Source organism: Zosterops lateralis (assembly GCF_965231275.1).
Source record: "Zosterops lateralis genome assembly, chromosome: 28".
NCBI lineage: Eukaryota > Metazoa > Chordata > Aves > Passeriformes > Zosteropidae > Zosterops > Zosterops lateralis.
The window spans coordinates 2,068,742-2,139,908 of NC_139788.1; the positions used below are offsets into that span (position 1 = coordinate 2,068,742).

General features: G+C 42.1%; 4 protein-coding genes across 4 annotated transcripts; 3 read left to right on the top strand and 1 right to left on the bottom strand.

Moving 5' to 3' along the window:
* Nucleotides 1-3,267: 3,267 nt before the first annotated feature.
* On the bottom strand, nt 3,268-9,559 carry NFKBID (NFKB inhibitor delta; the record flags this gene model as incomplete). The annotated part of the gene is made up of 13 exons (XM_083879347.1): nt 3,268-3,327; nt 3,649-3,813; nt 4,101-4,214; nt 4,588-4,745; nt 5,227-5,278; nt 5,436-5,582; nt 6,215-6,320; nt 6,779-6,963; nt 7,387-7,520; nt 8,202-8,235; nt 8,322-8,410; nt 8,998-9,160; nt 9,554-9,559. 13 exons carry the CDS (start codon nt 9,557-9,559, stop codon nt 3,268-3,270), a joined length of 1,413 nt encoding a protein of 470 aa, XP_083735473.1.
* A 4,508-nt stretch (nt 9,560-14,067) lies between these two features.
* On the top strand, nt 14,068-15,588 carry GJA9 (gap junction protein alpha 9; the record flags this gene model as incomplete). Its single annotated transcript, XM_083879343.1, has 1 exon — nt 14,068-15,588. One exon carries the CDS (start codon nt 14,068-14,070, stop codon nt 15,586-15,588), a length of 1,521 nt encoding a protein of 506 aa, XP_083735469.1.
* A 2,233-nt stretch (nt 15,589-17,821) lies between these two features.
* MYCBP (MYC binding protein) lies at nt 17,822-23,019 on the top strand. Its single transcript, XM_083879427.1, has 5 exons — nt 17,822-17,889; nt 18,090-18,162; nt 20,404-20,452; nt 21,141-21,270; nt 22,925-23,019. The coding sequence occupies exons 1-5, from the start codon at nt 17,875-17,877 to the stop codon at nt 22,967-22,969; spliced, it is 312 nt and encodes a 103-aa protein (XP_083735553.1). The 5' UTR covers nt 17,822-17,874; the 3' UTR covers nt 22,970-23,019.
* A 2,110-nt stretch (nt 23,020-25,129) lies between these two features.
* RRAGC (Ras related GTP binding C) lies at nt 25,130-35,973 on the top strand. The gene is made up of 7 exons (XM_083879303.1): nt 25,130-25,411; nt 28,953-29,156; nt 29,397-29,596; nt 30,473-30,587; nt 32,002-32,144; nt 33,084-33,232; nt 33,728-35,973. Exons 1-7 carry the CDS (start codon nt 25,145-25,147, stop codon nt 33,877-33,879), a joined length of 1,230 nt encoding a protein of 409 aa, XP_083735429.1. The 5' UTR covers nt 25,130-25,144; the 3' UTR covers nt 33,880-35,973.
* Nucleotides 35,974-71,167: the final 35,194 nt, after the last annotated feature.

Below are 71,167 nucleotides of genomic sequence, written 5' to 3' on the forward strand. Positions count from 1 at the left end.
CTCCCTCAGAGCGGCCTGGGAGTTCCAGCCCCTCCTGTGGGACAGGGTTTGGTTTGGTTTTGGTAATGAAACATTGATTTAGAAGAATTAAAGACTTTAGTCAAAATAGATAGTGCTGAGATAATGTAGCTAGGACTTCCCTTTTTGTTAACAGAAGACACACTGAAGGAACTGATAAATCATTGAAGGAACTGATAAATCATGGAAGGAACTGATAAATCATGGAAGGAATTGATAAATCATGGAAGGAATTGATAAATCAGGGAAGCTGTCAAACTAGGCTTTTGCATCCTGAATGGTCAATAGACCCCATGAATACAATACAATCATAAATCAAACAGTCCTGGAAAAAACAGGATTCAGCTGTCACTAACACTAAAGGTTAAAAAGTCAAAGAGAGGAAGACCCATCTTACTTCATCATTTTGGGACCCCACCCTATAAAAAAGACCAGCGACCCATTTCAAAGAACAAACTCCCCATGCTTAATGGCTTTTTGGGCTAATTACCATATGGAGCAGGGAATGGGATGTACCAGAGTTATGAATATGCATTTGTGTTTTGGGTGTTCAATACTCCTGGACATAAAAGCCCCTGTGACCATCTGTGGGTTGAGGTGTGTATTTGGGAACAATCCCACACGCTGCCCGGCGTCGTAATAAACATAAATAAACCTACACTTTCTAACTTTAAACTGTTAGAGAGTCTTTGTCCGTCATAGTTTGATATTGGTATTAGATTAATATCCTTAGTTTTTTAATAAATCAGTGGGATTTTTTTTTTGGTTGTTTGTTTGGGTTTGTTTTTTTTTAGGTAGCAGAACTGTCTTTCACCACACTCCACTGATCAAGTATCTCTAAAGCTTCTTCTGTAGCAAACAAATCTGAGAAACTGGGCATGTTGACACACAGATCATGCTGACAACCACCATTAAGTGTTGGCTGAGTATGAAAAGTGACCGACTGCAGGGTTGAGGGACTGAAAGATGATAATGGACACCGGCTGGAGTCAGCTTTTTACCTTAGATTGCCATTGTTTTAATCTCCCGTTTAATAACACATTGTTGAAAGCAGAAGGTTCTAGCATAGCCCTGGTGAGGCTGTTTCCCAGACACAGGAACAAGGGTAAAATAGCTTTTCTCAAGAATTTGTGGTGTGTCTGGTGACATGAGATGCTGGGCCCATGGATTGTCTCTGTCCTTAATTCATGAACTATATATTTTATACCCGCTTTACATTCCTGGAGGGGAGTGACAGACAAGGCCTTGGCTTTGAAGTCCCAATTCAAGATCACGATCCAAGTCACAGCCCAAGAAAGAAATAAAGGCCAGGGTCGTTCCACTACAGGCAGGGAAGGCAAGGCAAGAGAGTGGTAAGAAGCAAAGTCAAGACGATTCAAGGGAGGGGTAGACAAGGCATGGCAAAGAAATGGATGGCAAGACATGGAAAGGAAGGCATGGCTTGGCAAGTCAGTGAAGTTCTAGGCAAGGCAGGCAAGGGAGCAGTAGGCAAGGCAAGGCAAGCAAATGCATCTGTGGGCAAGGCAAGTAAAGAGAAGGGAGGAGAAGGAAAGGCCTGGCTAGGCAGGGATAGGAAAGGCAAGGCAGAACTATGCAAACAATAGAAGGACTCTTCCCTTAACTGCCCCTTCTTGCCTTGCCCTGGGTACACCTGCCTTGCCGTTGCCTACAACTTCCTCGCCTTGCCTTTCCTATCCCTCCTTTGCCTTGCCTTGCCTTTCCTATCCCTCCTTTGCACTCCTGAAGTGTGTCTGGTCTTCCTTTGGGAGTCCCATAGGAACACCAGAGTGCCTGGAGAGACTTGTGGCTCCTTTTTATCTGGGTGAAAATGGTTTGGCTCCTCCTCCCTGGGTGGAGCATCTCACAATGGGATGATGAAATGTGTGATGCCATTGCTGAGCTTTAATGGTGCATTAACAGAACATATTTCCATGGGGGTAGTGGAAGAGTGAAGAGAGATAAGAGATGATACCTCACCCGGTTTTTAACAGCTGATTTGTTATCAGGGAAGGCAGTTACCCCCTCCCTTCTGGAGTTACAACAGATAAGATAAAACCTCCCCAACCGAGTTTTGGCCATCTCTTTGTTTTGGTCAAGTACTCTTTAAGTATCCAACACTTAGTCTCCTTGGTAACTTATGGGGAAAAAAATTCTTTAAAGTAAAAAAGGAGCAAACTTAACCCCCAACCCACCCTCTTTCCCCTTCAATTTGCCACCCTTTCTCCCTCATGTTTCCTATTCCTTTCCCCTCACACCTCCCACCATTTACTCCCTTAGTTTAAACCCTTAAGATAGTGTCAGAGGAGGATTTTTTTTGATTATCTGATCCTTTAAATAAGAGAAAAGGAGGTTTCCCAGCCTGAACCCCCGCGTTCCTTTGGGGGGGGTGTGCCCGCAGCGCCCCCTGCTGGAGCTCCCCGGAACGGCCACGCGGGGGCGCTGTGCGCTCGGCAGAGATGTCTCTATCCCATTGCCTTTAGTGATGCCTTAAATTTTTAACTTTTTGTCTTTTGCAGGTCCTGGACTGCGTTACTATATAACTCTGAACTCCATAAGGAGTGTTGGTACGGTCTCTTTGCATTTTGGTCAGACAAAGTGAGCCTTCTAGGCCTGAGATCCAAGGGCACCCTTAATTTAAGGCCTTAAAATAGTGTCAGAGGAGGATTTATTTGATAACTTAATCCTTAAAATAAGTGAAAATGAGGTTTTCTCAATTTGAAACCCTTTGTTTCTGAACCCCCTCCTTTTTCTGGGGTCACTGGGATGTACTGGAGAGGGAGTGAGGAGAGACTGAGACCATTAGGGAAAAAAACAGACTCAGATTTTAAGAAAATTTTTATTTAATTCCAGAATTCCCTCTGGTTTTTGAGTTTCCTCTCCAATTTGGAATGCTCCACCCCAACTCCCCCAACTCAGAGGAGACGCCCCTTAATTAGCAGCCCCCATTAATGAGGCTGGGGGGGAGGGGAATAGGGGGAGCTGGACCCCCCTCCACGCTCCTCCCCCCACCAAACCAATGTGGTTCAGACTCATTTCACAGAAATCTGGGGGCAATTTCACTGAAATCAGGAAAAAATTAATTTAACATCAATCCCCCAATATGGGGGTGTGTCCCCACCTGAAGCCCCGCCCATCTGATGTCACTGTGAGATGGGCGGAGCTATTTGACCAGGCGAAGCCCCGCCCTATGACGTCATTGGGTGAGGTGGGCGGGGCTATTTGACCCGGTGAAGTCCCGCCCCTCTGACGTCACTGGGCGGTGTGGGCGGGGCGATGGGACCCCCGGCGGCTCCTCAGGAGGAGACGGAGCTGTGGGGGGACAGAGGGGTCAGGGGGGTCCCCAAAACACGGGGTTTTACCCCAGAATATGGGGGTGTCACCCAAAGGGGACACGGTTTGGGGAGGGCGGGTGAAAATGCAGGGGTAAAGCAGCAGGATTTTGGGGGGTAAAGCAGCAGGATTTTGGGGGGTAAAGCAGCAGGATTTTTGGGGGGTAAAGCAGCAGAGATCTGAGGCAAAACAGTGGGATTTGGGGGTTCCAGGAGCAATTCCGGGTATTTTCCCCCATCAGCAGGAAGGTTTAGGGTGCTGGGGATGGTGCTGGGTGTGAGGGTGGTCTGGGGGTCTCACCTGGTCTCCGGGGGGCCCTGGGGGCAGCAGGCTCTGGGGCAGGTCGTGCTCCAGGTTGCGGGCGCTGGGGTCGGCCCCCCAGGCCAGCAGCAGCCTCACCAGGGGCTCCTGGCTGGGGGTCCCGGGCAGTGCTGCTGCCATGTGCAGGGGGGTGTTCCCGTGGGCCTGTGGGATGTCAGGGGGCTCAGGGGACCCACAAATCACCCTTCAGCCCCCCTAGAGTACCTCAGAGACTCTTGGGATCTGATACTGATTCCTCCAGCCTCCAGTGCCCTTTTGATCCCTCTGAACCTCCCAGAGCCCCTTCACGCCCCACAAGCCACTATGGGGACCCCAAACAGCTCCACAGACCCCTCCAATCAGCCCACAGAGATCCCCCAACCCCAAGTGCCCCTCATAGAGCCCCCACAGAGCCCCTCAGAGCTGCCCTCAGCCCCACAAGTGCCTCAGACCTTCATGTTGACCAGGCGGGGGGCCATGCCCGGCTGGCGCAGCAGCAGGTGGGCCAGGGCCAGGTTGCCTCCCCTCACGGCCAGGTGCAGAGCTGTCAGGCTGCTTTTGGTGTCCTGGGGGCAACACAGGGGTCAGGGGAGAAGTCTCACCTTTGGGTGACATCCCTCACTGGAGGTCCCAACCCCTACAACCTCCTCAACCTCCCCAAAGGGACCCTGAGAGATCCCAGTGCCTGGGAGCACAGGTTTATCCAGCCCTGAAAGGAGACACAGGGGTCTCTGGGGGGCACACAGGTGTTGTGGGGTCTCATACCCCTCCCCAACCCTCCCAAGGTACCCCAATGGCCAGGAGCTGAGGTCTGCCCAGCACACAGAGGCCTTGGGGTGAGACTTTGAGGGGCACAGAGGTCTGTGTGGCAAACCCAGGGGATCTGAGGGACACCTGGAGAGTCGTGGGGTACCTGGGGGGTCCTTGGGGGGTCTGTACCTGGCTGCTGCTGTCTGCCCCCATCTGCAGAAGCAGCTCCACACAGCGGAATCGGTCCTGGGGAGTGGGGGAGCCCCGTGCAGAGCCCCCCTCGGGGCTGTGCCCTCCCTGCAGGGAGGCGTTGTGGGCCAGCACAGCACAGTGCAGAGGGGTCTGGCCTGGGGGGAACAGAGACGGGTCAGGAAGGGCCCCTTCCCCAAACAAACCCCCCTGGAATTGGGAACCCTCTTAGGGACTCCCTCAAAGTACAGACACACCCCCTGGGATCCTACCAGCATCAACCAGGACCCCCAAATTGGAGATATCCCATCCCTCCAAAGAGTGATGCATCCACCAGGAATCCCACCAAGAGCTACCAAAAGATGGGGATCCCCAGGGTCCCCTTCAAACTAGGGATGTCCAAACCCCTTCTATTTTGAGAACCCCCCAAGTGGGACTCTGCCAGGACACCCTGAAAATAGGGGACTCATCAGATACCCCAAATCAGGGACCCCTGAGTCCTCCTCCAACAGGGGACCCAGAAACTGAACTCTCCCCAGTCCCACCCAAACAAGGACTCCCCAAGAATCATTCCCACTCCAAAACCAGTGACCCACCCCAGCCCCCTCCACCACCCTTGCCCCTCCCAAATTTGCTGACCCTCAAAATTTCTGGCCTCCACGTTGACAGGAACTCCCGAGGACATCACGGCCTGGGAAGGCAAGGGGAAAGATTTGGGATACCAGGGACTCCTCTAGTCCGGTTCCCTGGACACAAGTGTGTCCCTTCTGGACTCATTTTGGGGTCCCATTTGGGAGGGTTTAGTGGTCCCCACAGTTTCCCATTCCTCAAGGGGGTTGGGGTCTCACCTGTAGGATTTCAGGGTGCCCATAGGACGCCGCCAGGTGCAGGGCTGTGCGACCCCCATGGTCAGCAGCATCAGGGTTGGCCCCCAGGACAAGCAGGTCCCGAACAATCTCTGGGGCTGCAGCTGCTGCTGCCACCAGCAGTGGAGTCTGGGGGGATAAAATGGGGGGTCAGGGGGGTTTGAGTGACTCCTGGGGGGAGTTACATGTCTAGGGGGTAAAGGGGGTCTGGGGGCTCTTGCAAGGGCAAAAAGGAAGATGGGGTGGGTAGGGGAGCACCAGGCTTCCCCAAACTTTCAACTTATCACCTTGGTATTCTGTTCTGCTCTGCTCCCCCCTTATCATCCCCTCATTAATTATTTGTTATTAATTGCCCCCTCATTAGTCCTTTATTGGCCTCTAATTACACCATCACTAATCACCCCTTATTACCCCCCAGTATTAATTACCCTTTTATCCTCCATCACTCCTCCTGTTATTAGGCTGCAGCAGAACCCTGTGATGAATTATCCCAGAATTAACCACCCCACACCCATTATTAATTACCCCAATCACCCCCTGATCTTTTTTTGTCTTTTTACCCCCATCACCCCCTTATTTCCCCAATAAAACCCATTTATTACCCCTATAACCCCTTTAAGACCAATGCCATCAACTTTCCCAGGTGTTCTTGCACTTCTGGTTTCCCATCCCCATGCCCTCCCCTCAAATTCACCGAGGTGCTCCTGCACCTTGATCTCCTCCAGACGCCCCCTCAGCCCCCCAGGTGTGTCCCCCCTCACCTTGCCCTGGTGCTCCCGCACCTCCAGTCCCCCCAGGTCCCGCAGAGCCTCGGCTGCAGCCCGGGCCAGCGCCCACAGCCCCCCGGCACAGAGCACATGCAGCAGCCTGGGGGTGAACAGGGGTTAAAAGGACTCCCTTGGCCCTCTGCCTGCCCCTCCATGTTCCACCCAGAGCACAGACCCCCCCAAAAAAGACTTGTTACCCCATAGCCCCTCCCAGTGCCTCACAACTGCTCCTGGGGGCTTCCCAGCACTGGTCTTGCCACACTGATTCCCCCATTGCCTCCCATTTGGCCTCCCAGTGACCTCCACATTGACTTTCCTATTTATCCCACATTGATCTGGCCCGCACTGACCCCACTCCATCCCATTGCCCCCCCCACTGAACCCCCTATTCCCTCCCATTACACCCCTATGGGCCCCACTGACTGTCCTTCACACCACTGACCCCCTAAATTACCCCCCATTGACACCCCCCGTTTGCTCCAATTTAGCCCATTGACCCCTCATGGACCCCTTTATGACCCCTGTCCCCCCAGTGCCCTGCCATGGCCCCCCACTCACGTGTCCCCTTCCTCATCCTGCCGCAGCAGCTCCCGGGGGTCTCGGCCCCCCAGTGCAGCACGGGCAGCTGCCAGTTCCTGGGGGTCAGGGTGCAGCTTTGGGGTCTCCCTTCCCAGCAGAGGAGGCCCAAATTCTCCCCATGGCACTGGGGGTTGGGGCCAGGCAGGGCCAGGGAGGGCAGCAGCCTTGAGGGGCAGCAATGAAGTGAAGGTGGGCTTGGTTCCAGTTACCTCCCACAGCTCCCAGTGCCCCCCAAACCCTGCCCCAATGACCCCCCCATCTTCCTCCTCTTGCCCCCCCAGCTGCCACCCCACTACCCCATCTATGTCATCTCCCCCCATTGTCTCTCCAGTGCCCTCAGTTGCTTCCTTCATTCCCTCCCATTGCCTCCCTTAACCATCCCATCGCCCCCATTTAATCCCCATGGCCCCACCATTCCCCTCCCAGTTGTTTCCCCCCCTTTCTCCCCCATTTCCCCCTATTCCCTCCCATTCCCCCCATTTTCCCCCTATTTCTCTCTCATTTCCCCCCACTGACCCCATTCACCACACTGCCCTCCCTTTAACCTCCCAGTTTCACACCCCATTTCTCCCCTCCAAGCCCCTCACCTGAAACCCCCTCAGAGCGGAGCCTCTTTCCCCCTGGGCCCCCCCCGGGCTGCCATGGGGTGACACTTGTGGGGCCGCACAGAGGTTGGGGGTCACTGCGGGGCCACCGGGCCAGGGGGCACTTGAGGGGACACCTGGTGATGGGGGGGACACGGGGAGGGATTTAGTGAGATAGTGGGAAGGTTTGGACATGGAGGGGATTGAGGGACACAGGGAGGATTGGGGGGGACATAGGGATGGGGGGCATGGAGAACATTTATGGGGCACAGGGAGGATTGGGGGGCATGGAGAGCATTTATGGGGCACAGGGAGGATTGGGGGGGACATAGGGATTGGAGACATGGAGAGCATTTATGGGGCATAGGGAGGATTAGGGAGGACATAGGGATGGGGGGCATGGAGAACATTTATGGGGCACAGGGAGGATTGGGGGGCATGGAGAGCATTTATGGGGCACAGGGAGGATTGGGGGGGACATAGGGATGGGGGGCATGGAGAGCATTTATGGGGCACAGGGAGGATTGGGGGGGACATAGGGATTGGAGACATGGAGAGCATTTATGGGGCACAGGGAGGATTGGGGGGGACATAGGGATTGGAGACATGGAGAGCATTTATGGGGCATAGGGAGGATTGGGGGGGACATAGGGATTGGAGACATGGAGAGCATTTATGGGGCATAGGGAGGATTAGGGAGGACATAGGGATGGGGGGCATGGAGAGCATTTATGGGGCACAGGGAGGATTGGGGGGCATGGAGACCATTTATGGGACACGGGGGGGGGGTGTGGGGGGGAACTGGGGGGGTCACTCACCATCCGAGGGCCGCGGGGAGGGCAGAGCCGAGACCTGGGGGCAGAGGGGAGAGCGGGGGGTCAGCGAGGAGGGCGGGGGTGCCCCGGGGGGAGGCGGCGCTGGGACGGGGGGTCACCCACCGGGGATCTCGCCCCTTCCCTGCTCTTCTGCTGCCGGAGCTCCTTCAGCAGCTGCTTCACCGTCTGGGGCGGAGCGGCGCGGGGGGGACCTGGGGGTGTGCGAGGGGGGTTCGGGGGTCACCGGGGACCCCTGAGAGCTCCAACAACCCCGGGCCTCCCCCAGATCCCCGTGTCCCATCCACACCCTCGGGGGTCCCCCTGACACCTCTCAAACCTCTGTGTCACAACCAGGACCCCCCGGGACCCCCAAACCCCTGAGCCCTCCCGCAGCGCGGCAGGAATCCCCCTGCCGTGACGTCACGGGGATTCCCACACGTCACCGCCCGCCCGCGCTGGCACCGCCCTCCTCCCCGGGGAACCCCCTCCTGCCCCGCGGGGACAATCCGGGGGGAGGGAAGGGAATTCCCCCGCTCCGTGAAGACCAGCGAACCCCTTCTTCCCCACCAGATCCCCTAAAGGCTCAGCAGACCCTTCTCGCCGCTCTTAAAGGGCCAGCGTCCCCTAAAAGCCGCTCTTAAAGGGCCAGTGTCCCCTAAAAGCGAGTCCTAACAGACCGGCGCTCCCTCCCGGGTGTTTTAAAGGGCCGGCACGGTGTCCCAGCGCTATTAAAAGGCCAGAGTCCCCTAAATGCGGGTGTTAAAGGGCCCGCAGCACCCTCCCGGCTCATCCCCCGTACCTCTCTGGGACCGCATCCCGCGGGCTCCGGGGGCAAATGGGGCCGGGGCGGGCGCGGGGCTGGTTTTGGGGGGACTCGGGCGAGGAAGCCCCGCCCCGGAGGGAAACGCCACCAGAACGCCAACGCTGTCGCCGTTGCGAAGGGTGACAAGGGGGGGGCGGAGCTTGGGAGGGACCCATGGGACACAAAGGATGGGTGGGGTGGCGGGGACACCCAGGGGTCCTCTGAGGGGGCGTCGGGAGCGGTCACAGGGTGTTCCCGGGGTGTTCCCGGGGTGTTCCCTTGTGGCTTCATCAGCACCGATGTGGGGCCACAATCCAATTCAGGGTCCCTCCCAGCGCCCCGTCATTTCTGTGGCTTTTTGCCACATTTTGGGGGGGTCTCTTCTCCATTCTAGGTGGGGGATCCTGTCTCTCCAACCCCAGAAGATCAGGAGACTCCTGGAGACCTTGAAGCCTGTGGAGAGCCCAGGGCTGGTGTCTCTGTTGGGGGAGGGATGATACACCAGGCTGTCCCCCCACTGCAGTTTGTGGGGTGTCACTGCTCACCTGCTTACCCCCATCTTGGGGGGTGTGGGGTGTGTCTTACCCGTTTGGGGGGATCTCTGCCCCATTTGAGGAAGATTTCTGACCCACTTTGGGGGGGCCCATTTAGGATAAGGGGCTCAGCCTGATTTTGGTGGGAGTCTTTGACAGATGGGACCCACTGAGACCATGGGGACCCCTGAGGCCACCAGGGCTGGTGGTTTTATTTTGGTGGATGACACACAGCAGGGGGATTCCCTCCAGGATCCTCACTGGGGAGGTGTCACAAGTGTATTTTCTACTGCAGAACTGCTGAACCTCGACTGTTCCTGAGCCTTACAGAGACAGGCAGCCCCACCTCTCTAAATGCCACAACACACCTGCCCAAAGGGCTGAGACAGCCCAGGAGCTGCAGCAGCTGCAGGAACAGCCAAGCACCCTGATGCTTTGGTTTATAGAGCAAAGGTTCTATTTTTGAATGACCTTCATTCAAAAGGGCTGTGGTTTGTACACCCAGCCTCAGTTTCTGCACCTTTTTGCTGCCCCATCCTTTCCTCAGCTTGTCTTAACCCTTGGCTCAGCCACTTTTATACCTCATGGGCACAACTGGATGCTGCAGTTGGCAGGTGAAGCCCATCTCCCTTCCCTGGGATACAGAACAGGCAGGAAAGAAGACAGAAAAAACAAAGAAACGAAGCCTAATAAAGTAGACATGGAAAGAAACTTAAAAAGGTAAAGAGGAGCAAGGTCAGGAGAGAACTAAAAAACAAGCACAGAAAATTACAGTGCCAGTGTCTATGTGTAAATAAAAATTTAAAGCTAAGAGTTTAAGAGAGGAAAACAGGCAGCAAGCTAGATAAAAGTATACAGAAAATACAAAATTTTAAAGCTAAGGAACTAAGAGAGGAATGAACTAAAAAATATCAACAGTGAACTAAGATAAAGACAGAAACTGTAAAAAAACCCAAACCCTTCAACTTTCTGATACAGGCCCAGAGCATATTCAGAAATTTTACTTGTGAAAGTGAAAACATAAATGTGCACCTCCTGATTTGCATGTGTATCTTAGCAAACAAAAGTGAATTTTTTTTGGCAGCACAGAAAACACACTAATGTGGAGAATATGTGCTTCAGCTTTCTATGGTAATCTCTGGTCTGCCTTCAAACACAGCACTGCTGAATTTGTGATCCTAAAGACAACATTGAGTTGTCCAAATTTCTTGTTAATGCAGTTTATAATTTGTGGTCCTCCTTTACTACTGAAAAACTATGGGAGTGAGTTCGTGTTACCCCAAAAATGTGTAGGACACATTGCTGATGTTTGTGCCTCTACTTATCTAGCTGTCCATTGTGGGTCAGACAGTTAACAGCAGAAAATAAAAATCAATTGTACACATAAAGTGCACATTATTGATGTATAGAAATGAAAAGGCCTCGATCTTCAGAGAATATTTCCATGATTGGAGGATGACTGTGACGTTTGACCCTAAGCTAAGAAAAATCAATATGGTCATAAAAATTTAGAGAATGTTTTGCAGTGAATAAAAAGCCAGTGAGGCAGCTTCTAGACCTGGAAGAAATATGAAGAGTCTCTCCATATATCCCTAAATTACTAAATTCTGAATGTTGTTATGAACAATTTGTGTAAATAGTCAGAGTTGCAAGCTCTGAACTAAGGTAAAAACCACCATCAGTACTATAAAATTATTGTTGGCACTTGAATTTATTTTCCCTCATGACTTGACAAGTTGTCATTTAACTCTAGTACCATTTTAAATGTGATAATCCATCCTGGAACACTGTGTGGATCGTTACACGTTTGTTTTAATATTTAGATTTTACAGAGCAAGTAAATCACCAGCCATTGTAGTTCAGTCTCACCAAACACTTCAGGTTTTCAAACAAAGCTTCAACATCTCTGCACGAGCTGCCAGGGGTTGTGTGTGTCTGTGGACAACTTCAGCAGACTTAGAGGGTTTTTTATCAATAACAGAAAAATATTTAGAGACCTACTTCAAGTACTCAATAGAAGACACATGTTTAGAATCCTGCTTTAAGTATTTCATGGCAATGGCTGGCTGGAGACTGCTAGCTTGCCAAAATGATTGAGTACTTTCAGGCAAGCTGTCAAGTGTGAAATGGGACATGACCTATTGACTGATTTCAGCACCAAAATTAAAAGATAATGATTAGCTTTTTTAGAGTTCTCAGCAGAGGAAGTTTATTCATCCTTTATAGGGCGTTTGAATCAGCACTACACTTTTTGCAGAGTGTTGATGCGGATCACCTAAAAGAACATGATAGTGCTGGATATGCTGCTGAACTCATTTTGGTCCCAGCAGTTTAATTTGTACATTAATACCAGGCGTGCCTAATGAGGCTGTGTGTGCCCTTGGCCACTGCACTGCCAATGCTGGCTCCAGAATTATAATGATTTACCCCAAAAAAGAAATACTGAATCATATGGATGGGGAAAATAAGAGTAAAACCATTGACAAGTTCAGGAGTCTTTTGAAGATGTCAGTATGATGAGTAATGTGGCCTCAGGAGGGTAAATGAGAAGTGCAGAATCATGGAATATAAGAGGTGCTGTCTGTAAGGAGGGAGTGAGTTTGGAGGGGCCAAAAGTGCAGCCATTGATTGGTTTTTAGGAGGTTTTTAGGTTTTTTCAGGAGTGTAGTGCTAAGCTGTTGCAGGAGAATAGATTGTCTGCAGGAATTTACAGTGATAGTGTCTGGGGAGATTTACCTTTTGCACAGGCAAGCTGAATGTTTGCTACGACTGAGATACATAAACTGAAACTTAGTCTGAAAGTTCTGTTTAATTCTGTTTTCCTGAGGCTGAGGCTGTTCTTAAAACTTAAAAGGTGTTAAAGAGGCAAAAGAGAAGATAATCTCAAAGAATTTAAAGCTGGAGATTTTTTCATTTCTAGCTTTTTAAAATGAGACTCTTTAACTGTTCATAGTTAAATTATGCTTGGAGCAGCATTAGACTGAACAATATATCGATTTTCTCCTCCCTTCAGCCCCAGCAAATATAAACTCCCTGTGCAAAGCTAACACACTGTCACTTGTTCCTCTCACACTCTGTCACTTGTTCCTGTAGCAGAATAAACTGCTCATGTGTCCAGTTACTCACATAGATGGAAGATGGCAGGGCCTGTAATTTTTTATTGGACGTCGCAGATGTTTAGTTTTACACATTTTTGTAAAGAAAGGTATGTTTTATTTTTAATTTGCCATTTATTATTACTTTGTTTCTCTTTAAAAAATGTCTATCTTGCCTGTTTGTATACTGATTTGCAAAAGTATTTTCATGTTTAGAACGCTTAAAGATTCCTCTAGAGACATCAATATTGCAATCATAAGATTCCAGCTTCTGTTGCCTTGTTAGCACTCCTGTTTTACAGGGTGAAAATTAATCCTATTCGAAGGGAAAAATGCTATCCTAAAGCACTTTTATCCTAAAAAATACCAAAATAAGATACTATTCTATTGAGTTGTGCTGTACATACAATGAAAAGGTAAATCTACAAGTGTTTGGCTTGTCCCCACATATAAAAAAATAGTTTTAAAATTGTATAGTATATAATAACTGTATATTGTATAGTATATAATAAAAATAGTATAATATATAATAAATATTGAAAAGGAATTTAAAATTTTATCCACCATGTAGTATCCTGTTAATAAAGAAGCAAACATATGAAAGAAAGGTGAGATGTACAATAACACACATATATTTCCAGTTTATCTGTATTCAGATAAATGACAGTCATTTAGGAAAAGGCTGGTAAAGAATTTTTCTGTAAATAATTTATTTTTCATAGGGTTGTGGCCAAAGATAGTAATGCTTTACACTTTGGCACTCTATTCATTATTACAAATGCAGATATCATTGATCAGAGGAAGCTAACCAATTACAGCAATTCTGTTTATTTATTTATTGTTGACATCCATAAAGAAAAAGCAAATGTCTGCACAAAATGATATGTTTAAACATGTCTTTTTAATTAATAACGACATTTTCAGGAGATGATTTATTCCCTCTTGAGCTCCTTTATATAACCAGTTTTCTCTGTGAAACAGTAATTGGACTGCCACAATTACAGCTGTGCCGTGGGGCTTAGAACATCCAAAAAGAGGACAAGAAAATATTCCTGTACCTTGATAAGTGTCCTAAATATAAATGTGCTGCTCTCACATTGTTACTGGATGATGGTTCAAATGGATCACATAAAGCTATTAAAATTTCCAGTGATCTGATGCAGATTGAGGGTGTTTAATATCTCCTAGTGATGTGCTTATCAGGATGTTAATAATAAAGTAGACACAGACAGATGATGCAGTTCTCCATCTCATAGATGAGAGAAAATAATTCCTAATTATCAATGAAGAGTTGGTCATGTTCCCATGGTTACAGTGTGAGATATGATAGTTTTCCCAGTGTTGTTTTTTTCATAATACACTAAGGAAATAATGCAACTCTTACAATGTTTGATACTTTTTCCTCTCATACATTTTAGTGTTAATATGGCAGACTAACCATGGGAGACTGGAATTTCCTTGGAGGCATTTTAGAGGAGGTCCACATTCATTCCACTATTATTGGAAAGATTTGGCTGACGATCCTCTTCATATTTCGGATGCTTGTCCTTGGAGTGGCAACCGAGAATGTTTGGAATGATGAACAATCAGAATTTATATGCAATACTGAGCAGCCTGGCTGCAGAAATGTGTGCTATGACGAGGCCTTTCCCATCTCTCTCATCAGATACTGGGTCTTGCAAGTTATATTTGTGTCTTCTCCTTCCTTGGTGTATATGGGTCATGCCTTATACAGACTGAGAGACTTGGAAAAAGAGAGGCAAAAAAAGAAAGCTCAGGTGAGGGTGGAACTTGAAAGCACTGAATTAGAAATGACTGAAAATCGTAAAAGACTGGAGAGAGAACTGCGGCAATTGGATCAAAGAAAGCTCAACAAAGCACCCCTGAGAGGCTCTTTGCTCTGCACTTACGTGATCCATATTTTCACAAGGTCTGCAGTGGAAGTTGGCTTTATGATCGGGCAATATCTTCTTTATGGTTTCCACTTAGATCCCCTTTATAAATGTCAGAGAGACCCATGTCCAAACACAGTTGACTGCTTTGTATCCAGACCAACAGAAAAGACAGTGTTTATATTATTCATGCAATCAATAGCGACTGTATCGTTGCTTTTAAATATTCTAGAAATTATCCACCTAGGATTCCGAAAAATTAAAATGGGACTCTGTGAGCAGAATAAAAACAAGGAGGACTCTGACAATTTCTACAAAAACAAATCTAAGAAAAACTCTGTGATACCACATTCTTCTTTGGGAATACCCACCACTCCTCAGAAAACACTTCCTTGTGCTCTTAGCAGTTACACGTATTTGATAGAAAAGCAAACTGACACTATGCTCTACCCGGTTTTAAATTCTCCTTCTATGTTTCAGTCTGTGCAAAACTGTACAGAAACCAGCAGCAATTACACCCACTGTAATCAGGAAAACAAACCTCCAAAGAAGAGGGCAGCTACAAATGCTTTAGACAATCAGACTCAAAATGCCAGCACAAATAACAACGAAGGATTTCTTGGTGAGCTTTGGACTGAGATGCACGAGGCACAAGAAGAGGCTGAAAAGGAACATTTTCTTGTTGTTACTCAGAATGCAGACACAGCTTCAGACATGTACTTGGGAAGCTTTGCTGAGATGCCATCTCAAACTTCACTGCAACCTGAGACAACTTTCCCTAGTACCAGTTTTAGACGGCAGGCAATGGTTGAGAGCACAACAAATTCTCTTCCAAAGAACAATGAGAGAAGACAAAGCAGCTTCAGTGTAAACAAAACCCAAATTCCTTCCAATGCTGATGTAAAAAACTCCACTAGAGCAGACACTTCTGATTCTGTGGGGATGGTGAGCTCAGAATCTACACAAAGCAGGAACTGGAGTAGTCCTAAGCTTTTCTCTCTGTCTAGACAACAGTCACTGTCCAGTAATGCCAGCAGCAGGCGTGCCCCCACTGATCTCCAAATATAGTGTGAAATAACCCATTACTACACTAATTATCCCAATGCTGGGATAATTCCTGAACAGAAATACAACCCAGACCTATGTGTAAGTGTAGCTAAATAATTCAGCTTTAACCAGCTGTTTACAGAGGTAGAAAAGTTGTGTAACCCTTTGAAGATGAACAAAATATTATGGTGCATTTGTAATCAGGCTTTCTGTGTATGAAATATTTATTTGAGTTGCACAGCACTGAAACGCTGTAAATACTTGGTGAGGTGGTCACAGCTGGAATGCTTTTGTATTTTTGTGTGTATTTTTTACTAGCAGATTTGACTTGCTGTACATGTACTGAAAAAATTTAATTTGTGAGATATAGCATTATGATGTTACAGCATAATTAAATTCTTAAAGTGCATTGTCATTATGCTTATCAGACAGACATGTTTCAGATTGACTGAAAACTGTACAATACCAGCAAAAAAGAGCCAGAAAACCTAAAAGTTTGTAGCAGCAACTTTAATTTGGTCTTGTCCACGTAAGAAATACACACTAGAACTATTAAAACTATTCGCTGTAGATTTCCCTCCAGCAAGTATCCTTTTCACTTCCAGTATTGTCCTACATGTATACATAAATACAGCCCTACATAATTGTGTTTACACTGTAAAATTAATAATAGAAAGCATTTAGATGTTCATGTATGGGATACGACATTTGTATTTTTGTTGGCCAAGACAAATTAAAAAAAAAAAACATTTTTCTGTGTCTGTGAGAAGAATTTTATTAACTTTTTTATGTCAGGACATGAGTTAAACATTTTGTTTCATCAGAGCACCTTGCCAAATGAAAAGTAAAATATAAACATTGGAGAAGAGCATGGAGAAAAAGTGTGAAAAGTCCTTAACATTATGTGCAAGCTCATTTGGTCGGTCTCTTTATTATTTTTTTATTTCTATAATAAATACATTTTATTTGTCAGCATTTCAGAAAAATAAATATATAAATTATAAATGCTTCTGCCTTTTTTTTTTTTTTTGTTTAAACAGGCTAAGGCAAAAGACTTTCTTTTCGATGTGAAGATTTCAGCACGTATCACTCTTCTGAGCACTTTGCTGCAACTTTCTGCTGCGATTTCAGTCAGCTGCAGCTACTGAAATTTATTAATCAGACATTGGGAATTTCACAAACCAGAAGCCTTATTACGGAAAACAGAATAAAACTCCAGCGACCAGCAGAGCACGGCGGCTCGGAGACACCCGGCCCCGCTCCGGGCGGTCGCTGTGGCCGCTCTCGCCTCCTGCCCACAGGAGCTCCGGGCCGCGAGTGGCGGGGAACCGGGGCCGGCGGGGGCACAGCCCGGGCAGGGTGCGGTGGGCCCCGGAACCGGCGAGGAGAGCAGGGCAGAGCGCAAAGAAAGAGGGCACAGCGCCGGTGTCGGCTTCTCCTTGGGCAGGGAGAGGGACGGCGAGACCGCCCGGAGGGGAGCGAGGCGGTCTTGAATGGGGCGAGACCGGCCTGAATGGGGCGAGACCGGCCTGAAGGGAGCGGGAACGCCCTGAGGGGAGCGATACTGCCCTGAGTGGGGCAAAACCGCCCTGAGGGGAGCGATACTGCCCTGAGTGGGGCAAAACCGCCCTGAGGGGAGCGATACTGCCCTGAGTGGGGCAAAACCGCCCTGAGGGGAGCGATACTGCCCTGAGTGGGGCAAAACCGCCCTGAGGGGAGCGATACTGCCCTGAGTGGGGCAAAACCGCCCTGAGGGGAGCGCGGGCGCCCTGAATGGGGCGAGAGTGCCCTGAATGGGGCGAGACCGGCCTGAGTGGGGCAAAGCCGCCCTGAGGGGAGTGAGACCTGCCTGAAGGGAGCGAGAACGCCCTGAGGGGAGCAAAGCCGCCCTGAGGGGAGCGAGGCCGCCCTGAATAGAGCGAGGCCGCCCTGAGGGGAGCGCGGGCGCCCTGAGGGAACGAGGCCACCCCTGAGGGGAGCGAGGCCGCCCTGAGTGGGGCAAAACCGCCCTGAAAGGAGCGCGGGCGCCCTGAGTGGGGCAAAGCCGTCGTGAGAGGAGCGCGGGTGGCCGCAGGGGAGCGCGGCCGCGCTGAGGGGAGCGCGGGCAGCCGGAGAGGAGTGAAGCCGCCCTGAAGGAGAGCGAGGCCGCCCTGAGGGGAGCGCGGGCGGCGCGCGCGCCCCGGCGCGAGGGGGGCGAGGCCCCGGCCGTTGCCGCGCCGCCGTCGCCCCGGTAACGGCGGGGAAGCGCCGGCGCCGTTAAAGCGCAGGGCGCAGGCGCGGGGCCGGGGCAGGCGCCGTGCGGCTTAGATGGCGCACTACAAGGTAGGGGGGAGCGCGCCGGCGTGGGCGCGGTGCCGCTCTCGGTGCCGGCAGCGCGGAGCGGCGGGCCGCACACCCACACCGGCCCGGCCCTTCGTGCCGCCGCCGCGGCGGAGAGCGGGACCGGCCCGGGCCCAAGGGCCGCCTCCGCAGCCCAGGCGGGGCGCGCCGCCGATCTGACCCGTGTGGGCGTCCTCCCTCAGGCCGCGGACTCCAAGCGGGAGCAGTTCCGCCAGTACTTGGAGAAGTCGGGAGTGCTGGACATGCTCACCAAGGGTAAGTGTCCGGTGCCGCCCGGGGGGCCGGCGGGCGCTCTCCGCGGGCGTTGCGGGCGGGTGCCGTTCCTCTCAGGGTGTCCCGCGGCCGTCCGTCCGTCCGTCCATCCCGGGGGCTGCCTTGCCGCGCTCTCTCTCTCTCCATCGGCTTCCCGCCTCGCCTCGCCCATCGCTTTTTCTCCTCAGTCCGGCGAGGCGGCCGGCAGAAGAACTCGCCGGGAAAGTTGTGGCCTGGCGGTGGAGCCCGAGCAGCGCGGCGGGGCCCTGGAGCCGGGCCCTGGAGCCTTCCCCCCGCACCGCCGCCCTGCCCGGGGCTCCCCTGGAGGTGCGTGCGGCACGGGAAAACCCGGCCTTTTGGAGCCTTGGTTTAGAAGAATTAAAGGCTTTAGTTAAAATAAATGTTGCTGAGGTAAGGTAGCTAAACTTGCCTTTTGTTAACAGAAGCTAGACTGAAGGAACTGATAAAACATTGAAGGAATTGATAAATTATGGAGCCTGTGAAACTGGGCTTTTGCATCCTGAATAATCAATAGACCCCATGAATACAATACAATCATAAATCAAACAGTCCTGGAAAAAACAGGATTTAGCTGTCACTAACACTAAAGATTAAAAAGTCAAAGAGAGGAAGACCCATCTTACTTCATCATTTTGGGACCCCACCCTATAAAAAAGTCCACCGACCCATTTTAAAGAACAAACTCCCCATGTTTAATGGCTTTTTGGGCTAATTACCATACAGAGCGGGGAATGGGATGTACCAGAGTTATGAACGTGCATTTGTGTTTTGGGTGTTCAATACTCCTGGACGTAAAAGCCCCTGTGACCATCTGTGGATTGAGGTGTGTATTGGGGAGCGATCCCTGGCATCGTAATAAACATAAATAAACATACACTTTCTAACTTTAAACTGTTAGAGAGTCTTTGTCTGTCATAGTTGGGTATTGGTATTAGACCAATATCCATAGTTTTATAATAATTCTCTTTCACCGCTCCTGGTGTGTTGGAGACCTCTCTTTTTCCGCCAAAGTGCTTCTTTTTAATCCGTGCCATATTGGTTAATTTATTTTCTTTCAATGAGTGCTTTTTTTTTTTTTTTTTTTTTTTTTTGTAAGTTCTGGGGGTTGTTACTCTGCCGGAGCTCCACAGAGGAAGTCAGTGCTCGAGGTGAAATAACTCCAGATGTTATCTTAGAAAGACTTTAATTGCTCTCCCTTTCTTGGGTGGAGCTTAGTGCTTTTTCTAAAATGAATGAAACTAGTTCTGGAATAATGGCTCTCCTTGTCATGATGCTAAACTTGACACGTGTGACTCAGTATCTTTGAAACCCTTCGAAAACCTTTTTGAGAACTTTCTAATAGCGTGTAGCAAAAATCTGTTAATATTAAAAAAATAATATTCTGTTAATATCGAAAACATGCCGTTTAAAGAGGGAGCAGCAGATCTAGGATGCCAAGGGAAATAGCTGCTGCACTAAGACTCTTGGCCTGGTGTGTGAGTATAATTTGATTTTTCAATCGCAATACCATCCTGTGGGATGGCAAATTAAGTCTTCCAAGCACTGAGGCAGCCTAATTTTGCTTTTAACTTTGGGAGATACTTAACTTAAAACCTGTGTAGTTCAGACATCTGAAACTGGCACATTGTTCCTGTGGGGAGCAGGGAGTGGTTTCTGTTTGGGAACTTTCTGGGTATTTATGTGACAGAGTCTCCAGTTCTGTTGCTGTGTATATGTCTATTTTTATTTAAGTTGTCTGGGTATTGCTGCCTTTAAAGATTATCACTTACTCATTTAGTAGCTCTTTAGTTTTGTAACTCTAGATGCTCAATGGAGGTTTTGCTTTTATGCTGAAAGTTAAAAAACTACTGATGTCTTGTGGTTGAAAGATGCAGCTTAAGTAGAAGTTAAATGAGGAATATAATTAGAATTTCAGTCTTAATGGCAAAACTAGGCTGCATGTGGAATATGTAAAATTTTTTCAGGCCATTTTGTGTTCTGTGCTAGAATAGCCAAGGACTGTGTGGGGTTAAGAATGAAGAAAATTCTCTTTAGCTGTTACTGGGTGGAATGTTCTGTCCTCTCTGATACAACACACCTGTTGCTTATGTCCAAGGGTACAGGTGAAAATCTTGTGTGAAATGGAAAAATGCAACTTGTGTTCTTTCTGATCGCTGGTACGTGCTTTAAAAACTTCAGAGCTGCATGAACTTCTTGCAATTGTTGAATATTTTCTATTTGCAGTGTTGGTAGCCTTATATGAAGAGCCAGAGAAACCAGATAGTGCACTGGAGTATCCTTTTTCTTTGCTGTCACTTATTTATTGAGACTTCCTGCACAGTGCTGCTTCTGCCTCGTGGGGTGACCTGGACAGGCTCATTTTGAAGCTTTGCATTGAGAACATGACTTTTCTCAATGCATTTTACCTAATAATTCCATTTTCACGAGCTAACAGTCTGACAGGATGCAAGAGAAGTGGGTATTTCAGTAAATCGGTTATGAAGCCAAGTTATTTCAGAGTGTTGTAGACCTGCAGCATTAGATTTGAGTACCTGCGGTGGGTTCTGAAGTTTGCTTTTTCACACTTCCTTTTTCTGGTTTTGTTTGTTTATTTTTAAATACACAAAGAAGGGGGGAACGAGTGTATTTTGTGTCTTGCCCTTTTTAAACTACCTCCATTTTGGGGTGTTGCTTCTTTTTTAATTTCTTTTTTAACTCTTCAAAACATCTGCAATTAAGAAAGGGGTAGTAACACATAAAAATTTGTACTGATATCTTGTGTTTGTTTCTTTATTTGTTTTTAAGAAATATAGCTATGAATTTAAAAACCTCTCTTGTTTTGGTAACTTTTTACCTGTAATAATCTCAATGGTTTTTACTGCAATTTTCACCATGTGTGCTTTCAGTGTTAATTTCAACACGGGTGTTAAAACTAAAATGTAGTTATATAACAGAAGAAATACTTAACATCTAAATATCAGTTTTCTGAAGCATCATCTGGGAGCTTCAGCTCCTGAGAATCCAGAAATAGAGGCACTTCGCTTGGAAGTGGCAGAGATGAAAGAAAAATATGAAGCTGTGCTGGAAGAAAATAAAAAACTGAAAACCAAGGTAAAAGTCTGCTTGGTGTTTCTCTATATTTCCATACTACACAACAAGAAAAAAATTTTAATTATTTAGAACAGAGCTAACTTTTTTTTCCATTAGAATAACTGATGTTGTTGCATTGTTTAGCCTCATGACTGAGAAATGCTGATAGAATTCATTGTAGTGAAGTTTATTTTTTTTTAATGGAACACTTCTTATAGAATATAACAAAATATTGCTAAACTAGGGACTTTATTTATTTAGGGAGAGTTTATTATCATTTCTAATAAGTTGTATTGAGTCTCCCCTGGATGTGTTTTAGTTGCCTGATATTATGTAGATCATGTTTTCAGGACAGTTTTTCCAAAACAAGGTAATGTATCCACTATAAAGCCTTTCAAAAGACAAATTGAAGGAGGAATATTATGTATTACTTTGTGTCACTTGGCACAGACTTACACATGGCAGGGGCACTTAGATCAGTGTGGAACAATAATTTGTGCTTTTTTTTTACCTGAAATGCTCCTGGTATTTATCTGAAACAATGAATCTGAAGTGCTGCCTCAGGCAGGGCCATTCTTTGATGGACACAGCCACCTCAATTTAATTCTGTGACAAAGGATTCTTGGGCCATCTAGTAATTCTCCTTCTCTGTTACCCATTAGGAGTCTTTAGTTTTGTTTATTTCTTACTAGGAAATATGGCAAAGAACAGAATTTTAGGCAGAGTAGCAATAGACCAGCCACTTGTTTTAGCAGACTTAAAAATGCAGCTGATAGTAAATAGACAGATGAGAGCAGAGTAATCTGTTTAAAGAAGTCAAAACTTATTGCAGGAAAGTAAGTCTTTTGTTCTTTGTTGTTTAAATAATAACCTCTGTACATATTTTCCAGTATTAGTGTTTTATTTTTTTTCCTGTTCTTTACTCTATGATTGCTGCAATTTACTGTTGCTGGTAGGAAGGAAAACATGGATATTTTATTTTTAATTTTTTATTTATGCTTTTAAATTTAATTTTTTAGGTACTTTTTTTTAATTCACTCTACACTTTGCAGAGGGTAGGAATATTAATTGATTAAACTGAACCATATTTCGGAGAGATGGCCCTAATTTTTGAACTGTTTTTGAAGCTTGAACTTTTATCTTTAATACCACTGAGGTCAAATGAACAACTTTGTATCTTTCTTTGGTACAACTTTACAAGTAAAAGTCATATTTAAGTGTGTAATTGCCCAGGCTGTACTCTCCAGAAAGCATAATTGAGGCTGGAATGATTACAAGAAATGTTAGGTTTGATACTATTGCAATGAGAGTGACTGTTTCACTGAAAGCTTATAGGACACTAGTCACTATCAACTGCTATTTAAAATGAAAGTACTTAATGATACTTGTTGGAATAAGAAACAGGGAAAAGTTAAGGACAAGACATATGCTTTAAAGTGCATTTTAAAATCCACTTTGTGTTGGCTGCATGGTTATACAGTGTGAGAAATGGATGTTTTGGGAAAAGGGTTACTTGATTGCCTGACTTAAAAATGGACTTGTATAAGGATGAGTGAGTTGAAATGCACAAAGTAAATGGGACAAGTCCAGACCATACATTTTCCTTCACTTGTTAATATATAGAGTTTTACATGAAATATTGTAACTAACTGAATTCCTTTCTTTAAATCCACAGCTGGCTCAGTATGAATCACCTCAAGATGAGAAGCATGGTGAATAACAGTAGTTTTTCCTTTATTGCCTTGACTTAATAAAGGGCTTCCTGAGAAATGTGGTCTTGTGTGTGTGTGTGTGTGAACTCTGCACTGTCTACTTTGTTACTTCATCCTACTAAAGAATGTATTCCCATGAGCACGCAGGTGCCATGGCAACTGCTGAGTTAAGTATACTGACCAATACAGCTTGCTTTCTGTGTTTAACAAAAGTTAACAACACTTAATCATAACTTTTAGATAATTGTGCTTGCCAACTTCATGTAATTTTTCACACTGTGGTCAATGGTCCTGTTGAACTGCTGATCTCTTTGTTTTCTTTTAACTGAAAGGGGTGACATGACACTGATGGACCAACTGTAAATTAAAGCAGGACCTTCAAATTTACTCAGCACTGAGGTGAGAGTTCTACTGAAGCTGATAGGGTAACACTTTACTCAAAAGGGCATAAAATGAGCAAGTGCAGTTAAGTGATGGATGTAGCACAATGTTGAAATGCAGTATCTACTGAACTTACACTTTAATTTGCACGAGGAGTTCCTTTTCCCATGCAGTTCATGTCTCTGCTCCCACCTCAGAAACTTGGGCTTTGAAGAGTTGATCCAGATATTGCCTGTGCAGTTCTGAATAGAATACAGAATTCTTATTTGTGGTGATAGTCCTGTGTAATTGGAGTGGCACATCTAAGACTACAGTGTGGAGACTTCTGCTTTCTGATTCACCTAACAGAGAAAATAAAATCCAAGTGGGGTGGGATGTGGGTGTGACTTTTGATTATTCATTTTTGCCTATGTTTCCTTTCCCCTTTCTCTGAATTGGTTTTGTGAGTCTTCTGAAATGCAAAGTAGGCCATTATTAAAACAAAAAAGTAATAATATTTTAAAGAGCTGCATTAGTTTCTTACCCTAAAACCAGGTACTTTAAAGGCAGCTGATGACAGGAAAAATAAAGGAAGAGGGAAATGAAATGCAGTAATTGTATAATGTATTAGATTTTTTTGGCTGTTAGTCTGCAAAACCCACCTTAAAAATAAGGAAGTTAAACTACCTTGAAAATGCGGTAGGATGAATCAGAACTTTGTTAGTCATTGTAATCAAGGGCTAGTGAATGTAATAATTACTTACCTCACTTTTGTATCTATTGGCCTGAACAGACCAGAAGAGAGGTAAAATGAGGGGAAAATACTATTTTAAGCCTGTAAAGCATTAATTAGGAAAAAAAATGCCCTGAACCAACAAACCAAAGCCAAACAAGAAAGACAAAAATTTCTTCAACCTCAGGAACAAGGGACATGAATTTAAGCTAGAACATTAAACACAAAGTTGCACCATGTGGAAGCAGGGAGAGGGTGATGCTGTGGGATGGTGTTGTACAGCTGAAGGTGTTTCTGAATAATGTGACTGGCACTTCTTGCTAAAGCAGCAGCAAGGCAGGTCCAGGTGTGTTGCTCACACCATCACAGGCCCTGGACTCCTCACTGGAGCTCTCGGGTGCCAGGGAAGGAATGCAAATTCCACTTTTCATAACTCATTTCCTTCCTTCTGAAAGCCACTTGGATGTCGCGAGCCTTAAATAACAAATGTTTGCTAAAACTTCACCTCAGTACCTGCTGAAGAAAATTAATGACAGTTTAATGGAAACTCTTGCTTCTCAAGGTAATGGTTTCCCCGGTTCACTGAAAGCTTATGGGACACTAGTCACTACCAGCTGCTATTTAAAATGAAAGTACTTAAAGATACTTGCTGGAATAACAGGGAAAAGTTAAGGACAAGACACTATATGCTTTAAAACGCATTTAAAAATCCACTTTGTGTTGGATTTGTGCCTGGAGGGAAGCGGGAGGGGCCGGGCTCTCTCTGGAGCTGGGCTGGGGCGCGGGCACGGCGCGTTCCCGGTTGTACCGAGCGGTGCGCGCTCCCGCCGGCCCGAGCCCTGCGCGCTCCCGCCGCTCCCGGGGCCGCGCGCGCCCCGCCCCGCCCCTCCCGCTCACGTGCGGCGGCGCCGTCAGGTGACTCGGGTCGTCTGACCGGAGCCTTCCTACCTCGCTGGGCAGCGCAGGCCAATCAGCGGCGCCGCAGCCTGACAGCCGCCAATCAGCGCCGCGCGGGGCGGGGCCGGGCCCGCAGAGCAGGGAGGCCCCGGGCCGGGCGCTGGCGGCTGAGGGGCGGCGGGCCCGGGCGGACATGGCGCTGCAGTTCGGCGGGGCGGGCGCGCCGGGCACGGCCGAGGAGCCAGCGCTGGTTGGGGGGAGCTTCGGGGCCGCCGACTCGTTCCCCAAGGACTTCGGCTACGGGGAGGAGGAGGAGGAGGCGGAGCTGGAGGGAGGCCCGGGGCCCGGTGGGCCCGGGGGCGGCGCGGGCGGGCCCGGCGGCGGCGCGGGCGGGGCGGACTCCAAGCCGCGGATCCTGCTCATGGGGCTGCGGCGCAGCGGGAAATCCTCCATCCAGAAGGTGAGGGGCAGCCGGCGGCCCCCCGCCCCTGCCTGCCGCGCTGCCTCTCCGGCGCCGAGCTGGTTCTCCCTGCCCTGCCCTGCTGCTGCTGCTGCTCTTCGGGCAGTTCCTACTTTTGTTATTGTGGGCCCCTGTGGCGAAGTTGGAGCGGCTGGAGCCTCCTGCTTAAAGACGTTTGCTTTCCAGAATGGACTCTGATCATCTACCCTAGAGAGGAAGGTTGGGTAGCATAGGTTGTAGCTTTTGTGTTTCTTCACTTTTAAGGCTTCAGGAGTAAAAAGTGAAGGTACTGGTGTGGAATTTACCATGAGCTGTTTTCCTATACAGGACAGGTGTGTGGTATTTAGGTAGTGGTTCCTCTGGGAAGAAGACTTGAGCTGTTGTTCTGCCCTTTGATGCTTTGAAAGTGACTTCTGCTTTTGTGTGAGCAGAAAGAGCCTCTGGTTTTCTTTAGTTTGCTGGGCGGAATAAACGAGTCACTTGTCAGGGAGGAAATACAACAGTTCCGGTGCCTCAGGTTTGGTGGTGGCTTCGTGAAGTCACTAGAGTTTCTTAATAAAAATAAGACAAAACTTGACTTTTCATCTGCCCCGTAGCTCGGTAGGGTTGTAGCACTCAGAGCAATCTTTGTTCCTCTGCGAATTTTATGTTTGCGGTCCCTCTTGTGAACTTTTTCGGGCGATGTTTTTATGGGAAGATGTTACTAGTGAAATGTGTTAGTCTCAGCTCTAGCCTTAAGGGCCTGGGATTTGTTTCAGATGCGAGTGTGAAAACCTGCAGAGATTTCTCTAAAGGTTTTGTGCAGAGAAGCCTTTTTGGACATTGCAGTATGGCAGGTATGAATCTGCTCCTTTTAGCAATATTCTGCAGACTGCTTGGCAATCCATAGGCTGCAGTAAACCACTGAGTTCAGACCCTGTTAGTGAGAAATCTTTCCACTGTGCTGTGCTGAAATCCAGGGGCAGACTGGACTGTTGTTGCTTTTTAGCCTTATCAGTTTTTCCCCCATTATTTAGGTCAAATGCTCCCACTGTATGTACAAATGCACTGTTTTCCCTGCAAGTCGTTTTCTGACTCTTACTCATGTGAATTATTCATTGTAGACTCTTATTACAGATCTTATTGTATTATCCACTTTTGAAAAAAAACTGAACCCTAAAAGCTGGAAGAAGACAGGAGCTCCAAATTACAGATAGATTTTTTTTTTTAAGACATTACAAGTCTTTTTATAGATTTAGCTTTTGGACTTTTTTTTATGGCCAGGATTGGTAATCTTCAATTTTTTTAGGGCCTATTCTAGTGGTTGTACAGGAAAGGAATAATGTCATGTTGAATGTGCAATAAGAGGATATAGAATTTATCTTTTGCCAGTCAGTTCCCAGTCTTACTCAGGAATTGGGAGCTGTGATTCTGGTACCTGGGAGCTCATTGTGATGCTGCCTGAGCAAACTATAATATCAAGAAATTTCTTATTAACAATGTTTTTGCTCTTAAATCTCTCAAGTTTAAAAATGGTCATAAAACCCTTCTGTCTGGGTTGATCCCCTTGCTAGAAAACAGGGGGAGATGCAAGATAAACACTGTTGGTAAAGCACTGGCTTTGTGATTATCTAGAAATTTCTGTGGAAAACCATGAGTTATTAAATCATTTCATGCTTCTACTGACAGCACTATTGACAAGAGATCTCTCACGAAAGGAAAACCCACAATTCTAGGGAGGGGCTCTTTATTCCCCATTTGGTCAACTGGGTTTTCCATAGTGGTGTAACCTGTGAATATTCAGTGTAAATTGTAGGTAGATTTTGGGAATGTGGTGTCTGCTTCAGTTAATAAGCAAATTTCTGTGCAGACTTGCATAACTGGATTTACTGATGTAACAGGAAACTGGAAAGAGTTCAGGTGGAGAACATCAATCTGATGAAATGTGCTATTCTGGGAAAAAACAAAAGGAAAAAGGAGGTGACAGTGGTGCTTCCCAGAGACTTATCACCTTTAAACTGAATTTACTAATTCTGTCCTGCTCTTGTGGGAGATGCTGAGCTCCAGAAGAAATGTTGATTTCAGAATACTTTAAAACTATGCAGCAAACCTGGATTAATGCAGTAGAGCTGCTGTGTGTCTAGAACTGTTCTTACTTCTCCATACAAATGTTCTGCTGTTTAAAATTTCATTTAGACCCTTTTCTCCTACGATGTTTGCCCCAAGGAAATAAATTCTTTCCTTTGGCCTTAAGAATCGAGGCTGAAATATTACTTTGAACCTCACTGAACTGTGCTGGGTGTGGAGCTGTTTGTCTTGCAGGTTTTATTTTTGACACTTTGTTGCATCAGGCCTCTAATGGGTGACTTCTGTAACTATGAAACCCTTGAAGAAACCAAAATCACCAAGTTTGCAGTCCCTGTTGTGGGGTTTTTAGGTTTATCAAGTGATGTATATGAAACTTCTTTAATTTTTTGCAGTCTCAGTGTGTGACTGCATTATTCGGAATACATTGTTGGGAGTAACTTTGATTTTTGTCTAGTTGAGTTGTGTTAACACAGCGCTCTCTGTTGACTGTTTTTGCTGTTTTCTGTGCAAGGAAAGGCCAAAATCCCAGTGGGGCTTTTTGAGGTTTAGCAACGAGTGTGTTTGTCATCCTGCAGCTCAGCTGGTTTTTTTTTTTTACCAACTAGTCTGAAATCCTTCATCGTTTCTGCAGTGAACTTTGACAGGAAGTTCCACCTACGTGGGAGGAATTACTTATTTACTGTGTGGATTTCTGAGCCCAGGGAGGGTGGGGAGTCTCTGGAGTCACTGGAGCTGCTCCTCTGGATGCAAATCCTGTGTCATGGAATGGAGATATGGGAAAAAACCCCAGAGACTGAGGATTTTTGGGCACAGGGAATTGCCTGGGGTGACATGTCCTGTGTGGAGCAGGGAGGGGGGATGAGATGACCCCCCTGTGCTCCCTTACAGCTTTAGCCATTCTGGAATTCCCTACTCAAAAAAAGTAAAAACGTTATTACTAGATGGCAAACTACCTAGCTGTTTGAATCTCTGAAACAGATGGTATTTTTGTACACTTCTATTGTAGTTTAGAAACCATTATATTATTTTTTATAGTATAAAAATTATATATTTAGTGTTTTAACACTTGACACCAGACTAAAAGCAAAGTTTCCTTTAGGAATTTCTAAGACTGGAAAGGAAAGGTTCTTAAAAGCTTGCAGTTATTTAATTAACTGGCTTTGCACCAGATCTGAATAGAACAGAATTTGAGAACACTGTGTAGCCTTGCAGGGAAGGAAGGAATAAGTTTGATGTCTGTGTCTTCAGCCAGTAAGAAATTTGGACTTGTGAAAATGTTTAACTGTATTTAGTTGCTTGTTTCTTTTAGGGGATAGGTAATTTCCTTAACTGATTTAGGAAGCTGTCTATTTACCAAAAGGAAGGTGAATATTTTAGAATGGATAAACCTATCTGTAGAATCCAAGTCACAAATCTTTCACTCCTTTCTTCTAACAAGGTAAAATCCAGACTATTATTTGTGTTCTTTTAACAGGTGGTGTTTCACAAGATGTCTCCCAATGAGACTCTGTTCTTGGAAAGTACCAACAAAATCTACAAGGATGATATTTCCAACAGTTCATTTGTGAACTTCCAAATATGGGATTTTCCTGGACAGATGGACTTTTTTGATCCAACATTTGATTATGAGATGATCTTCAGGGGAACAGGTGCTCTAATATATGTTATTGATGCCCAGGTAAATACAAATCACAAGGAAGTTTTATTTTTGCTTTTTGTTTGAAAGGAATGATCGAGAGGATAGTAATTTAGATTTTTAGATAAGCTCATAAAGCTTCTGCTGTGTATGAAGAGATGCATTGACAGTCTGGTGTGTGGATTTATTTTGGTGAAGTGACTGGACTTATGCTAAAAGGGCTTGTACTCTGAACTTAGAGCAGAAACTTTGTAATTCATTCCTGCTAAAACTGATTTACAGGATGACTACATGGAAGCTTTAACAAGACTCCACATTACAGTGTCCAAAGCCTACAAGGTCAACCCAGAAATGAACTTTGAAGTTTTTATTCATAAAGTTGATGGTTTATCAGATGACCATAAAATAGAAACTCAGAGGGATATTCATCAGAGGGCTAATGATGATCTTACAGATGCTGGGCTTGAAAAACTTCACCTTAGGTGAGTTAAAGACTCTGGCAAATGTGATTCATGCTGTTGCTGATATTTATACACATTAAAGGCTTTTAGATGTAATACTGGAACAGCTGGAGCAAGGACTGGGTAGTTTGTTAATATTGAACCAACTTATGTTAATGAGATTCACTGCTGAATTTCCAGACAAACCTCAGCTGTGACTAAAACAGAGCCAGGCTACTGTATCAGATTCCAATCAACAGATTTATAGCCAGAGTTGTGATCATTGAAAGTCTTTCTCGTTCAGGGTAACAGATTTGTTACAAATTTGTCCCTGTGGGCTGGAGGGGCAGGGAAATGAGAGGGGAATTTCTCTGCCTTCCAGCCCTGACCTGTACTGACTGTTCCCTGTCATTAATGGGGTTGGTTCTAAAGGCTTAGTCTGTTACTTGAGATTTGGCTCACTCTTAAAGTATCTTCTAACAGACACGTTTAAAACAAACTATCTTTTCTCTGGTTTTGTTGTTCTTTTGATTCTTGTGGAGCCACTGTCTCTCAATGTTAATGTGAAAAAAGTGGAAGGCTGGGAATGGGACTGGAAGAAATCTAATTAAATATTTTTATACCTTTGTGATAAGCACTCTGTGGGCTAAGTGTGTTCCAACAATATTCAGATTTTTATCTTTGGTCTCCCATCTCTCAAGTTTGAGGAAAATCTGTTTCATGAACTTAGATTCTTTGTGCAATGTCCAGACTTATTTGTGCTAAAGGCAAAAGAGCAGGCCTGAACATTAGAAAACATAACTTTAAGATTTCTATTGCCATTTTGAAATACGCTTGAACCTTCTTTTTCTTTTTTTTTTTTTTTTTTTTTTTTTTTTTTTTTTTTTTTTCTTTCTTTGCCCTCCCTCTTCCTCTCAGCTTTTATTTGACCAGTATCTATGACCATTCAATATTTGAAGCCTTCAGTAAAGTGGTGCAGAAGCTCATTCCACAGCTGCCAACCTTGGAAAATCTACTTAATATCTTCATATCAGTAAGTGTTCATCTAACAGAACTTGGCATGAAATATTCAGAATGGTAAAGCAAGTCCTGCTAAAGATTCCTGGCTAAATGATCTGCCCTTGAGAGATTTGGGTGGCACTCATGTTAGGTGTATTCTGCTGCCCTGGTTTTCTATATTAAAAGCTCTTTAGCACAGCTGAGTTGTGCTGGTGTGTGCTTTGTAGGGTTTCTCTAAATATTGACAAAGTGTAGTTTGCCTGGTTGTAACAGCTGAGGGAAGGTTCCTGCCAGCAGGGAACACTGATTGCTTTGCTAAGGCACTTAGTAGTTTAATGTACTGGCAAGAGAAATTTTTTGATAATATAAACTTAGCTCTCTATTTCATATGACCTGTGAGACTTTGACCCGTATTCTTTTAGTGTTTGCATTTCTTAGGGAATTAATGTCATAGAAATTTGCTGCTGTGTACTTTTAATCAACTAAAATATCACCTTAGAGACAAAACAGTCTCAATTAAATTTTCTGTGAGGACAACAAAGAAAAAAACATTTATATCCAGGAGGAGCTTTGCATCACACATTTCACCCCATGTTGCTTATTTGGTACAGGACTTTTTGTAATAACCTGAGCCAGTGGATAAAGGGCATGTTGACCTTCCCCAGTGTCATGAGGAGTTGTGGAGTGTAATCCTGATGCCAGAAAGATTGTCTGGATGTCCTCAGGACACTGTCCTGGGAATGCAGACAGCTAGGAAGAAGAGATAAGGAATGCTTGTGGTGCATAAATAGAAAAGAAGCTTTGCCAGTAGTTTATATGTGGTAAATTGAACCATAGAAGGTTTCTGAACTTTGTATGAGCACATTCACTTTACAAAAGTGCTCCAGTTACAAATGGCATTGTGCTTTTCCAGAGTCATAATGTGATACTTTTCATGGATTTTTATCTTCAGGAGCTGACTTAGTGGCTCTGCATGTTACACTGCCTGGCAAATGCTTCATGCAGAAACTGAACTTCAAACATAAAACTTCAGAGTCAGCATAGTATTATGAAATATCTCATTTCTGAGCCCAGTCCCTTAAGTGGATGTGAATTATGGCTCTTCTGGAGTTAATAGAAACACAGAAAAGGTGAATTGCTAAATATGGATTCTGGAAGCATAGTAAAATGTAACCTTAATAATGATCAGTTCAATAATAAACTAAAAAGAATTGTAACAGAGTCCCCAGTTTTATTTTTGTCAGCTATGTGATGTTGATATGTACTGTGGCAACAAGGATATTATAAATATAAAGTATATGCTCTAAATCTTGAATCTGTCTCTAAATTGCTTATATTTAAACCATTTTCTGCTACTAAGAATGTGAAAATGTACGAATTCTACTTGAGATTTTAAAAAAATGCAGTTATTTTAAAAAAAATCATCCAAATTCTTTCTCTTTCTGAAGAATTCAGGCATTGAAAAAGCTTTTCTCTTCGATGTAGTCAGCAAAATCTACATTGCAACAGACAGCTCCCCTGTGGACATGCAGTCGTATGAGTTGTGCTGTGACATGATTGATGTAGTGATAGATGTTTCCTGTATATATGGGTAAGTGATTAATACTTTTAGGCAAAAAAAAGTCCTCAGAAGGTGTAGAATGGGTTGCAAACTGTGCAGTTGGTGCTGGTTTTCATGCAGAAAAATGCTGTCAGTTTGTCTTTAGAGCACGTTGGTTCTGTGAGTAACTAAAATAAATCCAGATGATTTGGCAGTATTTATACTTACTTGGTTTGTTTCCCTCCACTCACAGACAGCTTGTCTGACATTTGTAGAAATTGTGTTTCATGTAAAATCTGAATATTGCTGTGTCTTGTTTGGTGTGGTGGGTGCAAGTTCAGAAATACCTGCAAATAACTGGAGTCAATAACTTGCCATAAGTGTCACTTGCAGTGTCATTGTTTTGAGACTTGCTGCAGTCTGAATAAAATAATATTTGTGAGGTCAACTCTTCTCCTGCTGGCTTTCTATGAGGGATGCCTACAGTGCTTATATATCACAATTGACAGCAAAATTATACTTCCCACTGGACTTTTGAAGTGGTAACTTCTCTTAAAATTGTGATTGTGACCTGGAAAATGCTACCAAGAAAATACCACAGCCTTTCATGGTCTGTCTCCTGATCTGGGTTGTGTAACTGTTTGGTTTGGTTTTTTTTTTTTTTTTTTTTTTTTTTTTTTTTTTTTTTTTTTTCAGGAGTGCTTAGAAGTAACTTGCAATCCATCATTTGGTTCTATAGTAATTTAACTAACTCTAATAACTTGAAGATAGAAAACAGAAAGATAGAAATAAATACGTAGAGATAGAAATAAATCTTTTCTTGAAAATGCAGGCTGGTTACTCACTGATATCAGACCTGCACTGCAGGTTTTGCATTTGCTTAGTTCAGTGTGAGTAATATTCTTCTATCTGCATTTAACACTATTTGTCTTGGAAGTTACATGTGCCTGTTTATTAGATTATGGCTTGGGTTAACTTCTTCTTTTTTAGGTTAAAAGAAGATGGGACTGGAAGTGCTTATGATAAAGAGTCAATGGCAATTATCAAGCTCAATAACACAACAGTCTTGTACTTAAAGGAAGTAACAAAGTTTTTGGCATTAGTTTGCATTCTTAGAGAAGAGAGTTTTGAGCGCAAAGGTAAGAGCTTCCCCACCACTCAACAGCTTTTATAGAATATTTTTTATCAGTTATAAACTATTAATGTGACTTTACAAGTCACCTTGATTTTTGTGTGACTAAATTTATGTAGTTTCTTAGGGGAGGATTATTTTGTTTCTATTATTTTTTGGAGGTAGATATAATGAGATTGTATTTAAAATTTTAAATTGTCCTCCTGTCAAAATTACTTGAGTTCTGTCTCTACCCTCTGCTCTAGTGGAATCAGTAGTATGGAGCAATGGTTCTCTGTCCTACTGTTTGATCATGAATATTCTCCTTACATCCCAAATTAGTACCTTTTTTAAAAAAACCTGAGACACTCCAAATAAATACTATCATCAGTAAAACTTTGTTAAATCTTCCAAGTCCAATTTATACTAAATAAATACCACATTGGTTAAATTTTATATTGATTTTGAAGCTGTGTTTACATAAACATACCAATCTGAGCACAGATTTCCCTCTCCTTGGCAGGTTTGATAGACTACAATTTCCATTGCTTCCGCAAAGCCATCCATGAAGTTTTTGAAGTAGGTGTTGCCTCCCACAGGATCTGCAACCATCAATCAAGCACCTCAAATATGAAAGCAGTGACTCACAATGGCACACCTAGGAATGCAGTCTAGGGGAAAGCTAAAGACCTTGGATAGACTTGTCAGCTCTTCACTCCAAAGTTTTGTGGAACAAGAGGAGAGTAGTCTGAAAGCCTGGAGTATGTTTCAGAGAAGAGAGGTCCTAACTGTGGAACAGCAGATTGTAGACTCATGTTGGGCAACTGAAACTACTGTGAAAATACTTGGAGGCCAGTGGAGTTAGAAATGCCAGTTTGAATTCAGCTGTGTTGCAAATGCAGTAGGTTTTCAGTTTGGAGTCCTCTTTTAACAGTCTGTGTCTGACTGATTGCCTGGTCAAAACTTACAAACAATTGAGTTGGGTTTTGTGTGAAACACTGAACAGTCACTTACTTGCTTAACTTTTTAAATTTCTTTTTTTTTAAATTAATCTATAGAATATCCTCTTTTGCTTAAGTTTACCTCCTGTCATGCAAAACCAAAATTGATGTTATTAAGGCTTGTGAAACTCAGGCTTTTTGCTTGCTGAGGCTGGTCTCACAAATCATTCCATTAAGTAGTTCTTGTTCTTGCTGATGTGCTCTTAGTTCTCATCAATTCTGTGCTTGTTAAGTGGATGCAAGGTAGAGAGCTCTGTTCTGGTGATCATGTGTTTGTTTAGAGAACTGACCTGGAGCTTTATTTTAAGAGAGAGTGATACTTTGCTTTCAGACCACACTTCTTGGTAACGTCCCCTTTGATGGAAGGGAAGGATTAAAATCAGAAATAAACTACCTGCTCTCTTTTGCAAAAACATGGATGTCATAAATCTGTGTGATTAATCCTATCCATGAAACAACTGCATGGCTAACTAAACTGAAATGTCTGCCATCTGTTGGAATAAAGCAGCCACTTCCAGCTATTCCCTGGCAAAGAAATGACAAACTTACTGACTTTTGATGGTGGATCTTTCTCCACTCTCTGACTGATAATCAAGACAATTCCTAGCAAAACGTCTGAGGGTGTTACCTGTGCATGGCAATTAATTTCACTGTGCCATAATTTACTAATATAAAAATATTGGACTTTTTAAAGTCCATTGATTCTGTCCTATTGACAAACACCCTCTTGTTTGTCACTGTGCAATCTGACTAGAATAGTGGTTTTTTCTGATTTTGTGAATTCTGCTGACTTTCACACTGTGGGCAGTAGACATGAATTCTTTTAATTTATTGCTATGAGCACTGCAGATTGATTCTGTGCACCAGCCTTGCTGTGCAGGAAGCCCAGCCCTGGCCCAGAAAGACCTTGCCTCCTTTGACCTGTCCCTGTGTCTCTATAGGTGTTGCAAAGCCATTGGACCAACTCTACAAGTCCCACTATAAAAGTTTCTGCAAGAAGAATTAATTGATCTCTGCAGCTGTATTTATGTGGTCAGAAATAACCATGGGACTGCTTCTTGTGCTTATAAAATGAATTTCCACTGATCTATGTAAAAATGAATATTACATGCATTAACGTTGGGGTGTATGCACATACTGTGTAAATGTTTTTTTTGTTTTTATTTTTGTTTTTTTTTTACAGCAGGAAACTGGAATTCCAAGTGCTCTAGGTCTGTTCTCTTAAATCTAGGCTGAGCCCCTTTTTTGCTAATGGAACTGCAGAGATTTTTTTTTAGCCAAGTGCTGCAGGCTCATAAGATTGGGTTTTGTAGTCTGCAAGCACTATCACAGTTCAAATTCTGAAGGTAAGAGGATGAGCAATTGGCAAAATAACAGGAAGAAAGAAATCCCCATTTGTGTGGTGAGTTTTCCATGTTCAAAGTATGCATATGTTCTTTTTCTTTTCACCCACTACAGGATTTTGTGCTAATAAAATATAAAAAAAAAATCAAACTGTAACACTGTTGTGTCTGCTTGTCTTTATAGACAAAGGTCTATAAAGGCCTATGTGGTTAAGCAAACTTTTAAAAGCCACGTTATCTTTATGGTACACTTTAAAAAAGTTTAATACAGAATTCCCATTTCATCAGTCTTAGCTTTCATCTTAATTAAAAGCTGACTCAGAATTGAATACTCAATTTTCAGGTGATGACTCTGGACAGTAAAGGCATACAAGTGATTGAGTGACTTGTCTTTCTCATTAATACAGAGCTTTAGACTGAAATTCTGCCTTCTGGTGTGCATGCTGTGGTGGTTTTCTGTGTTTTAATTTGTTGGGGTTTTTTTTGGTCATCATTTACCTTTTTCTTGAACAGTTGCACCTACTGAAGGTAAATGGTAGCATCTCAAAAAATAAAACTGCCATTTTCACCATTACCTGCACAATATTAACTCTAAAAGTTAAATTAGTCTCAGGTGAGGAGTACACTATTTCTTTATTTTACTGAACTAAGTCAGATGCTGTTAGACAAGGAGAGTGTTAATAACCTGTTGCTGCTTTAAGTGAGACAGATTTTGGCTTCTGAAATTTTTATAGTGCCAGGGAGAAGGAAGAATAGGAATTAGCTTTTACTTCTTCCTTGTGCAGGAACTTGTCTCCACTTCTGCTGTAGGGAGAGATCCTATTAGAGAAAAAGGAAGGCAGTATTACAGCATCCCCAAAAAAAGCACTGAACTTGTAGAGGAAACCATCAATTTGGGCTTCACTTTTCTGCCTTTTTTTCCCCCCTTTTTCCTCCTCTGAACCTGTAATGGTGGGGTGTTCCTTGATTTTTTTTTTTTTTGCAGACAGCTGAGGCTGTGTGCTTTTAAGGAGAAGACAGAGGGAGGGCACAAGGCAAAGTGGTAACCCACCTGCCCAGAGAAGGAATAAATTCCTTTCTGTTGAAGAGTAAAGCAATCCCTTGCAAGGTCCCTCTCAAAGCTCTGCATTGTTGGGGTGTTGCTGATGACTGCCTGAATTTCCCATGGGCAATTATGCCAGCTGTAACACAGGAGAGGGGTGGAGGGAAAGGCCAAGCCTGGGCAGAGGGGGCAGAGTACTCAAAGGTGGTATCTGCTCTTCTGAAAGTCTAAATAAACCTAAACCCATCGTTTAGCTGGAAGACGGAGCCAAACTCCCTCCTCAGTGTGTCTGTTGGTGTGTATCTCACAGACAGCTGCTGTGCCCACAGAGGAGGCAGCGGAGTCTGGCGGGGCTGGGGAACATCTCCAGTCAGAGCAGAGCTCAGCTGGGCTGGGCTGGAGAACACCTCTGGAGCTCACCTGGGCTGGGGGACACCTCCAGCCAGAGCAGAGCTCACCTGGGGGCTGGAGAACACCTCTGGCCAGAGCAGAGCTCACCTGGGCTGGGCTGGAGAACACCTCCGGAGCTCAGGTAGGCTGGAGAATACCTTCGGCCAGAGCAGAGCTCATCTGGGCTGGAGAACAACTGCGGCCGGGGTGGAGCTCACCTGGACTGGGCCGGAGTGCAGAGCTCAGGTAGGCTGGAGAACACCTCCAGCCAGAGCAGAGCTCACCTGGGCTGGGCTGGAGAACACCTCCAGCAGAGCAGAGCTCAGCTGGGCTGGAGAACACCTCCGGCCGGGGTGGAGCTCACCTGGGCTGGGCTTGGCTGGGCTGGAGAACACCTCCGGAGCTCACCCTGGCTGGACTGGAGAACACCTCTGGCCAGAGCAGAGCTCAGGTAGGCTGGAGAGCACCTCCGGAGCTCACCTTGGCTGGGGAACACCTCTGGAACTCACCTGGGCTGTAGCACACCTCCGGAGCTCAGCTGGTGTGGAAAACACCTCCGGCCACAGCTCAGCTCAGGTAAGGAACCCTTCCCTCGGAGCTCCCGGTGCGAGCCCTGCCCGGCCCGGCCGGTGCCGCTCTGTGCCCGGGCAGGACAGAGCCGGGACGGGCCATCCCCGGCTGTCACTGCCCGAGGGGACGGGCTGGGGACGCTGTGACAGCCCCAGGTGCCGGGGCTGTGTCCGCTCGGGGCGAGTACAGCCGGACAGACAGGGCTGGGTGAGCGGTGTTCCCTCCTTCAGGAAAGGTTTTGTGTTCCCTTCGGTGCGGAATAGCGGCTTGGAGTTTTGGGCCTGGAGCACCCGCTCGCGGTAGACGGCGCTGTGGTAACGCGGCTGCAGAGAGTTTAAAAACTGCTTCGTTCCTGCTGCTGGGCCTTTCCTTTCCTTTCCTTTCCTTTCCTTTCCTTTCCTTTCCTTTCCTTTCCTTTCCTTTCCTTTCCTTTCCTTTCCTTTCCCTTTCCCTTTCCCTTTCCCTTTCCCTTTCCCTTTCCCTTTCCCTTTCCCTTTCCCTTTCCCTTTCCCTTCCCTTTCCCTTCCCTTTCCCTTCCCTTTCCCTTCCCTTTCCCTTCCCCTCTTCTTCTCCCCTCCTTTCCTTTCCCCTTCAAAAAAGGAGTTCCAGAGGTGCCTTTTCTCAATGCTGGTGGGGTTTTTTTTGAGGTTTACATTTAGTAAAAATCTCTTGCCCTGCCTGTATAAACAAGCTGGAATTGAAGGCCGTGCTAATGAAGTTTATTTAGGATACTGAATTTGGAGATGTCAAAAGACTGTGACAAATGAGGGGCTGGGGCAATGAGCAGCTGTGAAATGTAACACTGTTGGGTTTGGAGCTGGGAATGGTAGCCCTGGATTATCTGGGGAACAAGAGGCTGAAGAGTCTCATGGAAAATAAAAGTGTCTAAAATAAAAATCCCTAATTATAAATCAGTGCTTTTAATTTTTTAGACACCTGTGCTATATAGTGAAAATAATTTTCTTTGTTATCATCCTAAAAGGAAAAAAGCTGTCACTTTTGGGGTTCAGGGTTATTTGATTGACTGACTCATGTTGAAACACCAAGTAATATTAAACTGTCTGTAGTGTGGATTTGTTTCATTTTTTCTGGCTTGCAGTGAGTGAATTGGTTATTCAGTGCTCCCCTGTGATGTAAAGATAGTTTTTATTCCATGCCCTCTAGATGGCTGTCTTGTTCTCTTTGGGAGAATATCACACAGGGTCTGGTGGAGCTGTAAGGCAGAAAGTTTATCTAACTACTCTCAGTTTTTACACATTTGTGTATTTGCAGTGTACTTTAACATTTATGAACCAAAATTATGATATTTGACTATTGAAAACCTTCTGTGAACCACTATCTGCTTCTGGGCAGGAGGTGGATGAGTATTAACTTATTTCAGAGAATTGAAAGTATTTCCTAATAAACTTTCCAGTATGTCAAAAAGCTGCTAATTTATTGCACGAGAAAACTTCTGTAAATGATAATATAACTGCCAAACAGCAGCTTAATAAAACCATATATTGAAACTGTGGAAATTTAGAATTTAAAGGCTTTAGTATATAGTAATATATATAAAGCAAGATGGAAAATTTAGGGATGTAGGCCAGGTTCTTCTTTAATCTTCTTCTTCATGGGTTTGGGTGGGTTTTTTTCTAATTGGGTGAAAGGGTCCGCACTGGGGTGGTCAGTTATTGGGTTAAAAATATAAATAATGTAGGTGTCACATTGTTATTGGGTGATTATTGCTTAAATACCATGGAAAGAGTTAGAGATGGGGCTGTTTCCTACCTTGTTGGCTGGAACTCAACTTTTGAGACTGTATTTTAGATAAGAATTAATAAATATCTGATTCTGAACATGAGAAAAGTGAGTCTCCTGTGTTTTAACAGAAGAAAAGAAGATAAAAAAACCAACAGGAAGGAGCAGAAAAGGATCCAACTCCACAGTGGGAGTGAATTCTCCCCACAGAAAGAAGGAGCTGAGCCCAGCCCAAATCTCTGGGGGTCTCTGCACTTTCCAAGAGATGAATCTGCAGCCTCCTCTCACCTTGGCCACTTCTTGTCTCTCCTCAGTGTCCTCATCACCATCTCTCAGGCAATAAATGGCAGAAAAATCCCAGAGAGAAAGAAAAGAAAAAAAAAAAAAAAAAAAAAAAAGAAAAATTCCTAACCTCTAACAGTGATGAAGGTATTTACTTTTTACTGTGTTTCTTTTGTTTCTAAATGTTTTTACATATATATTTTTTTCCTGCTTCTGAGCAACCAAAAATGGAATTTCCTCAGTGTCAAGTTCCCTCCCTTTGACTGCAGCACTGATCTTTAAGGTATTTAGAAATTACTGTCTTTAATTGCTGTTAAAGACAATTGTTCAGGGATGATAACTTACCTGATTTAGCATTGATTAAAATAATTGCTTTCTGGAAAAGACTCCCTTATAAGTTAATGCTTCTTAAGGTTATTGAAGATCCTTCTGCTGGCACAAAGAATGATGTCAGTTTGCATAAGTGACAATTAGCACAGTCAGTGAGAAAGTGACTGCCTTGATCTGCCTCTCCTGCATACAGAATCACAGAATTAAATAGGATGGAAAACACAGTTGGTTGGTCAGTTCAGTTTAAAAAAAAAAAAAAAATCAAAAGTCAGAGATGAGTCTTTCCAGATTAAGGAAAAAAAATGTCACAAGGTTTGCCTCTGCTTTTATTGAATTATTAGTTTTTATAGAATTTTCAAGTCTACCGTATTTAAATGTATTTCCAATGAAGTGGATGGCTTGGTACTAATATTAAAAAACTTCAAAACCTTCATTTGCTTTGACTTTCAGGCCTTACATTTTTATAAGTTTTGGTCCATTTGCATCTTGGGGTTTAATTCTCCAATTCCAGCTCCAGGCTGTGAGGTCCCATCCTTCTTGTTCCACTCCTGTTTGTGCTTTTGGGGCTGAGAGTTGTCCTTGGTGTCCATTTGGGAAAGGATTTGTTTTCCCTACTCTGTGAAGGATTTGTTCCCTATTCTGTAAAGGGAGCTGAGTGACACAATGTGAGCTCAGAGCTGCACCCCTGGGCACCACAGAACCTGAAATACATAAAAACTCAAACTTAAAGCATCACTTAAAGATTCACCTTTCTTTGTTTTATTTTTTTAACTCTGCATAATTCCATTAAAACAAGAGAAAAGCGTGAAGTGACCGAGGCTGTAACCTCAGTTGGTCGGAAGGAGGATGTCTACATCTATTTATTAGGATGTGCTGGAAGAGAATGTATTTTAACTTATTTCTCCCACAAAATACTCTGCCTAAAGTTGTGTGCCTCCCTCCCAGCAGAAGGTTATTAAAGAAGAGCATATGGCTTCTGTCCTGGTGGTAGCACTCACTGCAATGCACCAAGCGTTTGGGTGGGAATAGGAAATAATAAATAAAAAATTAATAATAATAATAATAAAAAGTGTTGTAAAATGATAACGAGGGTGCAGGCAGCCCCCTCTCAGCGAGCAGCTCAGCAGAGCAGAAGTCCTGGTTGGTAACACTCAACACTCTCACTGCAATGCACCAAGTGTTTGGGTGGGAATACGAAATAATAAATAAAAAATTAATAATAATAATAATGAAAAGCGCTGTAAAATGATAACGAGGGTGGATGCAGCCCCCTCTCAGCAAGGAGCTCAGCAGAGCAGAAGTCCTGGTTGGTAGCACTCAACACTCTCACTGCAATGCAGCAAGCGTTTGGGTGCAAATACAAAATAATAAATAAATAAATAAATAATAATAATAATAATAAAGCACTGTAAAATGATAACAAGGGTGCATGCAGCCCCCTCTCAGCAAGCAGCTCAGCAGAGCAGAAGTCCTGGTTGGTAGCACTCAACACTCTCACTGCAATGCACCAAGTGTTTGGGTGGGAATACGAAATAATAAATAAAAAATAAATAATAATAATAATAAAAAGTGCTGTAAAATGATAACAAGGGTGCAGGCAGCCCCCTCTCAGCAAGCAGCTCAGCAGAGCAGAAGTGTGGCCTCAGTCACGGCGCTGTGAGTCATTATTAGAAGCCTTTGCCCAAAGGCTGGAGCAGTGAGGCAGGAGAAGCTCACGCTGGGAAGCTGATACAGCTCGTCCGAGTCACTGGGAAAATAATCAGGCTGTTTCCTGACAGACACATTCACAATCAAACATCAGCACTATCGGCTTCCCTGCGTTTCTGTGGGAGCACAAAGCGTCCCCTGCTTATTGACTATGAAATGTTGTTGTTGTTGTAGTTGCAATGATAAAAATTATTATCATTTTTTACCAGCTTCGGTTCTCTGAGGAAGGAGAAAATGTCCCTCTGGAAGTGCTGCGAATATGACATTTTATTTTGTGAATTATTTCTCTGGTTTGGACAGGGCAGGATGTGTGTTTTTAACATTAGAATAATATTTTTTCTGTTAGACTAGGAAAGGCTTTACTAGGATGAATATTCTCCACCATTATAGTGACAGCACAGGAATTATAATATTACCCTAATTCTAAAAATTTTCTACCTTGTGCTCATTTTCTATTCCTGATTGTTTCAGCATTTTTGCACAACGTGACTGCCACACAACTCTTTTTTTGTACAGATAAAGGTTTTCATCCTTGGTCACTTAATAATTCTTCAGATTCTTTATTGTAATATCTAAAAACCTCTTGAAGTTTGAATAGAGTTCTAGTTTCCATATGGTCTTTACCTTCTTGGCTAGATATTTGTAGCTGTTTATAAAGAGAACAAAATTTGATGTTAAATGGAAGGATGGGAGGCCTTCAGGGAAGGGAATACTGAACCCTGAGAAAGACAAAAAAGGTGAGTTCAGAGCAGGCTGCTATTTCAGCATCATAGTTTTCATCTCTTATATTTTGTGGCAAAACACATATCCTGTCCTTTTCCCAGTGATGATACTGGAAAGCCTTTACATTTCTTTCCATTGACATGGGGGAATCCAATCTTAAATATCTGATGTTCATTGTACCATATAAAAAATGTCCATTGACCAGAGCTGGGCTCTGCAACAGCCTCTTTACCAAATTGTTTAAACAGCAAAGAGAAAACACCAAAGGAAATTCTGGGCTTAGGATTCCACCTTGTTAAGGATTTCAGTGGCTTCATTAGACAACTGAGGCAGGCTGGTCTTTTTTTTTTAATACAGAATAAAACAAGGAGAAGGTTCATTTATACCCATTACTGACGGGCAGGAATTCAAGTGCACTGGGAACTGGGCAGTGGAAATTTAGATCCACAGGAGGGACTCAGAGCTGGCTGGGAACTGAGTGGGGCATTTGGGAATTAGGCTGATAAATCCCATTTATAAATATATTACTGAATGATTCTTCTGTGAGTTCTGTGTTTCCTTTTTCTGCAGATTTGGGAGAAAGATGTGTGGCTCTTTATGCTCTGTACGCAACCAAAACAATAAAATTTATTGATGTTAGGGACAACAGTTATGGGTTCCTGCCATTTTTAATTGTCTGGTTTGGAAAGATTTGGGTGCATTTCTGTGAATTTGCATAGTTTGCTTTATAACTCTGTGGAAGCATCTGGACTGCAAAATGCTGATTCAGATTTGTACAGTTTTGAACTTTAACTATTTTAAAATAGTATTGGCTAATCATTTAATTGTTTGAAGTTTGGAAAACGTTATTTATTCATGTGTGGACTTTGTTTTCTTTGGCAATTTTATTGTGCTTTAGATTTGTAACTTACCAGAGCAATGTATAAAATAAAAAATATTTGTGTGTCTGGATTTCCTGAGTGCTAAACAGTAATTTGCAAACTGTATGGCCAGAAGACTTGCCAATGATTTGCAGATTTCAACACACAAACTGAAGAAATTTATAGAAAACTTTAAATTTGAGGATTTTGCCTTTAAAGATTTCAAGTATTTGTCTCTGCTTTGGATGTAGTGAAGCTGCTGGTTCCAATGACACGTTGATAGCACCAGATAACAGCAGTTACTGGAATATTTTATTCATATATTCCAATATTATGGAATTTTTGGAATTCCAGATTCCAAAATTTGTGAATATTTTCAAATGGTGCCCTAATTAAACTTAATTAAGGAACAGAAATACAGTTTGAAAACTTGACTTAATGCAAAGAAACTGTAATTCAGGATAACTTGGGAACACGATATCAAGGATGGTGTTTTGCAGATGATGTGAAGCTCTTGTCGAATCTTGCATTTCATTTCTGAATTTCTTCATTTCATTCTCTGATCTCATTTCTGTATTTTGATGTGTTTTGGTGAAGTCTGATCACTGCTGACCACAGCTCACACCATAAGTGATAAATTTTGCTTTTCTTATCTGCACATTCCTCTTGGGCATGTTTTGACTGATTTTTTTGTATTGGTTCTAATTCTCTAAACATTTAGAGAATATAGACAGTGTAATTATTGTCTGTGCTGCTGTTCTTTCATTTTTGAGGTTTTTTTTTTCATGAAGAATTAATTACACTGCAGGATTTGTTTGTTCCTTTTGGTTTTGTTTTGTTACAGGCTCCTCACAGCAGGAGCAAATGGTAAATGTTTTATTTCCCACCATCCCTTCTCTGTATTCCCTCCCTGAAATTTTTACTCAATCTTTCTGAAGATTTTTTTCTGGTTTCATCTCTTAGAATTAGATTTGTGTAAGATGGTTTAAATGTGTTTACAGTGCATGTCTTAAACATCTAAGTGGCCAAAGCATTAGTTAGGCCTTTTAGACTTTCCTTCTGCTTTGGGCAAATAATTTGAGAGAAAATATGGATGATTTAGTGAAAGGCAATAAAGTTGAAAGAAATTTATTTCTTCGTTTAAAATACATACTGAATACAGGTAGAATGTGAGGCTTGTTTAACATAATATTCCAGTTTAGTGATTGTATAACAGGGTAAGAAATCCCAGAGGAATCTTTTTAGCAAGGTAAAATAGAATCACAAACACTTCTTATTATTGCAAAAAGTTTCCTTAATCCCATTGTTTAAACTCTGCAATACACTGTGATGCTTATTAGTGATTTTTCATTTTCAGCTGTCAAATAATTCCTTTTGCTAACTCTGGATAAATAGCACTCTCAATATTTTCTGTTTTAGTTACAGATGATTTCTATATGACCAGACAGCTGATAAAATAAAGCACTATTGTGTTTTCCACTGTGTTGCATTTGGAGGTTCAGATGCAATTTATTTGATTTGTAATATTTTATAAAAAAGTTTCTCCAACTAAAATTCTGTTAGGGATTCTTGTTGTCAAAGATAATGAAAGGAAATTAAATGTTCTTTGACCTGTAATGACAACAGATGGTCGAAGGGTCTAAACAAGAAGAAAGAGAAATAGTCTCATGGTCTCTTTTTGTTCCTATTTTCCAAAGAAAACTCTTCCTTATCAAAAATCCCTATAATTAGAGGCAGTGAAATGTGTGTTCTATTCCTTGTGTGAGGAAATAAATTTGGAATATCACCTTGCTATGCCATTTCCAATGATGGTTCCCCCTCTTCAGATTTCCCCTGTTATTATTTTGTTCACCAACTTGAGATTTGATTTGGTTTGGAGTCAGAAGGATTCTGAGAGAAGTGGAGAAAGATCTTCAAGACACCCATCAAAACAGCAATGAGTGTTTATAAGTAAATATGTAAATAAATCTAATTTTTGTTGCTTATTTGCTGTGGTTTTTTGTTTGGTTGGGTTTTTTTGTTGTTGGGAGAGAAATAAGCACTAAACCTGAGGCTGGTTAGGATCTGTATCCTTTGGTATGGAAAAGTCTTGAAGATTTAAACTTTCTTGGTTACACGCACCCAGTCATTGCCTTCTTCCATTTTTCCACAACACAGCAATGGGAGTTTAAATTGGGGTGTTTCCCTGATATCTGTGTCCCCGTATCTGTATCTGTATCAATCCCTTTCTGATATCAATTTTTACAGTTTGTTGTATTAGAATACAGTAAAAATGGAATATAATAGTCATCCTTTTTACAGAATCTATTTAGAATTTTATTCTAACACAACGAAATTTTGTAGGGATGCAGTAACTTGAAGTCCTCAGAATGTTAATGTGTCACATCCCCATATCTGTATCTGTATTAGTATCAATCCCTTTCTGATATCAATTTTTACACTTTGTTGTATTAGAGCACAATAAAATGGAATATAGTACTCGTCCTTTTTACAAAATCCAATTAGAATTGTATACTAATACAACAAAATGTTGTAGGATTACAGCAATTTGAAGTTCCCAGAATGTTAATCTGTCACATCCCCATATCTGTATCTGTATCTGCATCTGTATCAGTATCAGTATCAATCCCCTTCTGATATCAATTTTTACAGTTTGTTGTATTAGAATACAATAAAATGGAATATAGTAGTCATCCTTTTTACAAAAACCAATTAGAATTGTGTTCTAACACAACAAATTTTTGTAGGAATACAATCCTCAGAATGTCAAACTGTCACATCCTCAACAGATCACGAGTCGCGGTTGTCGATAATCGACTCGATCGTTTCTCCCTCCCTCAATCCAGATGTTTGGATGAAATTTGGAGCTTGTCCTTGGTGCCAGCTCCTCTCTGCAGTGCTCTGGGAGAAAACCCCGAGCTGTGAGGCTGGAGCAGGATCTGTGTGAGCCAGGAGGGCTGGCCCAGCTCGGTGTGACACACCACGAAAGGTTTGAGCTGCCAGTCTGGGAGGTGGCGCGGCACATCAAACCGCAGAGAGAGAGATGTCGCCCGGCTCTGAGTGACAGAAGTTAATAATTAGTGACAATGATTGACAGATCCACTCCATCTCCCTTCTCCGGCGCCTGGGAGCGGATCTTGCACAGCTGTCTGCGGGCACAATGAACTCCTGGGGGACACAGGGATGGGCTGTGAGTGACAGCTGCCTCCAAAAGAGATGGGCACTGACAGCACAGTCACTGTCAGCACAGCCACTGCCGCCTCCCCCTGCTCCCCGACACTCTCACTGCCTCTATACATTTATTCCTTTTCATTTACCGTGTCAGGTGGGGTTTTAAATATATTATTAGCTGGTTTTTCTTAACTGCAGGGGGTTTTTTTTATTCTTTTTTTTTCCGGTGGTGGTGTGGAGATCCGTGATTTTGCCTCTCTGAGTGAAAGTGTAGACAGATCTCTGTCTAATTAATCTGTCTTTCTGTCTGTCGGGAAAGAAGAAATGTTGCATTTCTCTGTCTCTATATTGAGATTTTGAATGTTCGTGTAATGCATTTCTCTCTCTCTGTATTGAGATTTTGAATGTTGAGGAACGTTTGGGATGTTCGTTTAATGTCGCGCTTTTCGCGTTTCCAAATGCAGGAGAAAAAAAAAAATAATATTTGGAAATGTTTTTTGTAATTTGAGTCTGTTGTATTGTCCCTTCAGATTTGAAGTGTTGTAGTAGAAATGTAGATTGGTTTTGACAGAGATAGTAATCTGTGGGAGTTTTTTTTTAACACCGTGCATAAAACTGATTTGTAATGTAAAATTGTAATAAAAACAGCAAAGACAAGCCAACTAAGTCCTGCATTCTGTAAGGGAGATAAATGTAAGAGAATTTATTCTAGCATGCTTAACATATTCATTTCATCACTTTACCTAATCATAGATTATTTGTTATTTAAAAATAGGTGCAAATAGCATTAATTTTTTATGGGTCTCATTTAATAATAAAGAGCCTTCAATGTTTGGGAAGACTTAAGAGTGTAATTCTTTCTGTATTTTCTCTTGTTTTCTTTTCTTCTAAATTACATTAGTATCAGCAGAATACATTTATCCAAACCCTGTGTAAAAATTGTAATTGTGAAATATCAGATGCCAAGGAGGTAGGACTTACCCTACCATGCATAGAAAAAGAAATTCTATGATCCATTCATGTTCAAAATTATCCACTTTCTTCCCTTTAGCACAGGAGGCCACAGACAAGAATGGAATTGCTGCTCCAACAAACTCCCACAGTTGCTGTAGTGGTTTTTGAGGATGTTATTTTTGTGAAGCTCTAAGGTGAGGCCCTTCATGAATCAAATATTGTATATTTAGTAGAGGAGATCTGTGTTGAATTTTGGACACATCCTTTCCACATTATCCTTCAATTAAGCTATGTTGATTTTCTAGAATGTTTTATTTTGGATAATCCAGTCGTGTGCCTTTTCCCCCCATTTCAAACCTTCCCTTGACTCAAAACTTGATTAAAACCTCCAGAAAGAACAAGGCCAATTGAAAGAGCTTCTTTGCTCAGGCTGAGGGGCAGAGGCTGCAGCCTGGAGACTGAACCTTTGGGCTTTTTTGGACACATCCTTTCCATATTACCCCTCAATTAAACTACATTGATTCTCCAGCATAGTTTTACTTTAGATTGTCAATAATCCAGTTGTGTGCTTTTCCCCATTTCAAACTTTCCCTTGACTCACAATTTGATTAAAAAATCCAGAAAGAACAAGAGAGCTGCTCTGCTCAGGCTGAGGGGCAGAAGCTGCAGCCTGGAGACTGAACCTTTGGGCTTTTTGGACACATCCTTTCCACATTATCCTTCAATTAAACTATGTTGATTTTCCAGCATGTCAACAATCCAGTTGTGTGCTTTTCCCATTTCAAACTTTCCCTTGACTCACAATTTGATTAAAAACTCCAGAAAGAACAAGACCAGCCTAGAGAGCTGCTCTGCTCAGGCTGAGGGGCAGAGGCTGCAGCCTGGAGACTGAACCTTTGGGCTTTATTGGACACATCCTTTCCATATTACCCCTCAATTAAACTACATTGATTCTCCAGCATAGTTTTACTTTAGATTGTCAATAATCCAGTTGTGTGTTTTCCCCATTTGAAACCTTCCCTTGACTCACAATTTGATTAAAAAATCCAGAAAGAACAAGAGAGCTGCTCTGCTCAGGCTGAGGGGCAGAAGCTGCAGCCTGGAGACTGAACCTTTGGGCTTTTTGGACACATCCTTTCCACATTATCCTTCAATTAAACTATGTTGATTTTCCAGCATGTCAACAATCCAGTTGTGTGCTTTTCCCATTTGAAACCTTCCCTTGACTCACAATTTGATTAAAAGCTCCAGAAAGAACAAGAGAGTTGCATTGCTCAGGGTGAGGGGCAGAGGCTGCAGTCTGGAGACTGAACCTTTGGGATTTTTTGGACACATCCTTTCTACATTATCCTTCAAGTAAATGATATCAATTTTCCAGCATGCTTTATTTTGGATTGTCAATAATCCAGTTTTGTGCTTTTCCCCATTTCAAACCTTCCCTTGACTCACAATTTGATTAAAAACTCCAGAAAGAACAAGACCAGCCTAGAGAGCTTCTTTGCTCAGGCTGAGGGGCAGAGATTGCAGAAACTGCAGCCTGGAGACTGAGACTTTGGGCATTTTTGGACACATCCCTTTCACTCTGAGGCTTGCTTTGCAAAGTTCACTGCCCATGGCTGTGAGCAGTGCAAGTCAAGTCGTGTTGAGTGTCTGTTTGCCAGCACAGCAGGAGGCTCATCATCTGTCTCTGAGCAGGGCTGCTGTCGTTCCATGACATGTACAAGAGGCAGCGTGCCTTGCAGGGATCAGAGTGTGATAACTATCCAGCGAACAAAATATTCTCCAGGCGTTGGGGGGAACTAAACATATCTCTCTGTGTTAGAATTCATCCCCGCAATTCAAAATGACACGTTTTTTTAGGAGTTCAACAGTTCTAATGGAGAACGTGTGTGTCTGGCCCCTGTGAACGTGACCCTTTAAAACCCCCTGAAGTTTTATGGGCTGCTCTGTAACTCAGACCTCTAAAGAGAATTTTTAAAGAGAAGGGAAGGGAAAAAACCTTCATCAAAAAGTGTGGTTAGAAAGGAGCTCCCACCACTGCTGTCTTTAACTCACAGTACTTAAAATACTTATTGGAATGAAGAAATATCAGCTGAGACCATCTTCATTATTTTCTTTCCTGCTCTTTATTTTTTAAAATTTTTATTTTTTTTTTGTTTACACATCCATTCCAGCGTGTGCTGCCTCATCATTATTATTATTTACTTGTGAGTAGATGACTTTACCAGAAAGATGTATCTGGCTGTAATCTTTGTCTCATCATTAACAGCCTGCTGTGAATCCCTTCTTCACTTAATGGCCATTGATCCAGTAATGCACATTTATTTCCTCAGTGATCCTTTCCCCCCTCAGAGTGTTACTTTTTTTTCTCTTTCTCATTGTGCAATAATTAACCCTTTTGGCCAGCAGGGTGAGATCACCTCAAATGCTCCACACAAACCCTGCAGGGACATGAGGAAACAGATGCTGCCAGCACTTTATTGTTTAATTATGATTACAGATGTTTTTGCACTCGGGAGACTTGTCTGCCTTGGCAGTACATTTCCCATCCAGCCAGTCAACAGAATGTGAAATAGGTTTCTGGGTTGTTTTTTGCAATACAATATTCAATTACTTCCCAATAGGAAGAAGCAGATCAGGTATACTTTTTTTCTGCAGTCAGAGTAGTGTTAAATTACCTAACTCTGTGTAGAGACTTGATTTCAAACCCAAATTATTATTATTACTATTATTATTATTATTATTTTTTTAGGTCTCAAGTTACATGTGAATTACTATATAGATATATTATATTTATAATATAATATATAAATGTTGTAGCATTTATATGTTTTGGACAGCATGGAAAGTGCTGAGCAATAGTTTTGTTCTTTCCTTGCAAGGCTTTTTTTTCTCCACTGATTTTGTCCCTTTAAAACACATTTCAATGTTATTCTTTATATGGGTCTGTGTCTTATCTGGATGCAGTTGCCTGTTGCAGCTCCAAAGACAAGGTGACACTTTCCTCTTACCTGCTTGGGGTCTTTTTCAGAGTGTAGCTCAGGCCTTTCTAGATCCCAGTCAGCCTCTCCAGTGGAGAAACTGCTTGAGAAGAATTGAGGCAGCAATTCCAGCTCACACATCCACACACGTTACAAGGCTGGCTCAGCAGAGGGGCAGAGGGCTCCCAGCCCCAGGGCAATTCCAGCACGTGTTTATTGAATCCTGAGCAAAAGAGAGAGAACATGTGGATTTTCTCAGTTCTATGGGGGGTCTCAGGTCTGTGGGTGGTACAGGGGGCAGGGCAGGGGGCAAGTGGCCATAGGGAGAGAGGAACAGGACACCAGGCCCCAGAGCCAGTGGGGAAACAGGGACAGGGGATACCATGGGGTGGGTGATGGACTTGTGAAACCCAGAGAGAAGATTGTACAGTGTCTGCAAGGAGCCATGGGGGAGAAATTGTTACACCTGGGAGGGGAAATCTTTAATCATCACTTTTCCAGGGCAAGACACTTGGAAATTCCTTCAATGGCGCAAGGGACTCCACAGTGACTGTGAAGGAACAATGTCCCAGTTCTGAGCTGGGAGGGGGTTCCAGAGTGGTCACATCCTCTTGCCTGAGGATGTGTTGAGAGCCTGGAGCAGCAGGAGACTGAAGGATGCTGCTGGAACATCAGGACACTGAAGGATGGTGCTGGAACATCAGGAGAAGACTGAAGGATGCTGCTGGAGCATCAGGAGACTGAAGGAGGCTGCTGGAGCAGGAGGAGACTGAAGGATGCTGCTGGAGCAGGAGGAGACTGAAGGATGCTGCTGGAGCATCAGGAGGAGACTGAAGGATGGTGCTGGAGCATCAGGAGAAGACTGAAGGATGCTGCTGGAGCAGGAGGTTGAAGGATGTTGCTGGAGCAGGAGGACACTGAAGGATGCTGCTGGAGCAGCAGGAGGTTGAAGGATGTTGCTGGAGCAGAGGAGACTGAAGGATGCTGCTGGAGCAGGAGGAGACTGAAGGATGCTGCTGGAGCAGAGGAGACTGAAGGATGCTGCTGGAGCAGGAGGTTGAAGGATGCTGCTGGAGCAGAGGAGACTGAAGGATGCTGCTGGAGCAGGAGGAGACTGAAGGATGCTGCTGGAGCAGAGGAGACTGAAGGATGCTGCTGGAGCAGAGGAGACTGAAGGATGCTGCTGGAGCAGAGGAGACTGAAGGATGCTGCTGGAGCAGGAGGACACTGAAGGATGCTGCTGGAGCAGGAGGAGACTGAAGGATGCTGCTGGAGCAGGAGGTTGAAGGATGCTGCTGGAGCAGGAGGACACTGAAGGATGTTGCTGGAGCAGGAGGAGACTGAAGGATGGTGCTGGAGCAGGAGGAGACTGAAGGATGCTGCTGGAGCAGGAGGAGACTGAAGGATGCTGCTGGAGCAGGAGGAGACTGAAGGAGGCTGCTGGAGCAGCAGGAGACTGAAGGAGGCTGCTGGACCATCTTTTGCTGTGGTTCAGGAAAGGCTCTGCCTTGTGCAAGGGCAGGTTTGTTTTGCTCACCAACCTCATAAGAATTCACCAGGAGTGTTTGCCACCAGCTCACCCTGCCCTGCCTCCAGTCCCCCCTCCTGGGCTCTGAGGAAAGTTGTTGAAAAGTTTCTCCCTCTGCTGCCCCAGCCCCGCTCAGTGACACAGGAAATGTCACTGGCCATCATTCACATTTTAAAGGGGTAAATCTTGAAGGTCAGTCTAAGACAGAGGATGGGGGATGCTTGTGGCTTTCCTTCCTCCTGTGCCTCCCACGAGGAAATTATGGCAGTGAGAGTAGATTGGCAGGGTAATAACCTCACCTCGCTCTATTTTCTGTCAATAAAAAGGCAGAAATTATTTTAGACACTTTTCAGGTAAATAAAAAAAAAAAACCCCTCTATTTTTAATATATATTATATAAAATTATATTTATACAAATATAACAATATAATCACAATATAATTACTATATTTATATCTATATATTATATTATATTATATTACATTATATATACTGTATATTATATTTATATATATAATGTATGAATACAGATATATACATATTATATATTATATATTATATACTCTATTATTATATAGTATATAGTATATACTCTATTATTATATAGTATAATATATAATATTATTAAATAATATATAAGGTATAATATATAATGTAAAATATAATATATATTGTATATAAAAGATTATATATTATATATACACATTATATACTTATATATATTATAAAACAAATTGTATTTATCATATAGAAACTCCCTACCTCGACATATTCTCATATTCTCAGTACAGAGCTGCTGCATAAACCAATGCACCATCTTCCAACAGAGTCATATTGCTCTGTAGATCTCATTAATTAGAATATTTAAACGATACAGTAAACATAAAACCCAATAACATAAGAAGAAATTATATTTTTTAACAGCAAAAAATGCCCCTTCTATAGAACCACCCTACAACTCAGAGCACATTTCTCACTGCCCCTAATGCTAAGTGCATTCTGATGCCACATTGAGACATAAAATAAGCAGAATGAAGCAGCCACCAATGGTTATTTATATGTTAATATAAATATAATATAAATAAATATAATAAATATAATAAATATCCTCTGAGCTGAAGCAGGCACCTAAATCCTCTTGCTGCTACTAATGATGGCTGTGTTTTAACCTTCATGGAAAAAAATGAAAAGTATTTTTTCCTTAAGAAAACAACTCCGTTTCTGTAACATGAAATGTAATTATCTGTTATCAGATGTCCTTTAAAAATGGAAGGCATGTTTAAGCTGCTAAAAATATTGAAGCCCTAATTCCACCATAATAGCATTTTAATTTCAGCAAATCACATCTCTATTGTTACAGGACATTTTGCTGGAGGAATGGGGTAAGAGGTCCATCTTAGCTTTTTAAAAGAAACATTTTCCTTTCTTTTAGACATTCAATTAAATCTTTGCAATCATCTAACCTTTCGTGGCACAAAATTCTGCTTACTAAGTGAGAAAACAATGGCCATTAGCATCTAAAAGACTTTGCTTTAAAAAGTAGTTGAAGTTTAATTCTGAAGTGTTCTCATCAGAATATTGTTTTGGCTGTTGGATTCCTCATTTATGTTAGAAAGCCAGAGTTTAATTCATGACTGCTTTTCTATTCAAAATACTTATTTTAAATGCTGGACAAAGTTGGTGTAAAATCTTTCTGTAACAGGGTCTGTGATCTGAGTCTGACAGTCGTTTAAAGGGTGATGGCAAAGGCAGGTGAGTGCAAAAAATGCATCCAAGATGAGAATTGTGGGTTTTGTTTGGGTTTTTTTCTTTGCTGGTTTGGTTTGAGTTCAGGTTTTTGCCTCTCCTCACCCTTTAAAAAACAACACATCTCTAATGTGTGCAGAATGAATTCTTCTTGTCTAGAAGATTTTATTTTCAGAGGTAAAAACTATCTCTCTGTAACTCTACATCTCTTTTCCCTGCCCTGTGCTCTCTAATGCCTCTGTGGGTGATAATTAATAAATTAATTTAGGAAAGAAAACAGAAGGAAAACTGTTATTCCACAAAGAGTGCAAGCTTTAGGAAATGTGTAGGAATGCAAAATTGCAACAACAGATTTAAATAAGATTTTATAAACAAGATTTTAGAGTTGCTGTTGAAGTGAGTGGAGAATTGTCCATTCCCAAACTTTAACAGCTGAACATCCTGAGCATCCAAGGTGTTCTAATGACATTCACCTCGTTATTATTCCATTAGTAAAGGCCATTATAACCACTGAATATCAGAAATTTACTTTAAGAAGCAAATATCACTTGCAGGAGAGCTGTTACAGCTGAATAAGTGCATTTCTTCACTTAAATTAATAAAACACGTCTTCTGGTATTGCTTTATTTTGATGATGAATGAAAAGAGCGAACCATTAACGAGGCCTTTAAAAGTTACTGACGACACTAATATCTCCTGTAAATGGAAATAGAACTTTTTAATTAAGTATTTAAGGTTATACACTCTCTAGTAAGTGCTGCTTTGAGCATTTATAATGAATCTTTCTGCGCTGTAATAAAAGGTAAAAAATAAGAATATAACTCCAAATGGCTAATTGGGCTATTTTGTAGGTCAAGTTTTTGAAATGGAATCAATGTGAAGGTACTTTTTTTTAATTATTTTTATAAATGGGGGTCACTATGATTACACTGTTTTAGGGAGAATTCAAAGAACAGGAACAAAATGGAAAAAAATTTGCTTTTGTATGAACCTGTTTGAACAGGGAGGTTGGAATTGGGAGTGTTGTTTCAGTTTGCCTCAATTGCACCCCAAAAATAAAATATGGGGAGAGAGTTTTAAAAGCTTATAATAATAATAATAATAATAATAATAATAATAATAATATTTAAAAATTGAATAAATCTCCCCCATTAAACTCCACTGAACTTGGTGGGAAAGGGAACAAAACAAAGGCAGGCAGAATAAATATTTATATGTAAATGAGTTAAATATGTTTTACAACAAGAGATTGGAGGGAAACACAACTTGGATTCCAAGTGCCAAAATGACGGGTCATTATCACAGCGTGCTCATAATGACAATTTAAAGTCATATTTTTGTAGTGTTGGCCATTTATTCCCAGAATTCTGAGGAGAAATGGGCCTGTTTAATACTGTTGATAATAATAAATAAGTGATTATGCTGAGACTCGTTTTCCTATTAGGCAGCTCAAAATATTTCTCACCTTTGGTGGGAATATAAAGGTTTTATTATTGGGATGCTTTTTTTAAAAAAAAGAAGCAAGAAGTCAATAATATGATGCCTTTTAGCGTTTCCTGAAAAACTAGAAATTGCCTGGAAAAATCCTTCCTCCATAAATCCAATTCTTAACTTTTCCTTCCTGACACAGAGATTGATGTGTGGCTGTGGCAGAGGAAATTCTGTTGCGTTTACAAAGTGTGGAAACTGGAAATCCAGAATATTTAAAAACTGGATAAGGGCTGAGGAAATAGGAAGAATATGAACATTTTACTGGAAATGCTGCCATGAAAAAGAACTCCAAACAAATTATTTCCTTTTGTAAATCTAATATTAATTACTGCACTTTTGATGATGTAAAAGGTTGGTTTGGTTTCTATGACGTGAAAATTTAAGTGTGTAAGAAAAAGTAGTTTTTAAAGGTAAAGTTTTATTTTAAAAGAAGAACTAAGAGGAAATGCCCATAATAACAGCAAATGTATATTTAGGATTATGGAGAATATATAGAGAGTTTTATGTTTTAATATCCATAAAACTTACTGGGATCTGATAGGTTTTTTTAATTTTTTCTTTGGAATATTCCTATATTTGGGGGAAGTTTTATTTTATTTTATTTTATTTTATTTTATTTTATTTTATTTTATATTATTTTATTTTTATTTTATTTTATTTTTTTATTTTTATTTTTATTTATTTTATTTTATTTTATTTTATTTTATTTTTATTTTATTTTATTTTAATTTTATTTTATTTTTATTTTATTTTATTTTATTTTATTGATGTTCAGAGCTGAAAAGACAGGAAGCTGATCCAATCTGACATTTAGTCGTGAAACAAATATTTGAACAAAACAGGTTCAGGAGATGTAGACAATACCAACAGCTAAACTTGCCAAATTTGGACAAAACCTTTGTGTTGATCTCTGAAATTTCTGTTTCTTAATAAGCTGTTTTCAAATCTTTAAGCACAAATAGAATATGATCCAAAGATAAGCAAATGTCACCTTTTTTTTACTATGTCCCTCTCAAAATATGTGTGATGCTGTTACTTCTTCATAGAGGTGTCTTTACCATCTTACAAAAAAATAAGATAAATTTTTTAAATTCAAATTTTTCTTCTTTAGGCAGAGAGTTGTGTGAAATGTGGCCAAAAAAAGAGGTGAAAGTAGAAGAAATTGCAGCAGAAATTCTGTAAACCTTAAACTGTCGCGCTACTCACTCATTATCCGCTGAGCATAAATAATCAAGTGCAAGGCAGAAATTGTTTTACAACGCTCACTGCTGGCTGATATCTTTGTGTTAGTGGAACTTTGAAGATTTATTCTCAGAATTATAAGTCTAAGAGGCTGCGGTCCCATAACATTTGCTTCTGCACAATAAAATGCAATTTTGATAAATCATTGTCTAAACTGAAATGCTCCTTCAAAAGTGGAGCCTTTTTCCTTTTTTTTTCCCTACCAGATGAGCAAACTCTTGGGCCCATATATTATTCATTACAATCAAATAAGACACAGTGGTGGCTCAGTAAACTTGCTTTTCATATAAGAATTGATTTTATTGAGTAATGCACACTGCAGAGCCCCAGCTTCCAGCAGCCAGGGCTGAAATGAGCAATTCTCTCATTGTAATAATGTGCCTCTGTCATCTCCTTATTATCAGCATGATAAAAGATGAAATATTCACAGATGCTGCCCTCCTAACCTGATCACAGTTTGATATTTGAGCTTTGGAAATGAGTTTTATGGGCTTTAATATACTCCTTGGCGGAGTGACCCCTGAAATTAAACATTATTACAGAGCGGATATTTAAAAAGCTGGGGCCACAAATTACATCAAAATGAAAATATTAAGGAGTATTGCGACTGTACCTAGTGGGGAAACTTCACCACTGCTGGAATGGTGAGCGCCATAAAGCTCAGCACAATGGTGTCAAAAACATCAGGGAAAAAAAAATAATAACAGCACAGGCACCTTGACTTCTGTTATTTTCTACTCAGGGCTAAACTAAATTACTGGAATTTTTTTTTTTTTTTCTTACAGGCTGGTTTAGCAGGAAGAAAAAAGCAGATTGTTTTCTCAACTTTGCAGTTTTGTTAAAATGCACATTGCAGACAGCAATAAAATACACTTAAGTGTGGTGAAACCAAAGACTACACTTAAGAAAAGAATAAGCCAACATAACTGGGTGAAATATTTTGATTCTATTTTCACTGCTGTTGCTGTTTCTGTGGACAAGTTCCTGTCAAAGTCTGGGATATGAAAAGCAAAGGAAGTTTCCCAGATAAGAAAATAGAGGAATGTGCAACGTATTAAAGATATTTCAATCCAAATATCATGTTGTTAAAGTTAGGAAACAGCAAATTTGAAATTCCTTGTAAAGGTGAAAGAATAACATGTAATTTATTAATTTACAGGAAATATCAGTTAAATGATAATAAAAAAGATGAATTAAAAGGATGGGGATGAAATATTTATGTATATTTACTTCAGTTTGTTTAGAGATGCATAACGTGAAGAGGAACAATCTCACAGAACATTCTGTATTTGTAGCCATCAACTTGCAGTGATCATTATTAGACAATCCTTGTAGGAAGAGAGGAGACTGAAATTCAAATCCCACGTAAGTCATTCAGTGGGATGGTCCTCAGTGCCCTGGGAAGGAATGGGTGGTTATGGCTGAAATGTTTCTTTCTGTGACAGAAAGGAGAGGTGGGTTTTTTTTGTTGCTGCTTGGTGAAATTTTGGTTTGTTTGTTTTGAGCTGAGGCATTTCCTGACCACCTGAAGTTCTTGTTGGCTTCACTATGCCTGCCTAGAGTGCATTAATTTCATCCCTTTTTAAAAAAAAAAAATTAATGATGCCTCAAAAATTGTTATTTAATTTCTATTTGCATCTTGGCTTTTTCATCTGTGTACTGAAATACGTTTAGATTTCAGTCTATTTATAGTTTTGAATTTGTTGTAGTTTGGGCATCACCAAGTCAATGTGATTGTAACACCCTCTGCATTGATCTTGCTAAAGCTCTTGCTAAATTGAGCTCAGCAGGAGCATGTCCTGTGACCTCATAAATAGTGGAAATGATTGCAAATCACAATTCATATATGTTCCTGTCTCAGTGGGTAACTCTGTCCCCCACAAAGGAATCAATCATCTCTTTCAAATTTCTGTTTGCCCTTTCACTCAGATATGTTTGAAGATAAGCTGGAGAGGGAGATCTTGCAGAGTCTGACAGAACTCTGTTACTGGAAATCTAAAATAAATGCCCTGTGTCCAATAGTACTACTGAGAGATGGATGTTTCAAACTGCAAAGAACTTGGGGGATGGTGTGTTGTAGTTCCCCAGCTGGGATTGGCACTTCTGAGCTTTTTTTTAATTCCTTTTATTTTATTACAAATAAGATTTCCTGTGTTATTCTTACTATTCTATGAAGCATTTCTGTTAATGACATCAAACTTCTTCTGAGAGAAGAAATATTTCACTTTATTACATGTTCCAGGGTATAATTTCTATAAACACAGAGCAAAAAGCACAGACTATCTAGAAACTCCCACTCTTGAAACTTTTTGTCTTGGGAAAATGTGCAGGGTAAGGATGTAAACCAAAAATTAAACCCAAATCAAATCAGCAGCTAATGTAAATAGGAGAAGGGAATATAGGATATAGTCCCTATATATAATTTCCCTATATATATAATTGCCTATATACATTTTTCCCTATATATATATATATATATATAGGGGGAAAATATATATATATATTTTCCCTTTATATAATATATATATTCCAGACCTTTTGGGACTGGAAGAGAGAGATATTTGACCTTTTCAATACTTTGAGAAAAGCACTTTCCTGTTCATTCTTGCTGTGGTGTTCTAGAACAACTGTCTGACTGGAGCCTTTATCTCCCTGCAAGGACAGAAGGGGCTCCTGCTGAAGTCTTTTGTAGGTAAAATCTCTATTTTACCTACAGATCTCTAGCAGAGTACTCAAATTTTACTTCTTGAACAGCTGTGCAGGAAAAGGATCTAAAAAAACCCCCTGGGAGTACAGATTCTGTCATGAGAAGGAGCACCAAAAATCACCAAATCTGTGGCCTGTTAACAGTCATCAGCTGTTGCAGTTTTCTCTGTGTCTATTTCTATTAAAATACCACGTCCTTTCTAGCTGGAAGTGAACTCCAGACATCAAATCCCTACTGAGAAGTTGAAATTGTTTAATTGAACATAATCTGTGTTTATTACATTAAAGACTAAAGCTGACCACAAGTGCTTTGCTCAGTGCAAGATGGCTAATGACTGAAATAACAAACAGGAGAATGTGGAATTTAAGAAAACTAATTGAAGCCTTAAAAAATCAGATTTCTGACAATTTGCACTAGAGGGAGCCAGTCTTTAGGACAGGGTTTTAATCAAATACAGCTCCCACTTGGGTGGAGTGGAGCAGAAACTGAAACATGGATGTGTGTAGCTGCAGAAATGGAAATATTTAGGTGCACATTTTGTTCTGGTTCACAGCTGTGCTGTTAGGACAGGCAGACAAAACAGCTGTGTGTTGGGAAAGATGGGACAGGAAGGGCTTGTGGATATGATTGCCTGGTAAGAAATACTGGAGATGTAAAACCTGTGAGTGAAATAGAAATGAATTTCAGCTCTGAGATGTGATCATGGCAGGCAGGAAGACGGGGATGAGCTGGAGATGGGTGGAAGGACAGAAAACAAAAGGAGCCCAAGGGTGCAGCCCCTCTCCACCCTGCCAAGGCATCAGGGAAAAGGTGGATAAGAAAAGTCTCTTTAGAGTTTAGAATACAGGATGATGTGGTGATAGAGCAGTTCTCATGGGCTGCAGGCAAAGTCTGTAGGTTTTGTATCTCGTGCTGGTTGGTCACTGTAAATTAGAATATTCAACACAAAAGGAGATTGAATGGATTGGAACAAGGTCCTCACTTTCTTCTACCTCCCTCTTACCACTCTGACCCCTGCACCCTCCTTATCTCTCTTACCCCTCTCAGCTCTTTTACCTCCCTCACCTCACCCCCTCTCTCTCCCTCTCTCTTTGGGGTTCCCTCCAGCCCAGGCTGGTGGCTGAAGGCAAAGCCCTTTTTACCCATGGCCCTTGCAATAAACCCACATGTGTCTAGAATATCTCAGCTCTGCAGAGTTCCCTCTCCCTGCCCTCCACCGATGCTCCTACAGCTCTGTGAGCAGCCCATGGTGTCCTGGCAGCAGAATGACTCCCACTGTGGCTGTGAGAATCCATCAGGGTAAAGAACCAGCTTCTTTCCTTCTGTTTGTGTGGAAGTCCAGTGTCCTGTAGTGGGCCCAGAACTGAGATCTGGTCCTCAGAGCTGTAAATTTGAGCTGCTGCCCATCTTTGTAGGTAAAGTTGCCATTATTCATGATGCTTCCAAAATACCTTGGCACAGGTGATGCCTTGAGTTGGAGCTCCCATGTATTTCAGACTCTGTGCTGCCCAGGGGTGCAGCTCTGAGCTCACATTCAGGGTCACTCAGCTCCATTCAGAAGAATCCAGTTTGTTTCACTGCCAACTGCAAGGTTATTTGAAAATAAAACAAAACTAAATTTTAGCCTCTATGATTTTGCGTATTAAACAAATGCTGGAAATAGGTGTAAGGTACAGTAGACTGAAATGTGCAGCAGTGAATAATATCTGTAGAAACAGTTCTGATCTTTAATCAAGTAGATTAAATACCAAATACCGGGTTTTAGACTGAAGTTATAAACATAGAAGGATGAGCTAAGTTGTTTGTTTGTTATCCTCTCAGTGCAGGACAAGTAGTGCTGCAAGAAAAGCCCAATTGAATGTGACAGATCAGAGGAGGTGACGGGAAATGGTTTAGAGGAGCTTCCTTTGGCCACAGATTCTGCAGGAATATGTGCAGACCTGGGGAGTTAACTGCAAAAAATATTTTGCCTCAAAAACATGTCTAATTTCATTTTTAAAACCCTTCCAGTGGAGGTGAAACTGTCTTGTATCTGTGTATTATTTAACCCCAGGAGGGTTTCATAATGGACATCAAAATAGATCAGTTGTGACAGACACTTCCTGAAGTCTGTTCACACTCGGGGATCCAGTGACCATCACCACTGCAGAGAGTTTCTTGCATTTCTTTTCTGATGTCTGGCCAGGATACTCTTGGTGCCAGTGATGAGGCTGGGTCATTACACTCTCCTTTTTAATTTGTCAGTTCAAATGTGGGCTACGATCACATAAGTTGTGTTCGGTATGTTTAACAGGGGAAAAAAAGGTTTTAAAAATTACACCTTGCAGCCCAGAATTCATCGGGTATGTTGGAGAAACTGTGAGCATATATTGTATTTTCTTCATTCCCATCTTCAGGCTGATTTTATGCTGGAGTTTTTCCAAATTAGAGGTGATTTCAGGAGTTTTTTTCTATATCTTCTCACTATGCTTGCTTCTCTCCTTTTCATATTTATTATCCAATATTATAATATTATATTTTAGGTGTTTATTACATTTCTCCTCACCATTTTATAAATATTACACACATGCTGGTATTCTAGTGTTTGATGATTTGGCAGATAGAACAGAACATGCTGAATAGGACGAGGCTCATCAGGATCATCAATTTCAACAGAAACACCCCAAAAATCACAAAATGTACCTGAGAGCCTTGTCCAAATGCTTCTTGACCAGCCACCTATTGGTTAAAATCTCCTGATATTCAGCCTAAACTCCTCCTAGATCAGGTTCCTGCTATTTCCCAGAGTCCAGTCACTGCTCACATATTGGTGGGTCTTTTTTCATCACATTTAATGAAATAATTTGAAGGTTTTTTCCCCAGAATATTGACTAATTAATTTCCCAGAATATTGACTAATATTGACTAATAAATTGGAATTTAGGGGTTTAGATCAGCTGGTAAGTGTTTTTCTTCCTTCTGCATCTTCCATTCTCTTATATCAATTTCCTTTCTTCACTGTCCTTCAATGATTAGTTCAACAGGCAACAGTAACTTTGTCATTTCCACCCAATGGTCATTTCTTTTTCCACTACTTTCCTCTCTTCCACTGTCCAGATTTTTCATTTGAGAGTTCAGAAAGCAGAGGATGAACAGATAAAATGTAAGAGAAGGGAATACAGGTGACCTCATCCCTGATAAGTAACAGCTGTGTTAATTATCAATACAGCCTCGCCCTGATGAGTTACAGCTGTGTCCAATGAAGATAATTGTGATAACAGGGAGTGGCTGAGGTGTTGAGGGGGATCATGAAGGAGAAGGAATTTTAAGGAAAAACAGAATCATGAAGATGGATTCTGAGGAGAGAGAATCACTGCTGTGAGGTCAGTGTGGGTGCGCATTTAGAGCTTGGTATTGGAATTTGTAGTCACAGTCTGGCCAGAGAAAAGCCTGCAGTCACAGTTTGGCCAGGTAAAAGCTGCAGTCAGTCTGCACACTGATCCCTGCAGTCACAGTCTGGCCAGGTAAAAGCCTGCAGTCACAGTCTGCACACCGATCCCTGCAGTCACAGTCTGGCCAGGTAAAAGCCTGCAGTCACAGTCTGCACACCGATCCCTGCAGTCACAGTCTGGCCGGGTAAAAGCCTGCAGTCACAGTCTGCACACCGATCCCTGCAGTCACAGTCTGGCCAGGTAAAAGCCTGCAGTCACAGTTTAGCTGGGTAAAGCCTGCAGTCACAGCTTGCACACCAATCCCTGCAGTCACAGTCTGGCTGGGTAAAAGCTGCAGTCAGTCTGCACACTGATCCCTGCAGTCACAGTCTAGCTGGGTAAAAGCTGCAGTGAGAATCTGCAAAATAATCCCTGCAGTCACAGTTCAGCAGGAAATAACCATCAGTCAGAGGCTGCAAGGGAAATCTGCAGTAGGAGCTTGTTCCAGAGTCAGTGAATGGTTGGAGTCAGGATGGCTGAGCTGTAAAGAGGAATAAACCAGGACACTTCTCATGCTTTGATAAACAAGGAGTTTGTGTCTTGGCTCATTTGTACCCTCTAACGAGAGGGCTGCTGCAAGGAGAAAAAACCTCAAACGTGTTTGGGAAACCAAGTATCTCACTCTAGTTTTTAGAGCACCTACTTAGGCACATCTGTCAGCAGTGGACAGTGTGAAATGGTGTAAGGAGAGGCAATGGAAAGTGATACAAGCCTCACACACAGACTATTGGTCACAGGAACTAATAGATCTGATGTCAGTTGAGTCCAAAATATGATACAGGACAGATCTCTAATTATTTTTCTTGACACCCTTTTTTTTTTTCCCCTTGAGTGGTATTGGTCTATTGTCAACAGTATCATTCACATCAGATGTTTCTGAATCCTCAAAATGGGATTGTCATGTTCTGTGAGCTCAAGAACTCTACACCAATCTACTTGGTAATGGGGATAAACTTTGTTGTTTTTTTTTCTGAAGGACACAAGTATTTTGGGTTCCTGCTTCAGCCTGAGTTAGGAAAGCTCTTCAGTCATGAGAACTTGAGCATTTTTGCCTATAGTAAAAATGTCAAACGTCTTCATAGGCTCCTGCTGGGGATTTTTTTGTGCACAAAACGTCGTGCTAACCAGAGCTGTGCTCACTGCCTTCTGTGCTGACATTGTTCTGTTGCTGTTACTAACGACGTGGTGCTGTCTGCTCGTGCTGACTGTGTGTTAGACATCTGCTGACTGTGATTTGGATGTTTCACCCACTGAGCTGAGGAGTTTTGGGATCACTGGGGCATGAGCAGGAGCACTTGACAGCCACAAGGGCTCAGCAGGGGAACTGTGCAATGTAGGCCAGGGCTGACATAAGGCCTGTCATGTTGGCAGAGTTTAATTTGTCTGTGCCTGCATCAAGGCAGTTGCCTGAACTCCAGGCTTTATTATTTTTACTCTTTTTTAGAGGAACTTTAGTTTGTTGGAATGGTGACTGGCAGCAGGACTGTTATGTACAGTAGAGAGGAAAGAGGGTAATTGTGGTGAATCAGCTAATTTCAGGTTTTTTCCAAATCCATTGGTGGTGTTTTAGGTTTAGTATATGCCTCACTGTTATGTCTTCACTAGTAAGAACTTGAAACATAAAGGTTTTATTTCCTTTGAGGAAACTATTTAACTAACAGAAAAGCAATACCTATTTAGTTGCTTGCAAAATTCAATGGTGCTCTGGATTTCACTGTTTGGCAAGATGTCTAAAAGTGATTTGTTGCCACACCCCACTCTTTCCATGGTTCTGTCTCATTGTCTCCCAAGGCATGTTGGCCTATTCAGGCTCAGGATGAATCCTTAGAAGTGCAGGTGTGAACACAGGATGTGGTGATACCTGTAAATGCTGAACTCAATCCCACCTGGTTTTTAAACCATCCTCATTTTCTGATGTTGTGTGTTTCAAAACAAGGTTTGGCTGCAGCAGCAGTGTCTTGAGTTCCTCCTTGCAGCCATTGACTTTTCACAGCCAGTTGGATTTTTCTGAACTGTCACAGCTGAATTTATTGAAGCTGGAGATATCTGAGTGTCAGACACTTTGGATGTGAATCAGATACATTGGCTGCATGTATTTATGCTGGAATGGTGCCTGGTATTGATGCCTTAGGATTTTAGCTTTGATATTTTTCATATATTTGTAATCCTGCAATTCTTTAGTGTGGAAATCTAAACTTCATATACAGTGTGAGCTGCTGCTTCCCCATTTTGGGCAGACACAACAATTCCTCTCCAGGCCTGGGGATCAAGGACACCTCACTGCCTCAGGCCTGAGAGATGGAAAGAAAAGTGAGTTGGGGGCAGCAAACTTGGGGTCAATGACTTCATTACCCGAAGCTGGAATTGCAAGATTAACCCCAATATGGAAATGGACCAAACTTGTAAAAGTGTGAAAACCTGTAACTCATTGTCCATTTTTGGGTGTAGCCCCTGGGGGGGGCGCTTTTTCTACCCTAAATGTACCTGAAGGTCCTTCAATAAATATAATACAAAATAATAAAATATAAAATGATGAAACTCTGGAAAACTGCTATTTCGAAAGTACAGATGAGGAGTTCATATTGTAATATTCATGGCAGGGGGAAGCAGGTGAATAAAAATGTATATTGGAAAAAAACCCCAACTAATTACAGGTGAACAGCTCCTGAATTACTGTTTTCAATCTGTAATGGAAATTTCTGCATTGGCCTGAGGTACTCTTACCTGAGTAAAAAACTACAGCCTCCCTCAATTCCAAAAGTGATGTAAATTTTATTTTAGCAGACGTTGTAAGTTGCTAAAAAATATTGAAGAAGAAAATAAAATACCTTCAAAAATTCACCGATACATAATGTGAGGTCTAGGCAGGTTTTCAGTGGAATATTTTCTGTTTTAACCATGCAGTGATCTGGGCACTGAACAGCTGTCACTGTGATTCAAGGTTGAAGAAGAATTTATGCCTTTTATTAGAATTCTTGATCTTGTGGAAAGGAACTTGACTGCAACTGCAGCGTGCACGTCTGGAGGGATTTATGATTTTATTTAACCCTCAAAGAGAAAAGAGGGAGGGAGAATTCATAATGGGTTTCTTACAGATTAGAAATCCTTGTAGTCCAGGCAGAAGAATGCTCTACTCTATTTTAATTTCATCTCAGAATCTCAAATGAGAAGCTGTTACACCATGATTGAACTTGGCTTGTGTGGGCCAGGTAATTGTGAAAGCTTAAAGAGGCCATGTCCTGGGTTGCAGTGTAGGATGTGCACACAGTATTTATCCCATCCCCATCCCCATGAGCTGCTGGAACCAGGTGGGGCAGTGTTTTCCCAGGCCCCTCCTTTGGGCTCTTCTGCTCATGGCCCATCAATGCCTTGCCCAGGACTCACAGGGAACTCCCTCCAGGAGCTCTCTCTGTTTAATGGGCCATCAAGGAGCCACTGCACAACTCCTCATCCCATTGGGAGATGCTCCCAATGCCCAGGGGGAGGAGCCAAGCATTCCCACCTGGAGAGAATCTGGGATTTGGGACAGGACAAGCAGCCCTGAGCCACTGGATTCCCAGAGGAGCAGAGCTCCCAGACCTTTCTGTGGGATCACTGCTTCAGGAAGAGCCCCTCACCTGGACTGCTCCCCCCACCCTGCTCAGGGTGTGTTCTGACTCTGGCAGTGCTCCTTTGTGTTATTGCATTTATTTTATTTTATTTCATTTTTACCTTTTTACCTTTCTTCTTATTAAATTATATCTCTGACTTGGAGCCTCTCACTCATTTTGTTTTCAAACCACGACAGGCCAGGAAAAATCATCAGAGCACCTAAACAGAAATTTACTCCTGGCTTCAGTGAGGAAGACTATCCTAACCCTAAGGAATCCCTAACCCTGCCTGATAATGAAATATTGGCAGGCAGAGTGTTTTCTTCCCAGGCTGAGTTCCTTCCTGAGCACACAAAGAACATTTATAACTGATAGATGAATTAATTTTTGCTTTTTTTTCCCTCTGAACAGAGCAGTGATGGCATTTTCTGGATGCTGACAGGAAGTTAAAGTGTGGACTTGTCACTGGGTGTCACTGTTACACCGCAGGAACCCGGGGGAAAGGGGATTTCTCTGGAAGAAGATCCTAAAAGCCCTTGAGTGCAGCTGGTAGAGGTCCATAATATGGGTATAAACATGGAATTTTATGTAAAAATTACACCCCAAGGGGATTTATTTACAATATTTATCATCTCTTTGGTGTGTTTCCTGTTGTGCCCAAATTTGAGCTCTGAGTGGGATTTTCCTCTGGCTTTTTTTATGTTTGTTGAGGCTGTTGGGGAGCTGCTCACTGGTTTTTGTGTTAAAAAAAAAATAAAAATAAACATTATAACCATACAGCAAAAAACCAGAAATGATTGCTAGAGGACATCAGACCCACTATCCCATTACCAGAAAGGTCAATTATGTCTTAAATTATCCCTAATTTTTTAAAAGCAGCACTGAGAGTCACTTTTCTTGGTTATCTTTTCCAGTACTTAATCACTGTTCTCACAGATTTTTTTTTAATAGCAAACTTGGTGTCCTTTTTTGGATTTTAATTGTTAAGTTTTCTTCCACACAGCAGGAGCTGAGAGTTAAATCATCCTTCCTGCTCTGTTCAGACTCTGGAGGGATTGTTTTGGGGATTTGGAGTATATTTTAAACTTTTTCTCAGTAATTATGTTCATCAGAAGGGAATGAGGATTTTGGCACCTTCACAAGCAAAATAATAAATCACATTTCTTACAGATTAAGAACCATGTCCAGTATTCAAATGTTCATTCTGTGTTTATTTTAGTCAAGGAGGGGAGTGAATCAAAGTAGATCAAACCCTTTTATTTTATTAATTATTAACCTTTTTATTATTATTAGCCTTTTATTTAATTTATATTATAATTATTATTCAGACTTTACCAAATTCCTTTATTGTTTTCATTCAAACAAGGCAAAATCTCCTATAGTTCCAAAAATCTGGGTTTGTTTTTCCTATTTTATTTCAAAATAGACGATTTTTCTGTCTTGTAATGCAGATTATTATATTTTGGAAAAGAGAGGGAGGAAGATTTCTGTTACTGTGTAACACTAGAGCATCAAGTAACATGAAACAGCACCAGGAGAAATATTTTGTGGTGGCTGGAGGGACTTTTAACCACTAAAAAAGAAAAATATGCACATTTAAACATCCAACAGTTTCCAGTTATTGATTTCTGTGCTGAGTGATCAAACCTGCCTGGTTTAATTGCTGATGTCACAACACATTTATTTGCACTCTCCCTTCTCCTAAAGGTGAGATATTTGCAGGAAATTTGGTGGAATTTGGTGAATTTTGGGGTGGATTGATGAGGCTGTGCTGAGATGGTCAAATAATTGTCCCTAAAACTTGCTAAAAACCTTCTAGTTAATTAAATAATATGTTTATTGTTACTATAAATGGACACACCGGTTTTTTTTATTTCTTCCTCGTTAATCATCCCACATTTATCAGCACTGGTTGACTCCGTGCTCTTAAGATTTCCTGTTTCATTGAGGAAAATTTGAATTATTTTCTCAGAAAAGGGGGTTAACACCCACACCATTGTCAGTTGCACTGAAAAAAAAAAAAGCTGATTTTTTTTTTTTCACAAGCTTATTAAATCGACCTGATTAGGTTTTTTTTTTTTGCATTCAACTCCCTCAAACACAGGAGATTTTATTCCAGCAGAAGCCAATCATATTAATTACATCAGAAGAGTCTGAATATTCAAAAGCTTGTTTTATGGACAGCAAAAAATCCTTTTAATAATTTTAAGTGGGTCACTTTCAGGGCTGTGTCTGTTTTAAATAAATTATCATATTGTTGAGGGTTGTGGGCAAAAGCTTTTAATTAGTGATGTGACAATTTGGGGTTAATTTTGTTTTATAAAAAACCACAATATTTGTTTTTGAAATCACAACCAGCCAAATAATTTTAAAGATATGGAGAATATATCTCATCTTGTTTTTGGATATTTTTACATAGTGTGGGTAGGTAAGAAGCTGTTTTTGCATGAAAATGTTGTAATTAGCAATTTGGGATGCCCAAACTCCTCAGCAAACAAATCAAAATAAGGAATAACTGAATAATAAGGGATGTAACTGGACAAAGCAAATCAAAATAAAGAATATAATGAATAATAAGGGATATAACTGGACTGTTTCTCTTTCTCTGAATTCTTGTAGGGAAATGTTTTTCCTCCTAGAGAGAGACATTCACATTCACTATAAAAAAAAAAATTAATACTCTTTAAATAACATATTTTTCATGGAACCCTAGATAATTTTTATTTGTCCTGGTCAAAATATTTTGGTATTTTTAGCCTCCTCTTTCTCCTGCAAAATGAGTTTGACTTTTGAGATGCACAACTCTGTCTACATTTCACAGCAAGTTGCAGGTGAAGAAGATGAGAAAAAGTTCAAATGTGAAGCCAAAAATACCTAAAAAGGAGTAGAATAGTCAGGTCCTTATTTTTTTTTAAATGATGGTAAAAAAATGTGATTTACTCTTGAGAATTATTGTTTTCCTACATGGGGCATAAAGCAAGGCCAAAGATAGATCCAAACCATCAAGAGTGTTTGTATCATTATTATTATTATTTATTATTATTTATTATTATTATTTAAAGTGTTTTTAAAAAGCAACAGTAATTTCATGTGTAGACATTGAATAATCACACTTAATTTCAAATTTTTTGTGACATAAACTTTCAGTTTCGTTGACTTTGGAAAATACTAAACTACATTTTTTGCATACAAGAAAAAAAATAAATAGAAGTACTGTGTTTTTATGTTTGTGCTATAAGGAAAAACACAATCCAGGACATAAATTTGAATTTCTGAGAACCTTCATGACACCTCAAGTGGTGTGACAAGAAGTATTTGCAGATAAATTTAATTTTATCTGTAATTTTTTCTGTAAAAGATACCAAGGATTTTGTAAAGATAGAAACAATAAGATAAACACATTTAGTAAGAGGCTGTTGGAAATTGAGGGACACATTTAAGATTTTTTTTTTTTTTTGCCTCCTTAATTAACTTTTCTCAATGTTTGACTCTGTGAAACCTCAAAAAATACAACATTATTGCTCCTATTAATTTCTTATGTTTCACATAACGACGTGAACATTTTACTTTATGTAAATCAATATTGAATTAGAGCAGACAATTATGTCGGAACAACTGGAGGTGGCTGTCACACAGAATCAGGTAATTTTACTCAGAGCATCACTTACCATATTAAAAAAAAATTATTTAATGATGATTTGTTAGTACAGAACAGATTGTTTTTATTCATTAAGAAAGTGATATTATGTTGGTTTTATTCATTAAGAAATTGATATTATGTGCAGAGGTGATACTTCCCATGCATCACTATTTTCCCCACTATTTTTGGAGTTTGCGATGCTTTTCTCTGAAATGCTGTTGCGTTTATTATTAACACTATCAATTTGTGTTATTTTGTGTAATAGCCAGACCTACACAAATCATTCAAATTAAATAGATGTTAAAACAAATAAGGAAAAAAAACCTCAAAATCTCAACCCAATGACAACAAAAATTCACGTTCATTTGAAGGCCAAGCAAAGACCCAAAACTGCGCGATGAGAGTGAAGCCAAATCCGTTGAGCGCCGCGTTCACTCCTCACTCCATTTCCTGCTGCCCCTTCACAAAAGAGTTTATTTGTTGATTTTTGTGCTGCCCCAGCTGTTCCCCAGCCCCACACTGAGTGTTTGCCATCACTCCCCAAGCTCTGTGGTGTCTGCAGAAAAGGGGAACTGTGAACACAATTAAACTTGGGGCTGACTTGACACTTTCATCTCGTGTTGATAAAAGTGTCTTTTTTTTTTTTTTTTTATGGCTCTGGGAGTGTTGACATAACTGCTCAAAGAAGGGCTTTTTTTCTCTCTGTACCTGTTTACACGTTTTTACTCCTGAAATTCTCCAAACCATTGGAGAGCCACTTGTGAACCCTTGATTTGATGAAGAGAAAAAGCCCCGTTAGTGAATCATGGGGAAAACATCCCATAACGAACTGGTCCCTTAATGAGGGTCAGGGCTGGGAGGAGAGGGATGGAGGAGGACAGAGATCCTGCCGTGCTACAAAACTCTTTGAGACACACAATAGTGAGAGAACCAGGCTTTGTGTGCAAATTTCCCACCAGAACCAAGCAACTGCTTTTATTTATTTTTTTTCCCTTTTTTTTTTTTTTTTTTTTTTTTTTTTTTTTTTTTTTTTTCCAATTTAATTAAGTGGGTTTGGAGTCCAGCTCTGGCCTAACAAGCACTTGTCCATGAATGAAAGGTTTTGTCTGTGGCAGCCAGGCGAGGCTCTGAACAATGTCAACAGCAATTACTGCCAGGCTCTGGCCACTCGAGCAGCTCCTGAGAGCTGGAGGAGCTGGGCAGGCCCTGCAGAGCTGCCAGGAGAGGGCTGGGGGTGGCCTTGGCTCATGTTTGTCACCCCTGCACACTCAGGGTTTGGACCAAAGTCAAGCCTCCCTTGGGATGGATTTGGCTGGAGATGCTCCTGCAGTCAGAGTTTTCTCCCTGATGTGGCACTTGTTGGCGTGGGGGGATTTATAGGAGCCTGGATGACAAGGAGAGGTGGTGCTTGTTGGGTTTAAACTTAAAAAGTTTCATCCCTTGAAAGTTATAACA

Coding starts and splice junctions, on each gene's coding strand:
- MYCBP (XM_083879427.1), top strand. Junction 18,163..20,403: donor GCTGGACATGCTCACCAAGG/GTAAGTGTCCGG, acceptor TTCTATTTGCAG/TGTTGGTAGCCTTATATGAA. Junction 21,271..22,924: donor ATAAAAAACTGAAAACCAAG/GTAAAAGTCTGC, acceptor TTAAATCCACAG/CTGGCTCAGTATGAATCACC.
- RRAGC (XM_083879303.1), top strand. CDS start 25,145: ATGGCGCTGCAGTTCGGCGGGGCGGGCGCGCCGGGCACGGCCGAGGAG. Junction 29,597..30,472: donor CTTGAAAAACTTCACCTTAG/GTGAGTTAAAGA, acceptor TCTTCCTCTCAG/CTTTTATTTGACCAGTATCT. Junction 30,588..32,001: donor TACTTAATATCTTCATATCA/GTAAGTGTTCAT, acceptor CTCTTTCTGAAG/AATTCAGGCATTGAAAAAGC.